Raw genomic sequence first — 72,089 nt, forward strand, 5'->3', positions numbered from 1 at the left:
TTTAAATGCAAGAGGTCCCAAAACTCAATTTAGAAAAAAATAAAACCTACCAAAATATGGCAGACAAATAATAAAGCTGAATTTCTTTTCCTCACATCTATTATAAGGGAACTATTTATTTAACATAATATAAAGATTATCTCAATAGATGCACTTTATGATACAAACTCAACAAACTACAAATGTAAGTGAATTTCCACAAAATGAAATAAGGCATCTATGGAAAACTTAGAGTTAACATCAAATTTAATGGTGAAAAATGTAAAGTGTTTTTTTCTTTTTTGCAATACGCGGGTCTCCCACTGTTGTGGCCTCTCCCGTTGCAGAGCACAGGCTCCGGAAGCGCAGGCTCAGCGGCCACGGCTCACGGGCCTAGCTTCTCCACGGCATGTGGGATCTTCCCGGACCGGGGCACGAACCTGTGTCCCCTGCATCGGCAGGCGGACTCTCAACCACTGCGCCACCAGGGAAGCCTTAAAGTTTTTACTTTAAAATTGGAAAATTTGGAAACAAGAAAGACTGGCCACTATCACTTTTATTCATCATTAAAAGGCAGGTAAAATAAATAGAAGGCATAGAGATGAGAAAGGGAGAAATAAAACCAATTCTATATGCTGACAACATGATTGTCTCTACAGAAAATCTTAAGTAATCTACAAAAAAAAAAAAAGAGAGAGAGAGAGAAAACTACTAGAACTAATAAATGAATTTAACAAGTTTAAGGAATAAATGTCAAAATGCAAAGATCAGTTGGCTTTTTATATATGAGTCACAAACAGTTAAAATGATGAATCAATATGATTTACAGCAGCATGGAAAATCATAAAATATGCAAGGATAAATTTAATCTAAGTCGTGCAAACTTCACTGAAAACTGCAAAACATTGTTTCTAAGAGATATTAAATAAAATGTAACTAAGTGAAAAGTTTTGCCACATTTATGGTTTCCAAGACTCAAAACTGATAAACAGTTAATATTCTCCAAATTGATTTACAGATATTATTAAATCCCAATCAGAAACCCAGACCATTTTTTTTTTTTTTTGGTAGAAATGGACAAGCTAATTCTGAAAATATATATTGAAATGCAAAGGACTTGTATAATCAAAAAAAGCTTGAAAATAAAGATCAAAGTTAGAGGATCTACATTACCTGATTTCAAGAATTATCATAAAACTATGCTAATTAAGATAGCATATTGCTGGTGTAAAAATAAACAAAGAGATAAATGGAACAGAATGGGAAAGCAAAAAATAAATTTACATGAATCCGGTAATTGATTTTAGGCAAAGGTGTGAAAATGATTTAATGGGGAAAGGGAAGGAAAGCCTCTTCAACAAATGATACTTGAACAATTACATATCTATATCCTTGTGATGTCTACCTTACACCATACAAAAACACTAATTTGGGATGGATCAGTGACCCAAATGAACAAGTTAAAAGTATTAATCTTCAGGGAGCAAACATAAGAGAATACTTTCATGGCATGTGCTTAAGAAGGTTTCTTAAATAAGGCAGAGAGTAATAACTAGGAAAAGAAAAAAAGAATTGATGAAATGCTAACAATTAAAATGAAAGTTTCTGTTCATCAAAACAATGGCTGGCTTAATTTTATAAAGCTGTGCAGGCCTTAAGCAAGGACACAAAAGGTCCTGACAAAAGCAAGAGAATCCCAGCAGAGGTACATGGCTCACATGGGTATCCTCAGCAAAGGTACATGGGAATCACAAAGCTGACTGGGCAAAGCTTCTTAGCTATGCTACAAGTGGCCTGGATGGGTTTCTAATAGCTGTGTGTGACTACAGTTTAATTCATAGGCTGGGCTGTTCATAATAGAAAAGATTATATTATAGGAAAAACAGAATCTTTACATGTTTCCTTGGTATTGGAGGGTGTAAAATATTTGCTGCATTTAAACATTAAGGAAGACAAATTTCTATAGTTCTATGATTTATAGTTCACAGAAGCTAGTTTAAAGTCTTAGTGCCAGCCAGATAGGCATTGCCAGATGACTGCTCCAAATTTTATCATCTATTCATGGCCAAGGAGATGCTGTTGGAGGAATTAATTTTATATTTAATGCAGCTTTTTTATATACATAAGAATGAATAATTCTCAAGGAATTAGTGGATATATTTCAAGATGATGCAATTGTTATGTGTGGCATGCCTGTGCCCTAAGAGAACATGTTTCACAAGTATGTGGAACTGAAAAGTAGAAGAAAGATAGTGTGTTGAGGGACACAAGGCAGAAGTCTTGATCTTTTCTAATCCTCTAGGGTAGGGTTATCACACTATACTCAACTGGCCAAATCATGCTGCCAGCTATTTTTATAAATAAAGTTTTATTGGGACACAACCACACCCATTAGTCCAAGATGCCTTTCTCTCCACATTGCCAGAGTTAAATAGCATGGTGAGATCATATGGCTCACTGGCTTTTTATAGAAAAGTTTGTCAACCCCACCGAGAAGAGGGCAGTGATTCTCAAACTAGAGCGTGCACCAGAATTACCTGTAGGACTTGTTAGCATACAGATTGTTAGGCTTTACCTTCAAAGTTTCTGATTCAGATGTTCCTGTTATCCCATTTCTAGAAAATTCCCAGTGATACTGATGCTGGTGGTCCGGGGACTGTACTTTGATAACCACTTTCCTACGTACAAGCTTCTATAATTTCTATACAGAGTAATTTGCTTAGAGTGATTTTCAGTTAAGCCAAATGTGAAGATATGGTGAAAGTCCTAGGTTTAAGTATCAATCACAAGAGGTAGTGACAATAACTGAAAAGGAAAAAAAAAGAACAGAAAAAAAAGTAATAAATTAAAAAACAGTATGTCAATAGATTTAGTTCACACTTACTCAAGTACCAGAATTCAAAAGTCATGTGGCTCTAAGAGGACATTAAGAAATTTAAGAAATGTATACTGCATATTTTTAGGGAAAGATGGGCTCTTCTTTTCCCCAAATATGTATATATAGGGAGAGGCAAAATAAATCACATTCTGGGAGATTTTTCTACATTCATTGGGGAGGGAGGAGGGGTATTAAATTATTTCATTTGAAGGAATGGTACAAATGACAGAACATAAGTAGATGTTCTAACAACTTACAGAAAGGGACACTGTAAACCTGAAAAACACGCACTGCATTGGTGACCACGGAAGGTCACCCCATGGCTATGGGGAAGCCACTCTAGGCTTAGCTCTAGACATCACCGTCTTTCAGGGTGCACTTGTCACGGACACAGCCATGCCACGTTCCAGGGTGGAGGCAGGGGCTGGGCCGGGGGCAGGAGGACCAGAGGGGACTGGAGGGTGGCAGGGAGGGGGAGCTTCTGTCTCGTGCAGGTTGGTTACAAGGCCACTCAATTCTTTGCTGGCTTTCACCTACCTGCTCTTTCAGGCCACGAATCTCCAACAAGTCACACGTGTAGACGTCGTTTTTGTCGGTGGCCAGTTTGTGCAGTTCCAGTAGTGACTGATTCACACTAGTTTCTAAGGGTGAGGCGGACTCCGTCCCAGTCTCCGTGCTCTGGCTCCTCCCTAACCTGAAGGAAGATTCGGCCACCTCCTTGATCTACAGTTTCAACGGTTTTTCAGCGTGTTCTCTCACCTCATAGGGCTGGTGAAGAAAATGCTGGCAAAGCTCTTCAAAGCCACAGCGTCGCGGTCCAAGTAGTAGGTCATGGACAGGCACAGTGGCGGTAGGGCTCCTGCTGACGGGTGGGGGTGGCGAGTTGGAGCCCCGGCGGGGACGTGCATTCATGGTGGCAGCAGCGGTCCACTCCCAATGTCAGCTGTCTGCGGGGACGTTTGGCCTCTCCAATCATTTTTATGTTCCCCGGTTTGGGATTCTAGACATTTTGGCATCGACCAGTGACTGGCATCTCAGCGAGGCAGAAAGTGTCAAGCCCTCCACTTCCCTTCACTATGGCCTTTTCAACACTAAGTACTGGGTTCTGGGAACAGCGTTTTGCCGGACCTAAAGGCTCCAGGGCCTGGGTGTGGCTTCCTTTCTCAATATGGCGATTGTGGGGGTCAGTGCTTAATAGTCATATATGCTTGTTCATTCATTGGGGTGTTTGAAATATATCAGCGAATTGACATTGCAATTTGTGATCCCAAAGGAATAACGCTCCTTTTCTAAGAATGCTTAAAGAACCTCAATTCCACATGGCCAAGATTTTGCTGAAAAAGATGAGGTTTGGACTTTATACTCAAATAGGCAAAATAATTTGAGTCCAGATATTAAGGGATATTAATATTTGGTGATTTTAACTTGCAAGAGGATTTAACCATTCTCCCTTGGAATTTGATAAGGGGAGAGTGTTTTTTATTCACATTGAGATGTCCCTATATTGTGGATATTTTAATTATTTGAATGTGTTTAAGGCCCCTGAAGAATTTCTGGAATGCTGTGTGGGTAGAGTGGTTGGTTGTAATTTGGGATGGCAAACTGAATAGGAAATGGATTTTTACTCTTGTACAGAGTGGTCTTGGAGCTGATTTGGATAATGCATTGTTCCCATTAATTTTAGCAAAATCTAAAACAGCTACCAGTGGTCCCAGGATGATTCCCAAAGAGCAGTGGTTGGTAATGGAGAGGCAGCCTAACGAAGGTTGGGTCAACGTTTCCCTGATAGACCACTGGTCCCCTTTCCCTAAAAGGACGCACTCCTGCTTGACTACAGGCTTTCTGAAAAAGTTTAAAGGGTTCTGAAGAAAAAAGGGAGAGAATTTTATGGGGAGCACTTAATCCTCCCTCTTCAGGTTTCCTGCCTGTAAAAGAAACTCAGAATCTAACTGTCCCTTTATTGACCTCAACCCTGGGGCAGTGGAGTGACATATCTGATTGGTAAAATTGGGAAGAAAAAATAGGCTGACTTGCCGTTTATTTGCTCAGCTCAGATCTACTATCTCTTCCTCTTAGAATTCACTGAAGTTAGCTACTCTCTAGAAACTCAGGTTGGTTGTTTTTTTTCAGAGGTAGTTTCTCTTCCTTCTGACCATGACAGACACTGGATGGATAAGTCTGCCTAATTTGGGGGTTTGGTGTTAGGAGGCCATTTAGTTCTTAGAACAAAGCTATGACCTTTAACTTAGCATTAAAGTAAAAGAAGTAGTATTTTGGTCTCAACATGCCACTCTGTTTTACTTCTCAATGTGTTTAGAAACTAAATGGTAAAGAAGGGTACTATTTTTTGGGGGGAAGGACGTCCTTCCTCAGAAATTCTTAACAGTTTTTACCCCTTATTCTTATTACATTACTTTTTAAAAATTTTACATACAAGGAATATTATATTATGCTATTTTTTATAGTAAGCTGATGGATGAAGAGATTTTGTCAGTTAAGAAAACAATAAAAAAGTCTATGGTCTATAGATATCCATGGAGATTTATTTTATAAACCTTTCTTCCCAAAATAAATGAAAGTGTAAGCACCTCTCTAAGAACAGGTGTGTACATTTACAATAAATAAATTATTCATTTGCTAATATTGTGAAATTGTTTTGTAGCGCACGAGAGTAAAAGAAACCTGAAATAATCTCCATCCTTTGCATTATGCATTGTAGCATTAGAAAACAGGGTTTGTTTGTTTTTCCAGGAAATACTAAAAAAAAGACTCTCTTTTCAGTCCCTGAGGTACTAAAGTAAGTAACAGAATAAAATGTAATAAAAATTTTTTGAATTTATTTTGGCTCTTTGTCATCACCTTTAGTTAACGGTATGTGTGTTTCAATTTCTAAGCACAGGGAATATGGTTTAGCTGGATTGAATGTCATTTTGATTCCCTTTGCTAAACTAAAAGTGAGCTACCTTTCCTTTTCTTTCATTTTGGGAAACTCTGTATGCTCACTCATAGTCATAGTTGTTCCCAGAGCTTGAAAACACCCTATGTAGTCTTTGGTACTTGGTCTGTATACACATACCTCCATGGAGCTTTCTGGTTCCGCCATTCTAAACTCACTGATTGTTGATTTTTTCTTCCTAAACCAGGGTTCCCCAACCTTTTTGGCACCAGGGACTGGTTTCATGAAAGACAATTTTTCCACGGACCGGGGTTGGGGGATGGTTTCGGGATGATTCAAGTGCATTACATTTATTGTGCACTTTATTTCTATTATTATTACACTGTAATATATAATAAAATTATTATACAACTCACCATAATGCAGAATCAGTGGGAGCCCTGAGCTTGTTTTTGCTTGTCACTCACTGATAGGGTTTTGATATGAGACTGCAAGCAATTGATTTATTATGGTCTCTGTGCGGTCAAACCTCTCTGCTAACGATAATCTGTATCTGGAGCAGCTCCCCAGCACTAGCGTCACCTCCTTAGCTCCACCTCAGATCATCAGGCATTTGATTCTCATAAGGAGCCCACAACCTAGATCCCTCGCATGCGCAGTTCACAGTAGGGTTCACGCTCCTCTGAGAATCTAATGCCACCGCTGATCTGACAGGAGGCGGAGCTCAGGTGGTAATGCGAGCAGTGGGGAGCGGCTGTAAATACAGGTGAAGCTTCACTTGGATACCCGCCACTCAGCTCCTGCTGTGTGGCCCAGTTCCTAACAGGCCACAGACCGGTACCAGTCCGTGGCCCAGGGGTTGGGCACCACTGTCCTAAACAACACTATTGTATACTTACTGCCTATACCACTCAGTTCATTTGTTATTTAATATTTTAATTGTTATTTTTATGTCCAATGTGCATATATCATGACTCTCAAGTTAATTGCAGGCTTCTTAAGGTAAGCACCAATTTTAATACTTTGTAGATTGCTCAAAACATGGTGTTTCGCAACTCATAGACACTCAAACACGTTTGAATGTACCTAACATTCCTAACTGAAGAAGTCATACTCAAGGAAGATAAAGAACACTTTTGGAGCTTCTACTGGGAGTACAAAACAATTTATTGTGTTTATTTTCTAAAATCTATAACATATTTATAGTTGAAATTATGCCTAAAATTTGAGTAACTAATAATTCACAAATGATAATTTTAGGTGTTATTTTTCATGTGGCTGAAATTAATGTGCTGTTTAGAGCCACAGCTATCTTTTTCTTGGTGTGTACTCTTGCTTTTATTTGTAAAATCAACTTTATTGAGGTATAATTAGTATACGATAAAATGCATCCATTTAAGAGTACAGCTCAATGAGTTTTGAATAATAACCCATATAACCACCATTATATTCAAGATATAGAACTTTTCCTCAACCTAAAATTCTTGTGGCGCACAAAGGTCTGTGCATGTGTGTACTTATTTACTTTTAAAAGACAGTAATGTGCCATAAAAGTAACATTGTTTGGTGTATTGTTTATTTGTTGTTGTTTTTTCTTTTTTGGACAATATTTTTGTGTAATTTAGGGGGCAACTGCTCTAGGGTTTACAATAGGCATTAAACTTTTCAGAATCTATTTAGAATTAATAATTTACCTCTTCAAGTGGAATGTAGATAACCTAAAACCATATGTCTCTTTACTCTTTTAAATTCTAGTTGTAAAGAATTACATATATGTAATTCATACACATTCTGCCACACAATGATACAATTTTTGTTTTCTGCTGATATGTATATTTTAAAGAATTTAAGATGGGGGTGGATAATCTATTATATCTACCCAGATATTTAGAATTTCTGTTACTTTTCCTGCATTCTAAAATTTCCAAGTTTCCTTTTGGTATCATTTCCTTTTTCTGAAGGACTTGCTTTAGCATTTCTTTCATATTAGATATGCTGGTGAAAACTTTTCTTAGTTTTCCTTCATCTGAAGATAAGGATGCCTTCATTTTGTCTTTAATCCTAAGGAACGTTTACACAGTATATATTATTTTATGTTGTCATTCTTTTGTCATAGCACTTTAAAAATGTTCCATTACCTTCTGGTCTCTATAGTTGCCTCGAAGAAATCAGTAATAATTCAAATACTTGTTCTCCTTTACACTATGTCATTTTTTAGACTGCTTTTAAGGTTTTCTTTAAGATTTTCAGCAGTTTAATTACTGTACATCTGGATATACAGTTCTTTGAATGTTTTCTGGTTGGGTTTTGCTGAGTCTCTCAAATCTCTAAATTTACACCTTTTACCAATTTGGGATGATTTCCACCTTTATTTCTTCAATATTTTTCTACCCCACACTCTTTCTCCTGCCTTTCTGGCACCTGTAGGACACCAAATTTTGACCTTGTTATATTGTCGCACAGGTACCTGAGGTGCCGTTCATCTTTTGTTTTTCAAATTTTTTCTCTGTTGATCAGATTAGATTATTTTTATTGTTCTATCTTGAGGACACTGACTGGTTAGTTTTAACATTGAGCCCATCCAGTGAATGTTTTTATTTTGTTTATTGTGTTTTTTCACTTATATAATGTCCAGTTCTAAAAATGATTGTTTAAAAAAGACCTCTCATGTATCTACAGAGACTTTCTGTCTTTCCATTTGTTTCAGAATTGTTTGCCCTTAGTGTTTTTTTTTTTTTTTTAAACATCTTTATTGGAGCATAATTGCTTTACAATGGTATGTTAGTGAAGCTGAAGCCCTTAGTTTTTATAGAATGATTAGGAGAGATGCTTTAAAGTCTTTGTCTCTTAAGTCTAACATCGTGGCAGATTTGGGGCTGGCTTCTGTTGATTGTCTTTTCCCTTGAGAGTTTGTCAGACTTCTGGTTCTTTGCACCTTGATTACTTTTTGATTGTATACTGAATATGTTTAATATTATGCTATGAGATGCAGATCTTGTTTAAATCCTGTGGAGAATAAAGTTGTTATTTTTACGGTAAGTACTTAACCAAGTTAGGTTTTAGCCAGAAGTTTCAAATTGAATTATGTGGATATTGATTTCAATGTTTGCTGTTTTCAAAGCCTTTGCAGTGCTATTTGTATCTGTCCCAACATGCATGCAGCCCAGGGGCCAACCTTAGACCTAGGTTGTGATCTACCCTGTAGGTTTTTCTCCAAGCCTTCAGTATACTTGTTTAAGGTCAGATCCACGCATACATGGGCTCAGGAGAGAGCCCATGAGTTCATACACAATTTTATGGGATCCCTTTCTCAAGCCTCCCCTTCTTTACTCCTTTATGAACATGTTCTAAGTCCAAGTCCTCCTCTCCCTTCTTGGTCCTTTGGCTAGAACACTGGAGATTTAGTATCCCCACTCTGCTGTGTACTTCCCATAACAGGAACTGAAGAGAAAAGGAAAAAAAAATAACAGGGAATTTCCCCTACTCTTTGTGGTCTCCCCTCCCCCATAGACCAGAGAGAAAAGGGATTACCCCGGAGGTCTTTCTGTCTGCACTCTGTGCAAAGTTCTGAGATGTGCACTGCCTTTGAATATAGGCGGAGAAATATAGGAAGAAAAGAGAAATACAGATTCACTGCCAGATTTTCTGTAATTTGAATTCTCAGTTCATTCCTCAATTTCCCTTCCTAATTTGCATGTCAGAGTCGGCAGACAGTTGCATTCACTGGGAGGGACAGGGCGGCATGTGTCTATTCTATCTTAGAACTGGAACATTCATTGTTATAAAATAAAATTTATGTGTCTTCTTTTTACCTGGTTACTATGAAATCTCCCTTTTATGTCCAAATTAATTTATTTAAAAAGGAAATATAAAGGGAATTTCTTTTTTTTTTCCTTGTCTCTCACTAGCCATCAAGTCCTTTTCCTCTCTTTGAAGGGAAAAGGTGGCATGTTTAAACAGAATCTCATCACACTCTCTCTAGAATAATAATTCTATTTCTAATGGATAAATTATTTTCTCTCCTAGAAATCCTTTTTCTGGAGAAGAAATAAAGGAAGTGTCCACGCTTGGTACCTCACTTAACCTTGTTTTTCTTCACATTTTCAGAATCAGAGAAGCCAAAGAGAAGAAAAGAGAAATTACTACAAATATTAATGATATTCATAGAGGGATTCAATATGCAATTCCTGGAAATTAATCCCCAATACCATCTTCTTTAGGGTTAGTGCAAGTGAATGTTTATTGCTGTTCAAAGAAAGAAGAAAACGAGCCAACATAAAACATTTGAGACACTATACTGGCAAATATTAAAAAAAAAAAAATTAGAAGCTTGGCTCAGAGTAGATTCTGACAGTAAGGATCACACAATGCACAAAAAGCTTGGGTAAGCACAAACTAGACTCAACACCATCCACCTACCATCCCCTTCTTTTCTGTGACCCAAATGCAAGTGAGTGGATACTGCTTCATTCTAAAGCCCAAACTCTAGGAATTGGCTGTCTGAATATTACCTTTTCTAGAACCTTCCAGTGCTTCATCCAATGCCTGGCACAACATTTGTTTCCTATATCCTGCTTTAGTTGTTGGTGTATGAAAGGAAATGAAATGTATTTTTCTTTCTCATCTTTTACCTTTCCTGGAAAAGGTTGCTGCAAAGCTGAAACTTGAATGCAGAATTCCTATTTCCAAAGCCAGTTCACTTTCCATCATGTTAAAATTGAGGAAATACTAGAAACTGTTGCTTTAACCATCTCTGCATGCCTAAATCCAAATTTATGCTTTATAGTATAGCTCTAATTCCATTAAGCAGCTCCCTATTCTTCTTTAGGAATACAGACTGTGGAAATCGATAAAAGCGAATTGTGTTCTGATTATTCCTCTGAGCAGCTGTGCAGCTGTGGATAAGTCACTTGATATCTCTGAGCCTCACTGTCGTCATCTGTCAAATAAGGATAAGATGACCCTCTCACAAGGTTTTTGCAGCAAACCCACTAATAGCTCTGTAAATGTTAGCTGCTTCTGCACTTATTGCAGTCAGCCTTTTATTATGATTGAACAAATATGTTCCCCTTACATGATTAGAGAGCTCTAGGACACTGAGACATTACCTACATCATTTTTTCAGGTAAAAACCCTAAACGTCAGAGGCTCAGAGTGATTTTTCTAAAGGGTGCAGATATAGCTAGTATGATAAGAATTAGCTAGGCCTTAATAAAATATCACTTTTAAAGGATGATATTTCATAATATTAGATATCTCATAATAGATTCTAAGTGGATAATAGGAGAAGCTCAGCAGCCCAGATGGCAAGGAAGTCTTAGTTGCCTGCTTGATTTTAGTTTACACATTTTTTTGCTGCCTGAAGACAGGGCAGGGGAAGGCTATTCAGAGCTTTATTGAATGCAAGGGCATCTGGGCTGAGCCAAGCAAAATGATCAGGTGATTCTCCTTAATCCTTATTAGTAGGCTGCTGAGGACTTTTCACAAGAAGTGAATTATTTTAGTGTTAATAAGAAATCAGGCACAAAATACATTAAATTCTCACTTTTCATCTGTGTTTTTCATGTCATTCCATTTGCTGATTTGCTTTACCTTAGTGACCTATTTTTCAAGTACTAAATACATTGATGCTAATGCAGAGGCCTTTGTGAATATCTTCTGGTCATTGGGTTGAGACAGAATGTTCGTTTCTTTCAATCTAGGAAGTGCAGACAGAAATGAGTGGGCTGTGGAATGGACTTGCCATGCACTGCTGCTACTCTGCATTATTGAACATGCTCTCAGTCTCGCCTTTCTTGGGTGTCCGTTTTCAGAGACAGGGCCCCATCTCACCTCTGTTTTTTGCTTTTAATAAATAAACTGCAAATAAAACTGTTGCAACTTGATTAGTCCCCAGACCACTTCTTTCTTTGGATGCTTCAGATTCAGAGGCACTAGAGTCTTCAGGAAGGACTGTTTTGACTTTTTTAAAAGGGAACTGTAGTTTTGATCCCGAAAATAAATTAACGTTCCAAAGTAGGTCTATGAACAAAGCATCAGCTACGAAAACTTCTTTGCAATTGATTTTAAAGAATACATCAGGAGGGTCAGGACTGGGAGAGGATAAAGCTGAGGATATTGGGGGATGAAATCAGGCCTGCCTATATTCAAAATTATTGAGTGCATGAAGACAATCTACACCTCCTCAGCCTTCTTTTACTTTATACCTTTAAACCTCATTAGCCATGTGCCCTGTAAATTACCCTACTCTCATGAAAATCTCAGGAAAAAAAATCTAAGAAACTACCTCACATTAGGTTTAAATGACTAATTCAACTTTCAATGTCATCCCTAACTGGTAAATCTGAACTTGAATCGATAGATAAAACCTCAAGATGAATGATGCTTTAGTGGTATATTCAGAGTTATATTTTAATCTTTATTTGGCAAAATAAAAAGGTCCCTAAGATCACACATGTCTGTCTTTGTGTAAAACTGTACTAGATTTGGACCATTGCTTTCCCTGACACCTCTTCCTAGCGAAATCTTCCTCATTCACTACAGAAATCATTGCATGACTTCATTCCACTCCCCGAAATCTCAGCCAATTGGGCCCTGAGAAGGAAATGCTCCAAGGCTTCATTTATTAACTTGGTAGTAACAATGAACTGTGTAGCCTGGCATAGTAGAAAGAGTTGGGCCAAGCAGATTCTCTCTGGGGAGGACCCTTCATTTCTTCTCTCATTCCCCTCAGCAATACTGAGTCATGTTCTAGAGAGGTTGGACGCTGGGGCAAGTCAAGTTTGCTATCATTGTTCTCACTCTTATTTTTAACTCATTGATTTCTCTTGCTGAGATCTGTTCCCATGGCAACAACACAGGCCACTTTGGGTAAGAAGCTCAGATAGAGCAATGAAACTTGAGGGAATTCATTTTGTTTTTGTGTCCACTTGGCATGCTTTTCAGATGCTACTGACTGTCTCATAGGTCACACCATCCTTGAGTCCTTAGGATACGTTTGATGAATTTAAGATCATTTTTATTTCCTTCCCCGTTAAGAGAAGGCACTTTGTTTTTCCTGACACAAAAAGTACTTTTACTTTCTCAGAAGCTTTTTTTGTTGTTGTTTAGCTCTATATTGGAGTATAACTGCTTCACAATACCATGTTAGTTTCTGTTGCACAACAAAGCGAATCAGCCATATGCATACACATGTCCCCATATTCCCTCCCTCTTGAGCCTCCCTCCCACCCTCCCTATCCCACCCCTCTAGGTCACTGCAAAGCACTGAGCCGATCTCCCTGTGCTATGCTGCTGTTTCCCACCAGCCAACTATTTTACATTCGGTAGTGTATATATGTCGATTTCACATACTTCGATTCACAATACTCAGTTATAAAATCCATGAAGATGAGCAATGACAGAACAGCCTCAAATGCATCACTCCCTCCGAGCAGGCTTTGCATGGGCCATTTCCCCAGCTTAGCCAGCTCTCCCTTTGCCCCAGCCCTCTCTTGCCTTTCTCTCTTTCTTCAGCCACATCAACTCACGCTGACTGTTTCCCTCTAGGCTCAAACGTCACTTCTTCAGAGAAGCCTGCCCTGGCCACTCAGACTGGATTAGGCCCGACTACTTTTCCTGCCCATAGCTCCCCTCAGTTCTTCTTCGAAGCATTTATCAAAGTTGGTAATTACATATTTTTGCGATTTTTTTTTTTTTTTTTTTTTTGCGGTACGCGGGCCTCTCACTGTTGTGGCCTCTCCCATTGTGGAGCACAGGCTCCGGACGCGTAGGCTCAGCGGCCGTGGCTCACGGGCCCAGCCGCTCTGCGGCATGTGGGATCTTCCCGGACCGGGACACGAACCCATGTCCCCTGCATCGGCAGGCGGACTCTCAACCACTGCACCACCAGGGAAGCCCTGTGATTTTTAAAATAATATATATTTTTCCCCAACTAGGCTCTGTGCTTCCAAAGAGAGGGTACCTGGCTTTTTGGTTTATCAGTGAAACCCTAGCACCTAGCACAATGACTAACAATACATAGGCTTGATAAAGATTTATTTATTGAAGAATGGATAGAAGAATCTTTAATTTCTCCCTTCTTATGGTTAGCATCAAGTTGACAATTTATCTGGATGCATTGGTCAGCTCGGAATGCCATAACAGAGTACCATAGACTGGGTGGCTTAAACAACAGAAATTTATTTCTCACAGTTCTGGGGGCTGGGAAGTCCAAGATCAGGGTGCCAGGCAATTTGGTGAAAGCTCTCTTCCTGGCTTGCCGATGGCCACATTTTCCTTGTGTCCTCACATAGTGGAAGAGAAAGAGGAAGAGGGAGGGAGGGAGGGAAGGAGAGAAAGAGACAGAAAACAGAGAGAGGGAGACAGACAGAGAGAGAGAGGAGGGAGGGAGACCACATTCTTCTTATAAGGCCTCCGATCCTACTGGATAAGGGCCCCATGTTTAAAGACCTCATTTACTTTTTATCACCTCATCACAGACCTTATCTCCAAATACAGTCACATTGGGGGTTAGGGCTTCAACATATGAACTGCAGGGCAGGGGCACAATTTTGTCCATCCACCTGGGTTAAGTTTATTCGACCTGAAGTTCTCTCAGTCCTTCCAGCAGATAACTTATTACTTTGTAGTTTCTTCCTTCTCTGTTTTGCAAGCAAACCATTATTTTTTTGGCCAAAGAGCATGTGGGTTCCTGCTAGAGTTTACAGTCTCTTCCCACCCCTGCCCCGCCACCCCTCTCTCTTTCCTTTCCTTCTTGTCTCTTGGTTGATGCTTGGCTTTCAAGATAATAAAAATCTTTTTCGAAGTTTATGATTTTCCCTGATTTGAAAGTTCTGGTGTAGGATGCTAACACAGAGGTGTATGAATATAAGCAAGACTCAGAGATTATTATTGATTCATTAATATGATAAACATACTTCCAGTTAAAGTTTCAGTGTTTGCCACTGAATATCACTGGCCTTTATGTTCTTTCTATGGCTTTTATTTTCCTCTAGCTCAAATCCTTGACTGAAGGTGAACTCTTGTTCCTGATAGTCTGGCTTCACAGAAAAGTCTTATATTTATCTGCAAGGGTTCTGTTTAATTTTTAAAATCATATTTATTACTCTGTACAAGGGAGTCATCTGGAAATGATATTCCTTAATAAACTGTCCTTGACAAATATTATTTTTTCTTGTTAAAAAGCTCCTTTTCCTGTTTTTCTTCTTCAAATAGCCATTGGCAGTTCTCTGATTGAGAATGCAATGCTACCGGAGGAACAGCTCTTGCCAAGTGAGAAGAGTTTACTTTTTAAAATTCCTCCTACTTTTATGTTATATTTAATCAAAAGTGCACCATTTTATATTCTTCCCTTTTCTCTCAAATTTGGTTTAAATTCCTTTTCTGTAATTGATTTTTCAGTTTTCATTGAACTTGCAAATGAATGCAAAAATCTGTTAAAAGAAACTTTCAGTTTATTAATTCTCTGCTGGGTTGGCTGGTCATTTCTGAGGGAGTAAGAAAGTTGCATCAGGTGTGAACCAGGTGTGTGAACAGACTACCTGAATACTGATTTGGAAGGTCTACAGTGAATAACATTGCACTTGAAAAAGCAGTTTCAGGCTAACTTAATGCATCAGTGAGGATGTCATATTGACTAGACTTGTGAAACAAGAAATAAGCCTTCTTCCTTGCCACCTTACCCTATTTGAATCTTATGCCACTCCAGACCCCTTTTAATGTCCCTTTTCAAAGGAGAGATTTTACATCTTTCTGATCCATTCGTAGTAGAGCCAGGAGAATTTATGACAAAGGTGACTAGGTAAATGGCAATAATGTAAAATAGGGTAAAAATCCCATCATCTGAATATGCTAATTAATTCCCTTCCCATATGGATCTATTTATTACTTAGACAGCATCAATGACCAATTTATCTATTCAAGTGTTACGTAACTAGGCGATTCCCTGGCGGTGCAGTGGTTAAGAATCCACCTGCCACTGCAGGGGACATGGGTTCGAGCTCTGCTCCAGGAAGATCCCACATGCCGCGGAGCAACTAAGCCCATGCGCCACAACTACTAAAGTCTGCGGTCTAGAGCCCACGCTCCACAGCAAGAGAAGCCACTGCAATGAGAAGCCTGTGCACCACGACCAAGAGTAGCCCCCACTCGCTGCAACTAGAGAAAGCTTGCATGCAGCAGGGAAGACCCAGCGCAGCCAAAAATAAGTAAATAAATAAATAAACAAATAAATTTATTTTTAAAAAAGTGTTATGTAACTAAAATGTTACTTTTTTTTTTTTTTACCTAAATGTATTGAATATCTATTTACGTTCCAGAAGATGATGGAAAAAATGAAGTCAAATTGATCATTGTTTCTACCTTGAAGGATGTTATATTCTACTAGGAAAAAATAGATAATAGAGGAAGAGAGAGGGGTGGTAGAGAATGAGAGAGAGAGACAGAGAGAGAGAATGAAAGAGAACATAATTAAGTGCTTAGAAATTCAGAGGAGGGAGTGATGATTGTCATTTCATTTGTGGAAACAGAAGACCTTCCGGCATAGAGGCATTTGTATACTGCCATCTCAGGGGTGAATGAGGGCTGGACAAATGGAAAAAGATAGAGGTAGGTATTCAGGCAGAAGGAAAAGCAAAAGGCCAGATGAAAGAAATTTGCTCCCTAAATAGGTTGGAAAGGCAGGACTGAAAGAACGAAAATATTATATGTCAGATTTTACACATTATTCTGAGGATCTTGGGGCATCTGAAATAGTGTATTACAAATAGAAAGGAGGAGATAGCATAAAGTCATATTATATAGGTAGAATTGACTAGACCTGACAACTTATTCAGGGGCAAATAAGTTGCAAATCTGAGCAGTCAAATCTGAGTCTGTAGCTTTAATCCTGGGCGACCGGGAGAAGGATGTTCTTCTTTGAAAATGAAACTATGAGGTTAAGAGCAAGGTGTTTTGGAAAAGGAAATATTTGATTTCAGAAGTAAAAAGATGTTCCTGTAGAACATCCCCAAACCCCACTTATTTAAAGGAATATATAACTTTTATCCAGGGTGTAGACTTAATGCTTCTGGATTTTAATCCAGATACAATTCCCAGAATTTCGTGTTTGAGAGTGATTTATAAAATCATCTCTGTGACAGTTGATATTCTTTGTTGCCTTCTACTGTTCTGTTAAATGAGGTAACATGATAACTTGCTATTTGCATTTATTTTGTTTTCACCTGATGTACAATCAAGAAATAAAAGAGCTGTACAAAGGAAATATAACAGAAAGCCAAAAATAGGCCACATATTGAATACAAGGAGGCAGAAGCTTAATAAAAAGCAAAAAAGACATATTGAGGGAGCAAACAGGAACATGGGTGAGGACAGCAGGTGATGATGATAGAAAACATTAACATTTAAACTGGATCCATCTGATGGCTCTGGGCTCTAGGATATAAATACAGATACCATTTCAAAGGAGTCTCCACAGGGCCACTTTTACAAGCCTAGAGAGTTTGAATTGGTGTCAGAGCCCTTACTTTGAGGATTCTGGCCAATGGTCTATAGTGGTATGAAAGTTCTGTGGTATGTGGAAACCACTGGAAAAGGCTGGGCCTAGAGTCTGGGTGGTAAGTTTAAGAGTGGTTACATGGAAGAATCTCCAGGTTTGTCTTATTATGAAAGAAAAGGTGTGTTTGTGTATCTGTGTGTGTGTCTGTGTGCTTAACAATTATTTTGTTTAAAGAAGAAGAAAAATACTTTGTTTTAATTTCTCTTCAAGTGTTCTTCAGCTTTTGACCTAAACCCTAGTGAGATTTTCTTTCATTTTAAGCACAAAGACTTTAAAGAGTACTTGAGTTCTTTTCAGCAAGATTTTTTTTTATAAATCTCAATTTCAATTGCCTTTGAGAAAATCATAACAAAAGAGAATTAGGTAACACTCTCTAATTTGCTCATGTCATCTGATTGACAGACTAGATATTTATGGTATTAGGAAGATGTAAAAGCTATAGGCTGTCTTAGGAAATTTTTGATCTCTTATTATCTTCAAATTCCAAGGTTCAGTTGAAACATATCAGCAAAATCTAAGCTCATGTTCTCCCACCCAAGTCTATTTAAAAATCTCCATTCTTATTTTGAGTTTTGCAACAAGTGCATGGAAACCTCATGGAAACCAATCATGGGAAGGTGCTGTTGATAAGCCTCCTTTTTCCATTCTTTCACCTAGTAAGTAAATCTTAAATTTCCTTCAAAGGAAAAGCAAAGCTAAGAAGACTAGATTGAAAAATTCAGACAAATTATCAAGAAATAGCCTAGGTGAGTAGGGATCTAAATCCCAGGGAAGCAAATTGAGGAATAATGGGTTAGAAATATGAGCCAGAAGACTGGTTAACAATAAATTATAAGAAAGACAAGTAAGGACTGTACACAACAAAGGAGTTTGATAGCTGCTGGGGCTAGGAATTTCTTATATATTTTATGTCAAAGGAAGTATACATTATTCAGAATAGGGGACTGTGATTTGAAGATTGTGAAATGAGGAATAAGAGAAGTGAGATACAACCCTGTCTAAATTTTTTTAAATAAAAATTGTATATATTTTAGATCTACAACATGAGGATTTGATATACATATACAGAGTGAAATGATTACTATAGTTACAGTCAATCTAATTAACATATCTTCTAACATAGTAACCATTTTGTGTGTGTATGTAAAATCAAATCTTAGCATATTTCCAGTATTCAATATAGTAATATTAACTATAGTCATCATGCCGTATATTAGATGTCTAGACTTATTCATCCTACATAACTGCAACTTTGTTCCCCTTGGCCAATATCTCCAATTCCCACCCCCACCCCTGGTAAACACCTTTCTATTTTCTGCTTCTATGTATTCAATTTTTTTAGATTCTGCATAAAAAGTGGGATCCTGCAGATTTCTTCTTTATGTGTCTGGTTAATTTCACTTAGCATGTCTTCTAGTTTCATCCATACTGTTGCAAATGGCAAGATCTCTTTTTTAAAGGCTGAATTACATTTTATATATATATGAAAATCATAATTTCTTCATCCATTCATCTGTTGATGAATACTTAGGTTGTTTCCATATCTTGGCTACTGTGAATATTGCTTTAATGAACATGAGAGCACAGCTATCTCCTATAATTTTATTTCCTTTGAGTATATACCCAAAGGAGGGACTACTGAGGTAGTTCTATTTTCAGTTTTTTGAGGAACCTCCATACTGTTTTCCATAATAGCTATATCAGTTTACATTCTCCCCAGCTGTGCACAAGAGTTCTCTTTTCTCCACATCTTCAGCAATAGTCATCTTTTATTTTTTGATAAGTCATCTTAACAGATGTGAGGTGATATCTCATTATCCTTTTGATTTATATTTCCTTGATGATTAGTGATGTTGAACACTTTTTCATATACCTGTTGGCCATTTGTATGTCTCTGGAAAAATGTCTACTCAGGTCCTTTGCCCATTTTTTAATTGGGTTGTTTGATATATATAATATTCTATGCATTTTTATATCCATCCAGATTAATTTCATCTGTGATCAAATTATCAAAGGGTCATGTCATCTGAAGCATTGGTAATTCATACTATAGCTGATTGATCAACTTGAATTCTGATAATTATTCAAATTTGGCAATCACAGCTTTACATGATCTCTTTCAAACAATTAGCTCACACATAAAGCTACAGAAACAGATCTTCTCATCTGCTCATTCTAAGTGGCTAGGGCGATATGTACACTAGAAAATAAATGGTTCTGGTTCTCTGTGTAAATGTCTCAGCAAAAAGGATTTTTTGTTGTTACTAAACCATTCTATTTGTGGTTATTCTGTCTATCTACATTGGTTGGTCCCTGATATCAGCTGATGTTGCAAATGGCGGCAGCAGCCAATCCCAGATTTTCCCTGCTGCCTGTGATACAACCAGTAGCTGACTTCAGAACTCCATTACTTGGTAACATCAGGCAAAACAGTAATCACATGCTTGCAGTGAATAGTAAAAATTTGGCTCAGGGAGTTGAAGGTAGGGGATTCTTTCCATCCCATAAAAATTAAAACACTGATGCAAACAAATAAATTATGGAAGTTGCTAGGGTCAGGTTTTCAGATCTCAAGAAAGCAACACCTGTCTTGACTCTTCTGGGTACTGGACCATTCCCACTGACTCAATGGTGCTAAGATCTTTTGACTCCATCTTTGAGCCTGCTCCCGTCATGTGTCTTCCTCCTACGGAATCTGCAAGTCTTCACTCACAGTGTTGCTGCTTGCACAGTCAACGGCTTCTCAAACTGGCTAGACCTTTAAGCCCATTTTCTTGTCCTTCCTTCTATCTATAGTTATTATAGATAAAGGGACATTATCAGAAGTGGTGGATAGTATTAGAAGTGGAGTTAACTCAGTTAAACCTAATCTGAATTCCTAACAATTTAGATGCTATGAATAAGTCTAATGATCTCAAGTAAAACAAGTTAGGGCTGAATATTCTAAATTCACATTAGGAAAAGTTTTAGAATATATTGTTGCTTTGGTTATGTAACTTTTCTATGTCTAAACTCCCTTATTTATCTATTAGATATTAACAAGCACTCAAACTCTTCCTGAATCATTAAATTCACAACATGCTTCAAAATTCTTCTGTAACACTTGGGAAGAGGTTTTAATATAAAAGTCAAATTCATAAAATAAAAATGCTATTATTTAGCCACTATTTTATGCTATTATTTAGCCACAACTACATGGCAGCATCTTGCATATTGATCTCTTAGATGAAAGAATTGAGAACTTGCACCTTAAATTGTTAGCAGTCTTCAAATACTGAAGCTGTTTTTCACACCCTGCAATTATTCAGAATACATTTTTCACACAACTGGCAATCATATCCCTGAAGTATGAGCAAATCCAAATGCCAAAATGTCAGGAGATCAGGTGAGACCACCTCTACTAAGGTAAACCAGAGATTTTTGTTTTCAAAAAACTGCACCTCTTTCTCTCTTAAGAAGAATTCTTGAAACTAAGAGCACAGCTTACAGAGGAGTTTGGCTAATGCTCATTATGCCTCTTCTGCCTGTTCAGTCATCTGTCTCTCTTCTGTTAAAGCTGTAGAGACAGTGCTTGTTAGTGCCTTTTTGTCTTATGAACCGGTCCCATTGTGGATCAGAACAAGAAAGTAAAAGGGTGAAAACAATTTATTGGACTAGTTGAGCAAATGATTCCTCAGGATTGGCCCCTGACCTTTTCAAGGGCAATATTTCCATAAATAAATTGGGGCTTTGCTTCTTTCCATGCAGATAGCTAACCCAAACTTTAAAGACATTTGAAAGCTGGAATCACTTTACTGTTCTTTTGCTTTAATGATTTAGATTGAATGTCATTGTGCACTCAAGCTTACCAGGTAATTGAGCAAATATGTGCTTTATTTGATGATATAGTCATGGCTCTTTAAATATCAATGACTATGGTTTTAGAGTATAAAATGATAGTTGGCAAATAAGCAGTCATTAGGAATAAGAAACAACACTATAAAAATTCATCATTTTAAAATTAATGGGTTTGAACATTATTAACTTAGAATAAATTTGTATCTTTTTAAAAAATTACAATTATGTAATTATGAATCTTACATTTCCCTTGGAGAGAAAAGTACTTTATTGGAAGTATAGGCTTTTAAAATTCCTTTCCTGTTAAGTGAGAAGAGTAGCTATTTTAAAAATAATTGTTTTATTTCTTCAGTGAAGTTTCTATTTGGGGTTTTCTGGTAGTCATGACACATTCCATCATAGTCTCTTTATATTTCATTATTTTTCATATTTTCACTATTTGCATTATTAAGGTATGGACTGTTCTCAGTAAGATACATGTGGGGTTTTTTGTTTGTTTTGTTATGTTTTGGGTGGGGAGGTGGGTGGAAATTGGTTTAGCTGATTAATTCTCATCTTGTCCTTCAGGTTTTCTAGTGGGTCCTGCACTCATGCAGTGACTGGCCAGGTAAGTAATGTTACTTTTGATCATGAGTCAGTGAGAAAAAGTAAAAGGGAAGTAAATTGGTATTGAATGGCTACAGCTCTGTGTAAGGCAGTGGGGTGGGACATTTGACTACTTGCCACCAACACTCTCAAGATGGTTGAGCAGTATGTGCACCACCCTTAGTGCTTTAATGCATTACACCATTTAATTTTTACAACTACTTTTTGAAGTAGGCATTAAAAATCTTCACCTTGCCAAGTGAGGAACTTAAAGAATGGACAGGTCATTAAATGGCAGAGCAGCAATTTGAACAAAACCTGTATTTCTCCAAGTGTGTTTTAGACAACAGAATCAAAGTAGATGAATCCTAGAACAATAATAAGTAAGCACACAAAAATATTTATTGTGTAAATTAATAGAATCATGAGAACTCATTTTTATTCAAACTCAACTAATATTTATCATGCACTTATTTTTTAGGACTGTACTGATTTCACATATGATGATTCACTTAATCTTTTTTGGGGGGGGAATTTCAGATAAGGAATTGTATACCTGTATTAGTTTTATAATCAGAGAAGAATACACTATAAAAATATACTTAGAAAAAGAAGTGGAATCTGGCCCCCTAAGTCCGAATGATTACAGTGCCTCCTTTGATGGTGCTGGTGTGTCAGCTGATAGGTGGCTTTTTTTTTTTTTTCCCTTTTGTGTCTGCAGGATGCAAAAGTGATCTAAAAGCTTTTAGTTTCTAATGAAATATTACTTAGGGCAAGTTAAATCAGCTTTTGACAGCTGTCTTATATTGGTTTGAAATTGAGGGAGGAAGAGTGTTAATTAAGCATGGGCTATTAAAAAGAAAATGGTTTGAGTGATTTAGGAAAACTTTCCTCTGCCTACTGACATGTCAACAAACTGTCTCCTGGGAAGAAAGTAGTTTCGGCAGGCTCTTCCCCAGTCTTACTGCGCTTATCTAGGTGGGGGGTTAATAAGAAACATCTGACAGTGGCAAAAGTATCCTGCCACATACCCAACCATTCATTTCAAGACTGCTAAGCATCTGTTTTTTGCTTGGATCTTTTTGGTAATCTCCTTTTCAAAACAGGCCTAGGTCTATAAACAGAAATCCCCTTTTCACATTTAGGAATATAGGCTAGATATTCCTAGGTGGAATGATTTTTACATTGCAGGCCTCACATTCCAGGATGAACCTAAGTGGTTACTCAGGCTCAAACTACCCCTCAATCTTGCGGAAACAAAATTGAACAAAATGTTTCTCTTTGTTTTGTTGCTTCACTATTTTAAGGCATTTCTTTCCATACACTTCAGCCTTTTGTTATTTCTTGTGGAATAGATGGAATAAAGCAGAGAAAAATTTAAAAATATCAAGATCACCCACAATTTCCACTCAGAATTTTTGTGTGTATCCATTTATCCTTTGGTATTTGTGTGTGTGTGTCTAACAGTTAGATAAATGTACATGTATACTGCTCTAAAGACACTGCATATATTAACACATTCGATCTTCCCAACAGCCCCAAAACGTTGGTATTAATATTAACCTACTTTATAAATGATGAACGTGTAAACATTGATGTCTACTGTATATAACTATACATAGTATTTCACAATCATTCCTTACATTTAAGACTATGGTCTCTTCACTTTTCTATATCATTAATTATTTTTTTGAAAACTCCATTTATTTTGTATAGCTGTATAATATTCAACAGTATTGATGTACCATAATTTAACAAGACCACAGCTATTATACAGTAAGTTATGCTCAAATTTTCACTTCAATAAATGATGCAATAAATAATTGATGTATATTAACATTTCTGTATCTGTTTATTCCCTTCTGAATAATTTCTGGAAGTAGAATTATTGGTCCACCTATGACAAACATGCTTAGGTGACAGAAAATAGAGTTACAGACTGCAAGCTCTACAGACAGACAGTGTGCAATGAAATCTAAGGAGCTCCATTTACTAATCCAATATGATGTAATAAGTTACCACAATTTTCCTGTGATTGAAATGGGTAAACCTCTTAGGATTCTATATAGAATTAAAGGAGACAATATTCAAAAATATTTAGCAACAGGTAAATGTGTAAACAAAATGCAGTATACCCACACAGTGGAATATTATCCAGGCATACAAAGGAATGAAGTACTGATACATGCTACAAATGGGTGAACCTTGAAAACATTATGCTACGTGAAAGAAGCCAATCACAAAAGACCACATACTACATGATTCCAATCATATAAAAGTCCAGAATAGGGAAATTTATAAAGACAGGAAGAAGTTTAAGGGTTGATTAAGTCTTGGGGATGGGAATAGCAGATATGTGGGTATAGCTAAAAGGTACTAGACATGATGAAAATGTTCTAAAACTGACTGTGGTGATGGTTGCACATATCTCTGAATATACTAAAAACTATTTAATTGCATGCTTTAAATGGGTGAATTGTATGGAATGTGAATTACATTTCTATAAAGCTGTTAAAAAAATTTAGCCCATAACTACTTTCTCACACCATTTTTTTTTTTTTTTGCGGTACACGGGCCTCTCACTGTTGTGGCCTCTTCCGTTGTGGAGCACAGGCTCCGGACGCGCAGGCTCAGCTGCCATGGCTCACAGGCCTATCCGCTGTGCAGCATATGGGATCTTCCCGGACCGGGGCACGAACCTGTGTCCCCTGCACTGGCAGGCGGACTCTCAACCACTGTGCCACCAGGGAAGCCCCTCACACCATTTTTAATTATATGAATTTTTATTTAAAAATATATCTTTGCTAATTGTACAGCAGATTTCATTTCAGTTTAAGACTTTGTTATTGATCAGTTTAAATATTTTATGTATTAACCATTTGTATTTTATTTCTGTGACTTTTTTCTTTATCCATTTTCTATAATTGGTTATTTGATTATTATTAACTGATTCATAAAAGCTCAGTACATTTGGGATATTAACCCATATTCTGTGACATATGTTGGAAATAATTTTCTGCATATTTGTATTTGCCTAGTAATTTTTATGGGGTATTTTTTAAATTATAGAAGTTACTATAAGCGTACTTGAAGATATTGTGGGTTCAGTTCCAGACAACTGCAATAAAGCAAGTAACACAAATTTTTGGTTTCCCAGTGCATATAAAAGTCATGTTTACACTGTACTGTAGTCTGTTAAATGTTCAATAGCATTATGCCTAAAAATCAATGTGCATACTTTAATTAAAAAATACTTTATTGCTAAAAACTTCTAGCCATCATCTGAGCCTTCAGCGAGTCATAGTAGTACCATCAAAAATCACTGATCACAGATCACCATAACAAATATAATAATAATAAAAGGGTTTGAAATATTTTGAGAATTACCAAAATGTGACACAGAGACACAAAATGAACAAATGCTGTTGGAAAGATGGCACCAATAGAATTGCTTGGTGCATGGTTCCCCCAAACCTTCATTTTGTAAAAAATACAATATCTGTGAAGCACAACAAAATGAAGTATGCCCTGTATAGTGCAATTTTTGTTTTTTAAAGTGATTTTTCCCTTTGTTTTCCTGCTTAAAATTTTTCTACCTTTACATCAAGTAACATATGTCTATATTTTATTCTAAATACATAACCCTACAATATGATCTGGCACTTCATTTTGATGATGATATAAGGGTTTCTATTTTTATCAAGTATCATTTGACATTTTCCTCAGCAAAAATGTACTTGAAGACTTTATAAAAAGGGAAATAATTTGTACCTTTGAATTTGTTTCATAATTTTTTCTTTGTTAATTTTTTTAAATTAAACTTATAAATTATGGCTTTATAAAGCTTTCCTTCTATAATGAAGATATTGACACTTCTTATTTAATAAAAATATACACAAGTATGAGGCATCATGTTATTTTGAGTTGTTCTATTTAATACTAACCTTGACTTTGAAATTAACTTTTATCGAGGTTCATGCTCTCTAACCACAGATCTTCCTTTTATAACTCAGCTGACATTCAAAGTGGCACCCCAAGGATTGGATAGAGTTTAAATCTCTTGAAAGATTAAAGGAACTCTTTGCCATGTCATCTTTTTGAACCTCCGATGGAGGTTCATCTACCCTTTGGCCAATATCTTTATGAATATTGCAAGCCTTGCCATTTCATATTAATCTCACACTATTAAGAGTATCTTTATTACTCTAGCTGGATGTCATATCTCTGCTGTTGGCATAAAGAGAAAAGCAAACACTGGTCTCAATACTGTTAGTATAATTTGAATGGAGGCTCTGCTCATTTTAGCGACCATTATATAGGGTTTAATGTTGACTATTTAGTTTTATCTGGCAGTTTATCAGATGCTTTTAAGGTAAATAATAATACTAATCCAATTTTGCAGGTGAAGAACAGGTAAAAATTAAATACTTTGTCCAAGGTCATATAGGCAAAAATTGATATTCAAATCCTGTGGTTTTATTTTTGCATCTCTCAGTCTTTTTTTAAGTATAAAACTTACTACCTCTCAACAATTACATGTATTTATTTTATTCAATCCAATAGAAAAATATATTTTGACTGTTTCTAACTTTCAAATTCATGCTGAGCAAGGGTATTTATGGGTTTTAAATATTTAGAAAACAACCTGCAATATAATTGTTGTCTTTGTTGTTTCAACCTATAACTATATATTTTCTGAAAGGATTGTGGTGATCATTCTTCCTGTAGAAATGCTAATGAAGTCTAATATTCCAGTTATTTAAAGTAAATTTTCAATAAGCTGTAGATATGTCAGTCACTTTTATTCCTGGATGGAAATGTGCCTATCTTTTCACAAATAGCAGTTGGACTTTATGTTGCAAATTTGTAGCCTTGGAGGTGGTCTAAAGGTTATAAAGAAACAAATTAACCAGACAGCCAAAAAAATAACTCTATTCTCCTTCTTATTGTTTTTATTTCTTTGAGAACTCTGGGAGGAAAAATCTCCAAATCTTATGAGATATATATAATGTCAGATTCTGAAGTTAGGCTGGAACCAAAAATCCATGTTAAAATTCCTCCCCCCAAAAAGTCATGTTACTTTCCTATGGTAAAAGTGATCTAGTCACTGGAATATACCAAACTACCCATGCAATCTTTCAGTTTTCTTTTCCATTCTGTCTTCATGATGCTAAATATCTTAATTTCTGGGACAATCTAGGTGGCTGATAAAATTATTTTGATTTTTAATCCCAGTTATGCTATTAACTAGAGATAATATGAAGAAAATGTAACTGTCCATTTAAAGAGTCTCTGATTTCAGTGATGTAGTTAATGACTTCTGAGTTTGTTGTTTTCCCATAAAGTTAAAACTTGTGGAAGAAGTGGGCATTTACTTTGATAACATCAACTACTTTTTCAAAAGCTTTATGAGATATAATTTACATACCACAGAATTCATCCATTTAAAATGTGCAGTTCAGTGGTTTTTCATATATTCAGAGTTGTACAATCATCACCACAATCAATTTTAGGGCTCAGAAGAAACCCTATACCCATTAGCTATCACTTCCTTTTTTCCTCTAAGCCCTCCAGGCCTAGGCAACCACTAATCTATTGTCTGTCTCTATAGAATTTCCTATTCTGGATATTTCATATAAATTGCTTCATATAATATGTGTTCTTTTGTAACTGAATTCTTTCACTTAGCGTAGTGTTTTAAAAATTCATTCGTGTTGTAGCACATATCAGTACTTCATCTCTTTTTATGGCTGAATAATATTCTATTGTATGGATATTCCACTTTAGTTGATATATAGTTGGATTGTATTTTGCTTTTTGGATATTATGAGTAATGATGCCATGAACATTTGTGTATAAGATATTTTATAAATATGTTTTTATTTCTCCTGAGTATATATCTCAGAATGGAATTATTGAGTCCTCTGGTGACACTGTTTTACATTTCGAGGAACTACCAAATTATTTTCTAAAGCACTTGTGCCATTTTATGTTCCCACCAGCAGTGTATGAGAGTTCAAATTTCTCCACATCCTTGCCAACAATTCTTATTATCTGTTATTTTGATCACAGTCATTCTATTGAGCATGATTACCAGTAACTTATTTTTTATATTTTTAAAAAATTGCCAAAAATAATCAGAATTTTCTAATATTAAAGAAACATTATTAGAAAGAGAAATGGTTTTTCATTGACATTATGAGCCAGCTGCTTTTGAATAGATAGCTTTCTTTTTTTTATTTTTTTAAACATCTTTATTGGAGTATAATTGCTTTACAATGGTGTGTTAGTTTCTGCTGTATAGCAAAGGGAATCAGCTATACATATACATATATCTCCATATCCTCTCCCTCTTGTGTCTCCCTCCCACCCTCCTTATTCCACCCCTCTAGGTGAACACAAAGCACAGAGCTGATTTCCCTGTACCATGTGGCTGCTTCCCACTAGCTATCTATTTTACATTTGGTAGTGTACATATGTCCATGCTACTCTCTCTCACTTCATCCCAGCTTACCCTTCCCCCTCTCCGTGTCCTCAAGTCCATTCTCTACATTTGCATCTTTATTCCTGTCCTGCCCCTAGGTTCTTCAGAACCTTTTTTTTATTATTATTTTTAGATTCCATACATATGTGCTGGCATACGGTATTTGTTTTTCTCTTTCTGACTTACTTCACTCTGTATGACAGACGCTAGGTCCATCTACCTCACTACAAATAACTCAATTTTGTTTCTTTTTATGGCTGAGTAATATTCCATTGTATATATGTGCCACATCTTCTTTATCTATTCATCTGTCAATGGACACTTAGGTTGCTTCCATGTCCTGGCTATTGTAAATAGTGCTGCAATGAACATTGTGGTACATGACTCTTTTTGAATTATGGTTTTCTCAGGGTATATGCCCAGTAGTGGGATTAGTGCATCGTATGGTAGTTCTATTTTTAGTTTTTTGAAGAACCTCCATACTGTTCCCCATAGTGGCTGTATCAATTTTACATTTCCACCAACAGTGCAAGAGAGTTCCCTTTTCTCCACACCCTCTCCAGCATTATTGTTTGTATAGTGTTGGTGATGGCCATTCTGACTGGTGTGAGGTGATACTTCATTGTAGTTTTGATTTGCATTTCTCTAATGATTAGTGATGTTGAGCATCCTTTCATGTGTTTGTTGGCAATCTGTATATCTTCTTTGGAGAAATGTCTATTTAGGTCTTCTGCCCAGTTTTGGATTGGGTTGTTTTTTTTTTGATATTGAGCTGTTTGTATATTTTGGAGATGAATCCTTTGTCAGTTGCTTCGTTTTCAAATATTTTCTCCCATTCTGAGGGTTGTCTTTTGGTCTTGTTTATGGTTTCCTTTGCTGGGAAAAAGCTTTTAAGTTTCATTAGGTCCCATTTGTTTATTTTTGTTTTTATTTCCCATTCTCTAGGAGGTGGGTCAAAAATGATCTTACTGTGATTTATGTCATAGAGTGTACTGCCTATGTTTTTCTCTAAGAGTTTTATAGTGTGTGGCCTTACATTTAGGTCTGTAATCCATTTTGAGTTTATTTTTGTGTATGGTGTTAGGAGTGTTCTAATTTCATTCTTTTACATGTAGCTAGCTGTCCAGTTTCCCAGCACCACTTATTGAAGAGGCTGTCTTTTCTCCATTATATATTCTTGCCTCCTTTATCAAAGATAAGGTGACCATATGTGCGTGGGTTTATCTCTGGGCTTTCTATCCTGTTCCATTGATCTATATTTCTGTTTTTGTGCCATTCCCATACTGTCTTGATTACTGTAACTTTGTAGTATAGTCTGATCTCCGGGAGCCTGATTCCTCCATGCCTATTTCCTCTTCATGTGTTTGGTCTGGTGGGTTTTTACCTTGCTCCTTCATCTGCTGCATCTTTCTGTGTCTTCTCATTTTGCTTAACTTACTGTGTTTGGGGTCTCCTTTTTGCAGTCTGCATGTTCGTAATTCCTGTTGTTTTTGGTGTCTGCCCCCAGTGGCTAAGGTTGGTTCATTGAGTTGTGAAGGTTTCCTGGTGGAAGGGACTGGTGCCTGTGTTCTGGTGGTGAATGAGGCTGGACCTTGTCCTTCTGGTGGGCAGGACTGCGTCCAGTGGTGTGTTTTGGGGGTGTCTGTGAACTTATTATGATGTTAGGCAGCCTCTCTGCTAATGGTGGGGTTGTGTTCCTGTCTTGCTAGTTGTTTGGCATGGGGTGTCCAGCACTGGAGCTTGCTGGTTGTTGAGTGGAGCAGGGTCTTAGCGTTGAGACGGTGATCTCTGGGAGAGCTCTCGCCAGTTGATATTACGTGGGGCCAGGAGGTGGACCAATGTCCTGAACTCAGCTCTCCCACCTCATAGGCTCAGGCCTGACACCAGGCCAGAGCACCAAGGCCCTGTCAGCCACATGGCTCAGAAGAAAAGAGAGAAAAAATAAATAAATAAAAATAAAGTTATTAAAATTAAAAAAATGTTATTAATATAAAAAAATTAAAAAGTAATTTAAAAAAGTAGAGAACAACCAAACTAATAAACAAATCCACCAATAATAACAAGCACTAAAAACTATACTAAGATAAACATAAAAATCAGAAACTGGTAGGTCACATACAGCAAACCCCAAGTCTACAGTTGCTCCCAAAGTCCACCGCCTCAATTTTGGAATGATTTGTTGTCTATTCAGGTTTCCACGGATGCAGTGTACATCAAGTTGATTGTGGGGATTTAATCCGCTGCTCCTGAGGCTACATGCAGAGATTTCCCTTTCTCTTCTTTGTTCACACAGCTCCTGGGGTTCAGCTTTGGATTTGGCCCCACCTCTGCATGTAGGTCGCCCTCTGGCATCTGTTCTTCACCCAGGCAGGAGACAGCCATTAAAGGAGCAGCTGATTGGGGGCTCTGGCTCTCTCATGCCGAGGGTAGGGAGGGGTATGGAATGAGGGGCGAGCCTGCGGCGGCAGAGGCCAGCATGACATTACAACAGCCTGAGGTGCGCTGTGTGTTCTACAGGGGAAGTTGTCCCTGGATCACGGGATCCTGGCAGAGTCACAGGCTCTCAGAAGGGGAGGTGTGGATAGCGACCTGTGCTGGCACACAGGCTTCTTGGTGGCTGCAGCAGCAGCCTTAGCATCTCATGCTTATCTCTGGTGTCCATGCTGATAGCAATGGCTCATGCCAGTCTCTGCTTGTTTAGGTAGTATTCTGAAACTCCTCTCCTTGCACACCCTGAAACAATGGCCTCTTGACTCTTAGGCAGTTCCAGACTTTTTCCCGGACTCGCTCCTGGTTAGCTGTGGTGTGCTAGCCTTCAGGCTGTGTTCATGCAGCCAACCCCAGTCCTCTCCCTGGAATCCGACCTCCGAAGCCTGAGCCTCAGCTCCCAGCCCCCACCTGCCCCAGTGGGTGAGCAGACAAGCCTCTCAGGCTGATGAGTGCTGGTTGGCACCAATACTCTGTACAGGAATCTCTCCGCTTTGCCCTCTGCTCCTCTGTTGCTGCACTCTCATCTGTGGCTTTGAAGCTTCCCCCCTGCCTAACCCCCATTTCCACCAGTGAAGGGGCTTCCTAGTGCATGGAAGCTTTTCCTCCTTCACAGCTCCCTCCCCAAGGTACGGGCCCCATCTCTACTCTTTTGTCTCTTTTTTTCTTTTTTCTTTTGCTCTGCCCAGGTACCCAGGGATTTTGCTGCCTTTTGGGAAGTCTGAGGTCTTCTGCCAGTGTTCAGTAGGTGTTCAGTAGTTGTTCCACATGTAGATGTATTTTTGATGTATTTGCAGGGAAGAAGGTTATCTCCATGTCTTACTCATCCGCCATCTTGAAGGTCCTCGTAGATTGCTTTCTTTAGATTCAGTATGTTTAGATGGCTTTGGTGGTATGAAGAAATATGGAGAATGAATTGGGATTCAATATCTATGGTTTATATTCTAGAGTCTTCTCGGGACTAGTTTCTTCATCTGATAGGCATCTTTCCTCTCTGGTCTAGGGCTATGTTTGAGATAAAGTTAGCAAAGTGTTTACTTTTCCAGGAGAAAGTCATAATATATGTACATAGGATGTGTCAGCCACAGAACCTTTACAGAACACAATTTTTCCCCTTTATTTCCTAATCTAAATGCTACATGAAAATATATGCTTTGATCCTGAGATATGGATACTCTCTGGTTGACCTAAACTGAGTGATTGGTTCCTTGGTTACATATTTCTACTTACCTCTCAAATCTATAGAATACATATTCCTAATAGAGTTGTTTGTTGATTTTAATTTTTACATATTATCAGTCTTATTAGTTTTAATTTGATTAATGCCCATGAGAATGCAGGAATTTGGTGGTCTAACTTTGTAATATTGCTTCCCTTTTAATTACATGTGGATTTAATAATATTTATCAGGTATTGGTGGTTCATGGGAAAGATGTTAAAGTAACAATTAGACATGGGAGCAAGAGAGCAAGATTTAACTACTGTTTAAAATAGCTTTTTATTAGTTTCTGAAAACATTCTAAATAATCCTATGGAAGGCAGATTCTGTCCATTAAAAGGTTTAAGATATAATGAATCAATAGTATAATTTAAAATTTTGTCCCATGATACATTTTAGGACCACATCTTTTCAAGATCAGACAGAAGTGAGTGTGAAACATTGCATTTTGTTTTATTTGTCTTATTGGAATGTCATGGCAAAATAAGATAAAATTATGGAATTTGCCAGCTTTGATCTAAGAAGGATTTGCTTTCACAGACTCTATTTTTTTTCTGTCCTGTAACTGTCACACACCCTGCGGGAGAAACTGCCTCATTATCCTTGACAAGAGAAAGCTGTCTGTGGTTACAAGCCAAGCTTGGTTTTAGCATCATCTTTCCATGCAAAGCAGGTATAGTGAAAGAATGGAACTTTTATAAAAAGGGCCAGAACAGGGACTGAAAGCATCACCAACATGCATCAACTGGAGATGCCCCCCTCTGTAGTAATGGTTTTTAAATCAAGTTCCCAGAGCCCTAGAGTCAGTCAGATGTTTTTGAAGCCCAGTGTGAGAAGGAACAATGGGTGAAGGTCAAAGCTTCCCATTCCTGCTCAGATTATTTTGGGCTTCCACATAAGAAAAAGGTACATGGCTTAATATAATTTGAATATTCTTAAATAATATTTCTGTAAAATAACTTTAGGTTCATCAAAATAAGCCAAAGTCTTTCTCTTGCATTCAACTTTGTCACGGTCAAGACAATCCACTTCATGCGATCAAGAAGACTCAACTTGACAAAACACTAAACTATAATATGTATATATTTATATAAGGAAAATACCAGAGCAATATAGAACAAAAGTGTTGTTTGTATCTGAAAGATGTGATTATCTCCAACTTATGATTTACTTTATTTCTCAAACTATTTTAAAATCTCTAAATTGTAAAAAATATGTTTTATAATATGAGAGAAATATTATTATTAGAAGATGACAGAGTTCTATATTAGCCATAAGTATTAAGAAGGTTGAGGTACTAATTCTGGATCTTCAGCTAAAATTTGCAATCTTGGTCAAATCACTAAATATCTGATTTGTAAACTCTTCATATAAAAAAAAAGAGAAGACTGAGCTAACTAGACTACAATTTGTAAGATGCCCTCTGGATCTAAAATTCTGATAACTATCATATTAGGAAAAGCATCTGGATATTTTTAGATTTAATTGCATCAAATATTTTATTCTTCACATTAGCAGCACTTAGAATGAGAGAAATATCAACTCTCTGTAAAGCAGACAAGTTGTGAGCCCTTACCTTCAGATTGTTGAACACATATCACATAATCAACCTACACCTTTTTTAATAGGCTTTTTATGGGCTCAGCTAATACATGCCCTGGGGCTTCCGTGGTGGCTCTGTGGTTGAGAGTCCGCCTGCTGATGCAGGGGACACGGGTTCACGCCCCAGTCTGGGAAGATCCCACATGCCACGGAGCAGCTGGGCCCATGAGCCATGGCCGCTGAACCTGCGCGTCCGGAGCCTGTGCTCCGCAACAGGAGAGGCCACAGCAGTGAGAGGCCCGCGTTCCGCAAAAAAAAAAAAAAAAAAAAAAAAAAAATACATGTCCTGTATATGTGGTGGTACAACAGAAATGTAAACTAAATTAACAGAAAGAATTAATAATAAATTTGGATAGAAATCATATTGCCATATCGATGAGGAACCACTCATGAAATAATAGAATTTAAAATGGTATTTTGTGTTATGATATAGATGAGAGAATAGGATAAGATACAAGGTTATTACAATCAATAGGTGGAAAAGGGAGCTAGAAACATATGCTGGTATGCCCAGGGGCAGATGCCCACTGAGCCTTAGGAGTAAATCATGAAGATAAAGACAAATGAGTACTGTTTATGTTTCTTATCCCTATTATAAGTCTTGCAGGGCTGAGGGCTATATAACCAGAGCTTGCAAGAATCTACCAGAGATAATCTGTTTTCTATTAAGAAGGTTGAGAGTAGAGAATTCTGTCATTGAAAGGAAAGCCCCATAGAATGAAAAAAGAAAAAAAAAAGACCTCAAAATTAGTCTTTTCTTTAAATATTTCTCTTTCTCCTGTGGCTTCTTTTTTGGCTTTATTACTTTTTCCCTTGCTTTCCTCATAAACATGGCTTAGTCTTTCATAACTTCGCAGAATGACTTGGCTTGCCTGCTGCATTTCCTCAAGTATGAACCATAATCCTTTTAGAAGCAGGAATGTCAACCTCTCCTTATTCATCGAGGTTTTTCAGAGTTATCCTTGTAGAAAACTTTATTAAAAGAATGTACAAGCTGAAATTAAGAATGTGTCAAGGAAATTTCTTACATAGTATGACTGTTGCCTTGCCACATTGTTTGTAATGATGAGGGATGAAATTCAGAAAGTGTCTATTGTAACAATTTAGTGGTTTGTGTTTGGGTAGAGTAATAAACTGACTTATGCTTCATTACATGACTGACTTCATTATAGCAAAACCATGCACACTGTTTCTGTCAATTAAATCCTCGTTTACTTTCTCAGGTACTAATTAAGAAGTTCTTATCATTCAGGTAAGGATAAATAATAGAAACAATTAATGTCAGATATAGACATATTTAATAAGCTTGGACAAGCCACCTGTCTTGGTGACAAGCGTTTACTTTCGGCCTCAGAGTCAAAGGCTTAAGCCTTCATGCGAGTGAAGACTGGCATCAAGAGTTAGGAGAGCTGCTGCTTTCTGTCAGAACTCTTCCTTAGCTAAGCAACTTTGTTCTCCCCATTCTTCTGTATATTGAAGAGGACTATATAGAAACTATTGGAAATGTCATAGGAAAAGTGAAGTTTCTCACATGCACAGGTATATAAACTGGCAAAAAATCACGCCAGATCGAGAGTAAATCATGTACAGTTTGTCAAGGTCTCCTCAGAGGTAGGTCAAGCAACTAGATTGGACAGCTGGCTTGCTGCTGAATATCTCTACTTTTTAAACTGAGTTTACCATATTGTCTGTATATGGTTCCCTGTGGTCCCTCAGAGTCATCTTCAGATTCAAGTAGACCTATGTTTTCTCTCAGCCTCACCTAGATTTTTTTCCTGAGTGCTGGATGACAAAATTGCTGCCTTCATTTAGCCTTCCATAATTCTCTTTCTTGCCTCTACAGTCCAATAGTTTGAAAGAAAGTAAGTTGGATCAATCCATTCTTTGTGAATTAGGACTGGATACAGTGAGTTTATAGTGAGAGAATCACCTCTGTGGTAAGACTATTTTCCATAATCCTATGCCATTTCCCTTCATTTAAAACTATTCTTGGCCTTAAAACATACCACTGCACTGGAAACAATATTCCACCAAAAAGTAAGACTGGATAGAAAAATGTTCTGATTTCCAAGGAATCTGACCCAAATGGGGGCTTTGAGTATACAGAGAAAATTCAATAAATGAACTTACTGAGACATATTAAATTACTTAACAGTTTTTTTGTGGTTGTTGTTTAAAAAAATAGCAATGCTATACTTGCAATGTTCCAACTATAAATAATACCTTTCAATATACCTAAGATTTTTCTCAAATTGATGGAAGAGAGGAGGGGTAAGGATATTTGTTTTAAGAATGGAAACTTTTTACGAATATCTGAATGACAGTTTAGATATAACTTTAGTAACAGCCTTAATGTGAGCAATTTTTAAAACATGCTTGTGGATATTTGATTGTATACAGATACTAAGAAAGGACAATATTGATTAAAGGTCATGCAAGGAAGACTGCTACAATGTGAAACAGTGGACATTTATGGAAAATTTTATGAAAAAATAAGATAGATATTGTCTTCCTCCTCCCCCTTTTCTTTTAATTCATAGAGTTCTATCTTAATAAATATCCCTTCTGGGAACAAAATGCAGAGGCTGGAACCGAAGCACTACAGTTAGCTAGATCTGGTTTCAAATCCTAGCTCTTCCGTTGGCCAACTGTGAGCACTTCTTGAGAAACACATTTAACTTTTCTGAGTCTTAGTTCCTGCAGCTATAAAATTAAGACAAATTAAATAGCTACTTTGCTGGATTGTAGTAAGGAAAGTTAGTTAACTATCATTAGGCATGTATTATGTGCTGGGCCTTTTTCTAAGCTTATGACATGTAATCCATTGAATTTTCACAATAATCCTGTGAAGTAAGAGCTAGTATAATTTCTAATTTTTAGATGAGAAAAATGAGGAAAAAGAGGTTATGTAATATTTCCAAGTTATAGAACACAAGATGTATGAGATTTGAACCCAGCTTTTCTGTTTCCAGAGTCTGAGTGGTTAGCCACTAAGCTGAATACTGAGTACTCAGTATGGTATCCAGAACTCAGTGAATGGCCTATAAATATTAGTTTTGGATGCTCTCACTGATAAGTTTATAGATGCCTGTAAGTAATATCCTTGTTCCTTTCCTTAGGCCAGAATCAATGAAAAGGTAAGCACAGGTTCAGATGGAGATATGAATATTACCGATAAAGTGATTGGAAAACGTGCCTTTACATTCACAGCTAAGAAAGTATGATAATATTTTGTTCCTGAATTATTTTGAGCCCCTCTTGGAACAGTGGACAGCCAATGGCTCCCCAGAAGGGGCAGTCTCCTCCCACACAGCAGAGTTGGAACCAGAATGTATTCGTTCTGTGAATAGGTTGGCTCTGAAGAAGAGAGCTCACATGCTTCCCAGTCATACCTACTCAGCTCCTTCTTCCAAACTCTCCATTCAGATAAGACTATCCTGTTTTCCTGAGGAGGACTGTGTGTGAGTCAGGGAGAAAGGCCTCCAGTACCAGCTAATGTCCCTCCAGTGGAATTGGAAGGCCAGGGTTACTCCAGTCCCAAGCCCACAATTGCTATTTCTACTACTACCACTGTTATTGCTGTTGTTATTATTATTATTGTTTCCCCCAAAACGACAGACATAGTGATTTAAGAGTACCTCCTTGCTCCTCAGGGTGGGCCAAGAGCTGCTGAAAAGGAGATAACATTGGCCTTGTCTTAAGCATAGACCACCCTGGATTTGCTGACATGCTAGCCCAGCTGAAGAAAAGACTGCTCCATGGTGTGGCTGCCCTTGGTTGCCTCTAGTAAGGCAGGAGCACTCCCTTTATAGGACTGTGGATGTCACGGGGGAAGTGTTGCCCCACCTGCACAGAAAGGAGGAAGAACAGCAGTGACAATCGTCTTTCTAGATGCCATCTTTAGACTTCTATCTTTTAGCTCAAGTAAAAGCATATCTGTCAGAATGCACTTTTAGAAGTCATCCTCTTTATTAACAGAAGAATTGCTCTGTTGGTGATGTTAGCACAGTTGTCACTGGAAATGCCATAAGCACAGAGTGAGATGTTTTTTTCCTTAGAGTTGATTCTTATGTTTCCTTAAAAGCCACTTATACAAGAGACTCAAGATGAATATATTCATAACTGCCCCACTTCCAAAAGAAACGGAATTTTTAGCAGAAATTCCCGCAGCAAATAGAGAAAGAGAAACCCAGGAAATTAGCCATGGTAGGGCTAGATGATGCCATTATAATGAGGGTATAAACCAAGAGGTTTAGATCACCAAGGAGGTGATCTAATCCCTGTGTCTACAGTAGTTGAAATAATAAGCCACATAGCAGGAGACCATATCAGTCATAGACTTGAATACTATATGCACTTTCAAAGCCTAACTCTGGTAGCTTTACAAACCCCACATTTAATGATGTTCTATCTGTTGAAAGCCTGGCCCAATAGTTGTCAATACAACTGGTTATCCTCTAAAACAATTATTTGCTGATGCATTTAGTTAAAGGCATCTGAGATGGAACTAATAGTGCATTAAACCCCTGGAAAAAAAATCATTGCAATGCCACTGATATGTTGCTTCAAACTTATGAAAGCAAAGGAATTTAGGCCGGTGAGTCCTCAAGGAAAGAACACAGCATGGATTGTGGACTCTGTTAAGAGCCAGAGGCTAAAAGTCTAGCCAATCCACCCCTACCTCTCAATCCCATCCTTACAGGAAGTCTCAAAACAGCAAACTTGCTTGGCTCCATTCCAGAGAAGTAAAATAGCCCCTGAAAGGATGCAGTTACTTGTTTGGAACAATAAACTCTACCGGGGTGCTACGGGCTTGAATTTTCCATTTAGTCGGAGGGCACTAAATGGTTTCCTAATAAGTAACAGCTTTAAATTAAGTGAAAGGAAAATTAAAAAGCACTGGAAACTATAAGTTTTTTTTTTCTTTTTCACCTTTGTACTTTTCATGGATTGCAGAACAATATTCATCTTCCTCGTCTCCTCTGACAGGACTTCAGGAAGTCTCTATGTGCTTCTGTGATAGAGGAAGAATGTGAAGTAGGACTACCAGCCCTTCCTCATCCCAACTGAGGTCATCCCAGACCCACATGACTATTTTGAAACCATGTGATGCTTCTTCATTGTCAAATACAGAAGCAGTCATTTACATTGGGCACACTTCTTGAGGAAAAATAAAAGTTATTTACATATCCTCTTTCCCCCTTCCTCAACCAGAAGGGCCGCACATTTTCTGAAATCCATTTGCTCAGTTGAGCAGCTGAAATTTCCCTCTCTCTGTGTGTGTCTCTCTCCCTCCCTCCCTCTCTCACTCTTTCCCTTTTTCCCCTAATGATTCTGTAGCAAAATGGGAACAATTTTCCTATATAACCCTTTTTAAAAAAAGTACTTTAATTTTTAGAGCAGTTTTTGGTTTACGACAAAATTGAGATTCAGAGATTTTCCCATATACCCCCTGCCCCTACACATGCACAGCCTCTCTCGTTACCAACATCATTCACTAGAATGGTACATTTTTTATAAAGGATGATCCTACATTAACACATTATAATCACCCAAGGTCTATAGTTTACTTTAGGGTTCACTCTTGCTGTTGCACATTCTATTGGTTTAGACAAATGTATAATGACATATCCATCATTATAATATCATACAGAGTATTTCACTGCCCTAAAAATCCTCTTTGCTCTGCCTATTTATCTCTCCACCCAACCCCTCCAAAACCACTGATCTTTTTTATTATATCCATAGGTTTGCCTTTTCCAGGATGTCATATTGTCAGAATAATACAGTGTTCAATTTTCATTACATTCCTGTTTTGCCTGTGGACTTTTTAACATGTCACCTCTCTTCACTTGGTATTTCCAACGAACTTCTCCTAGAACACTTCTGCTGACAACACTCCAGTGAAAGTCTACCCCTTCGATGTAAGTAGGTTGCCCTCCTTGTCTACCCTTATCTCCCCTGAGCACTCCTGCTTATATTCCTTCTGGTTTTATGTTATACACTAGAGTTTATTTGCTATCATTCAGTGCACTCCAATAATTTTGTAACACCATTTTTGACTCCCCAGCTAGACTATTCACTACTCAAAGGCAGCAGTTGGTATCTCACAGTTCTCTCTTACTTTTTGTATTATTTATCTTGGCACTAGGCACATAAACAACGTTTTCGAAATAACTGTTGGTTGATAGAGACTCTCCCTGAATAATGTAGAAGAGTATACCAATGAGAACTTAAATTACTTATGCTAACTGAAAAACATGTTGTAGACTAAAGAAGATGAAAATACTCACAATCTAAGTACCAAGAACTTGCTTTCTCTCTAATTATTATAAATCGTAGCCTGAGCATTTTACCTATTCAAGATTTCATTTGTTCCCTAACTTCATCCAGCATGAAATCCAATCAAGCATTTGCTTGCTGCTGTCTTCTACATCTGCCTCCAAGCACCCGTTGTAACATATATGCTAAGTGTGGTTACTTTTAATGATTTCTTCAGGTTGTTTTTAATACAAAGTTGCTTTAGTACAAGTTGTCTTTAATACAAAGCTCTAGATCAGCATGGCATATCCCATTTTTTACAATTGTATCAGTTATTTTGCCACCAGCTTCCAAAAATAAACACATTTTTCTTGATAGGTAATCAGACAGCATAAACTTATTGCAGCAATCTACAGAGAATGGTCCTCTCTTTAACCTTGTCCTGAATCCAGCTGACCTCTTCCTTAACAACTGGGAAACTCCAAACTCTTTGTGATGTTTTTATCTCTGGCCTCCCGCTGAAATGTGAACTCCATGCTCCCCTTTTTTCATGGCTCTCTTATCTCCGCATTAGGCAGTGAGATCACATACAGGTATATGCCAGGTATGTGAAACCTGACTACAGGGTTAATTTGTTTTAGCTGGTGTGATATCTTACTAAATTCTGATGTTGTCTGGGTATCTGTCTTCAATTTCTTCCCCAAACTAATAAATTTCCAGTTTCCCAAGGTTTGCTCAAAATACATATTTTGGAGGGCTTTAGCCTTTGAGTCTAGGATGAGCTTTAAATTCCTCCGATGCTTTGTCCCTCTAGCTATGGATTTCTTGTCTGAAAGGCTTTCTGAAGGGTTGAAATCATCTGCCATTAACTGAGATGCTTTGCCCACCTCTATTTTTTTCTCAGTTAACCTCATGTGCTAAACAATATCACTTGCTCCTGGCTATCTCTTATTTCCCAGGTTGATCCACATTTTTATTAAAACTCAGGATTTCAGAATTCTTTTTTGGACTGTAATTATTTCTATATGATTGTTTCTCTATTCCCATTGTAGGTCACTTTTTACCTTGTACTGGAGTTATCCGAATAAAATATACTTTGCTATTTAGGCCTTTGAATGGAAATGGTTTTTCCTTATCAATTTCTAAATGTGTCATCAACATTAAGAAGGAAATTTAGAGTTACTCTATGTGGAAGTTAGATTTCTGGCAACTTAAAACTTCTGGACAGAGCTCTGAGCCAAGATGTTGGAAAAATGCCCTATAGAAATTTCCAACACCTTAGTGGCAATCCTCTTAGAACATGCAAGAAAGTGACCAAGGAAGTTGTTTCATCCAGCACATTTGGTTTAAGAAGGCAGTAAAGTATTTAATACATTTTAAAATGTTTCCATTGTAAACAATTACAAGATCTTAAAGTTTGTATCTACCCTTCTTGAGCCCCTACTGTTGGACAGGTACTTAATATATACTGTCTCACTGAATCCACCCAACAAAATAGATGTTCTCTTCCTGATTTTACAAATGAGGAAATAATGGCTCTGAGAAGAACATGTATTTGCCCTCCTTATATCTTCAGAGATAGTCAAAGTCTTAGTTTAGGTATGCAAGCATGTTTGGAAAAGATTGCTCAGATAATGTTTAATGCGCTCTGATAGTTTTTCTCTTTAAATTTCTAGACTTATTCAATTCCGTTTCAGAATTCTTGAGCAGTTAAGACCACTTTGCATAATCCCCGTAAGACAGTGAACTCTGTCCTCTAAATAAAGATAAAAGGCCCTGGTCAGCTGGTGCTAGCAGCTCTCCACATATTCTAAGAGCCTAATAGGCCAGGAAAGATATGGTGTAGGAGGATCAGCTTTCTCTCAGTGTGGTTTCTCATTTGAGAACTTTCTAACTTCACTCTGGACCTTTGATCTTTATCTCATTTCTTGATGATATTTGGTAAATAAAGTGTCAGGAGCTCAAGTTTTCCATAGTTAATCAAACTTTGCTTATTGCAATGAAGAAATATAATGTGTGTGTGTAAGAGAAAACAAGTCCGAGGCAGGGGGAGACCTACTCCTGACTTTTATAACTAATACATTGCTTATTAAAATCAACACCTGAGGGCTTCTCTGGTGGCTCAGTGGTTGGGAATCTGCCTGCCAATGCAGGGGACACGGGTTCGAGCCCTGGTCTGGGAAGATCCCACATGCCACAGGGCAACTAGGCCCGTGAGCCACAACTACTGAGCCTGAGCATCTGGAGCCTGTGCTCCGCAACAAGAGAGGCCGCGATAGTGAGAGGCCCGCGCACCGCGATGAAGAGTGGACCCCACTTGCCGCAACTAGAGAAAGCCCTCACACAGAAACAAAGACCCAACACAGCCAAAAAATAAAAATAAAAATCAACACCTGATACTCCTTTAAATATAGATATAGCATATATATACTATATAGAGAAAGTATTTCTCCTATAGAATCTGATTTGCTAGAAAATAATTCTGACATACGAATTCACAAATTGGAAGAAATATATAGTTGCAATTGTTAGGCATCCAGGCTCTTGAAATACTGGTTTGTCTCTCTACAGAAAAATTTGCTCTCTAATTTTAGTTTGAATGTCATGTACCGATTTTAATTTCTTGCCAACATAAACTATAGAATTTATTTTTAAAGTATAATCTGAATTTAGACTAAAATCAAGAAAAGAGGGTGGGGAGGTAGGGAAAAGCCTAAGACAAAGCCTTTGAATATCAGTATTTTGGAATAGTGGGGGAATAAGCCAGAAAAGCTAGGAAATTGACCAACTGAATACAATGATTACATGAGGCTTAATTTTTTTTAAACCTGTTCTTTTTTTTTTCATTGGAGTACTACTACTACTGAGCCTGTGCTCTAGAGCCCACGAGCCACAACTGCTGAAGCCTGTGGGCCTAGTGCCCGTGCTCCACAGCAAGAGAAGCCACCGCAATGAGAAGCCCGTGCACCGCAACGAAAAGTAGCCCCCGCTCGCGGCAACTAGAGAAAGCCCGCGTGCAGCAACCAAGACCCAACACAGCCAAAAATAAATAAATAAATGATTTTAAAAAAAGGAAGCTGCTGAGTTGACATTATTATTCTGACAATGCAATAGGAAAGTCCATACTAGTGAAGGGAACAAATGTGATCTTAGTATTGATATATCTATAAATATTGATCAATTTTGGATTTTATCAGGTGATTCCATCACCAGTCACTAACTTCCATTAATTAACTGATGATTAGATAGTGTGTCCTCTAGATAGTAATTATTGGGGATAAATATATTATATAACCTAGGAAGAGAGTGAAGATATCCAGGAGGGAAGTATAGGTTACAGCACAACCAGGAATCTTATATCGTATCTCTACCTATCCTTTTTGTATTGAAGCTCGTCTTGACTCTACTACAACTTTTTGCAAGATGAGAATACAGTGGGTTGATCTTCTTGTTATGAATCATTTACTGGCACCTCATCCATTACCATTAATTTACCAGATAAAACTCAGAAGAACACATTCTTGATATGATTTTGTCTCCATATGTTAAAATTGATCTATTTCTGGCAGGCTGTATCCAGGCATAAGTGTAATGGATCAACTAAGCTCAATCTCTACTACAATAGACAGAAGAGAATACCTCATCATTCTGCATGTCTGTCAAAGTACTATATATTTTTAAAATAAATTTATTTTATTTTATTTATTTTTATTTTTGGCTGTGTTGGGTCTTCATTGCTGCACACAGGCTTTCTCTAGTTATGGCGAGCGGGTCCTACTCTTCGTTGCAGTGCACAGGCTTTTCATTGTGGTGGCTTCTCTTGTTGCGGAGCACAGGCTCTAGGTGAGCAGGCTTCAGTAGCTGTGGCACGCAGGCTCAGTAAGTTGTGGTGCATGGGCTTAGATGCTCTGTGGCATGGGGGATCTTCCTGGACCAGGGATTGAACCTGTGTCCCCTGCATTGGCAGGTGGATTCTTAACCACTGTGCCACCAGGGAAGTCCCAAAGTACTATATTTAGATAGTTGCTTTCATCAAAACAGATACATAGCTATTGTAAGTAGAATAACTGTTTTTCCTGAAGTATCTCTTTATATTCATATTTAGTTCATTAATACAAATGCATATTTTCCCAATTGTATGTTTACGCCAGAGAAGGCTTCCGGATGGAAATTTTTTAGGATATGAAAATTTAGTTCTGCATGCTAAAAATAAGTACAGCTCACTAGTAAATATAATAAAGTAGTCTGTCACTTTTCGGGTCTTCTAAAGAGTTTGAAGTCTGCATGGCTGGGAAGACATTGCAGGTATTAGATAAAAATGTTTAAATATTTTTTATTACTCTGAATAACATCGTACAGCTATTATGTCTATGCATCAAAACATGATTTTATAATAGTTATTAAAAATCATATAAAATGTCAAGAATAACAATGGTGGTGTTTTTAACTGCTAACACATTGAGAACTGGGTAGTTTGTAAAGCATGATACCTAACAACTTTTGAAGTAGGTGCTACTTGAATAGGAAGCCAGCCAAGAGTTAGAAAGGTCTCATGGCCAGTATGAAGTGAAATCAAGATAATAGTCTGAATCTAGAGTTTAAACTCTGGATCTTTATGATACACAATATTAGCCAACATTTATAGAGCTATTTAGTATGTGCTGGTTTAATTCTAAGTGATTTACGTTCAATCCTTACAATAACCCTGTGGAGATAGGTAGTATTATTATTTCTATTTTATCGATGAGGAAACTAAGGTAAAGAGAATTTAAGTAATTTGTCCAAAGTCAGATACTTAGTAGGCTGTGGTTTCAAAATTTAGATCTAGGTAATATGGTTCTAGAGCTTCCCCCAAATTAACCACTATGCTCGACCGCCTGGATTTTTCTCAGTTCCCTGGAGCTCTTTGTAACTAGCAGTTTTGCCCCAGCAAGAATGTATATTGTTGTGTAACTAGGGACTATGTTCCTGTATTTTCTTGCAGACCAAGAGGGCTATGTTTCAGCAAAGCCCACTCAATGAAGTGTAAAAATATAGAAGAACAATAGTGAGGTAGTTCAAGGAGTCTCATCTCTTTAAAACTTCAAAGCAATGAGCAGTTGCTTGAGCAATGAATGCCATTGACATTGGTCCCATGAAACTCCTCAAATGAAATGACTTATTTGAACCTCAGTGAGCATTCTTATGCCTCTTTCCCAGTTCTAGACCAGCTTGATCAGGGGCAATCATTCCTGCCTAACAGAAGGGGAAAACTCTTACCACATGTTGGTCAAGCCACAAAGTAGCCCTAGTCTTGGCGTATACTGACATTTTTATGATTGTAAGTGTAGCATACATAAATCCTCTGATCCAACAAATCTTCCAAACACATTTTGAATCATTATCTCTATTCTTTGATATAGAGCTTAAAAAAAACCACGAATTTCCTCCTCCCTCAAGGTACTTACTTCTCTTTCTTCTTTCAGTTCAGGTGACTTTTCTATGGAGCTAACTCACAGGGTTTGCCCCATACTACTTACTGTTTGTTCTGTAGTTTGGGTACTTGTGTAATTTTGTGATGTTCTTTTTCCAGGGACTCATATGCACCTTTGTATTCCTGAAGGCTATCACAATTTTATAATTCCTAGAAGATAAAGCACACATTAAAAAAAATAAACAAACAAGGTAGTCGATAGTTGATCTAGAAACTTTCCTTTCCTGGGACTTCCCTGGTGGCACAGTGGTTAAGACTCCATGCTCCCAGTGCAGGGGACCTGGGTTTTATCCAGAGAACTAGATCCCACATGCATGCTGCAACTAGGAGTTCACATGCCACAACTAAGGAGCCAGCGAGCCACAACTAAGGAGCCCGCCTGTGGCAACTAACATCCAATGCAACCAAATTAATTAATTAATTAAAAAAAAAGAAAAAAGACAGTTTCTTTTTCCTGAATGCTTTGAATCAGATCTCCTCTTTTTATTTCATTTTTCAAATAAATGATTTTTATTTTCTACATACCTTAGAGGGTGGTAATTCCCTTGCCTATTAAAGCCATTTTTGAAGTGATTCTGCATAATTCATACTGAATGTAATGCTCAGAAGCTGGCATTATTGGGGTATGCATATTAATTATTCATATGCAAATTAAGAACCATGGGACCCAGCACCACTGGAATATATAACTCTTGCTGCCTTTTCTAAAGTGGTACATTTCTGGCACCCTCGTGTTATCATTTCTTTATATAACATTTTCCAGTTCACCCAAACAAATGTCTAATCATATTAAGATCTTAACTTTTACATTAGCTAAATCAATTATGAATGTGAGAAGATGGAAATTGTTAATATAAAGCAATTACACTTTATGGCTCATCTTTTTCAGTCCCCAGAAGCAGAATTATGTGCCTTTTGGATGTTTTTCTTTATGAACCATATTTTTCAAATACTTCACCTCAAAGTCTATTTTTCTCATACTTGAGCATTTTCTATTTATACCCATTGATTTTTTTCCGTATAGTGATATTTAGAGAAACATAATTCCAAACTAAAGATGTATAAGGGTTCACTTGATTATGACCTCCAACCCAACAATCCTTATTCCACAGTGTGACTCCTTCACTGATAAAAGATAAAGGGAATAGGGATAAAGGCAGGGGAATAATCATTAAAAGCAGGCATCTCAGGATACATTATATTCCAAATATCAAAACATCTTCTGAAATACATTTAGAGGTGAAACTCTTTACTTGAACTTTATAATTGGCACAGTGTCTCATTCTTAACTAAACAGTTGACCATGAATCCCTGAGGGAGGGAGTGATATCAGGAGGTGCTTTAGCCCTATAGCCCCTGGAAGTATCATATGACAATTATCCAATTGAAGTCAAGGATGACAGAAAAGGAAACTAATGATAAGACCATCAACTTGTGGATCTTTTGTTTCAAGAAGATGTACCTGAAAAAATGCTACCATTATTCTGGATTAATATCTGGGTTCATAATTCACCTCTGACTGGACCTACATGGAATTTTAAATTGAAGAAAGTTGGTCTTTGGCAGTAATATCTCCATCATTCCACTTTGTATACTCGTTTTCTCTCTTCTTCGGGTGCTTTGCCAATTCCCCAAGCCTCCAGCCCTTTTTGTTTCCTTTCTTTCACTACCATTCTCCCATTAAAACCTGTACTCCAAAAAGACCTACGCTTAGATAGTTAAAGTCAGGTTGAAATCTATCACAACTCCCAGACCATTTTCATGGAAACAAAAGGTAGAGCCTTAAGAAGAGAAAAATATCTGACCTCCTAGAAATCTGAGAAGCAACATGCCTATGAGAGACATAAGCTTTACTCAGATAAACCCTACATAAGCTGCCTCACATCGGATGAATAATCACTCATTCATAAGGCATAGTCTGGTACGTAAAAAAACAAATATTAATTATTCTTGTTAATAAGACATATGAAGATGAGAACCAGCATCTCCAGATTCTTAATATTGTAAATGAGATAAAATTTCACATAAAAATCATACCATTTAATTTGGAAATCAAATATATTAGGCAAAAGAAATGAAAGTAAGAAACTAAATTTAAAAAAATAGAGTCTAAGCACAAGAGATTACATCATGCTGTCTCTTAACTAATACTTATCTAAAACTAGAAGTGTCTTCACCCCTGACAGGGCACGTTCACTTTTTATTTAGAATTATTACCTAGCCCAGGCCTTCATCACTTGAGAATTAGAGTCTATCAACTGTCCTTAAACTGGACTCTTTGAGTCTGTCCTACACAACTTCATCAGAATTTCAGCAAGCAACTCTAGAGCATGGCTCCTTAACAGGAAAAACAAAACAGCTAGTTGGAATGAACAATTAAAAATAGCCAGAGATGTAGTGAACTTTGTCCAGTACAATATGTCTCTCATTCATGCTCTTGATTATCCCACCAATATTGTATTCCTGGGATTAAGATTCTATGATATGGAATTCCTGGGCTGATTCTGATTTCCAATTACTCTCTCCCCACATAGCCATTCTTCAGGATGTTTGACATAAATTTTTGAAAGTGTCATATCCATCATCATATTCCTCTGATTAGTGGCTCTTTTTTTCCTTTTTTATGAATGCCTCTATTTTCAAGCTAGTGATAGTGCAAATATCCCTAGCCAATTGAATTCTCCACAGCTCCCTAAAATTGATCTACTGCTGCTCCATTCAGAACAATCTCCCTATGATATCTTAGAGTTTCTCTGAGATTGCAAAAAGTCTGTTCTTTCACTTTAAATTTTCACTCTTTTTTTTTCTCTTTCTTTGGAATTCTTATCCATTCTCCAGGAAATATTACACCCACACAATTTTCTTCCTTTGTTTGGGCCCTCACAGAACCCACAATCTAGCCCTTTCTTCTATACTCCTCTGAATTTTATATTGTTTCATATTTTGGGGTCTGTTTCCTTAACTACATTAAAGCTGAATAAAGCAGTTTCAAAACTTTACACTAATTATATGGCTCTCTAAACTCCAAAAAGAATACCAAGCATAAGGTAGGCATTTTCACATAATACTTAGTTTAATTTCATGCAATGGGAAGTGCTCAATAAATATTTGTTTGATTTTATTAAAAGCAGAAATGGAGATGTGGTTCTGAGTGTTAATACTGGATACTTAATACTTAAGCTTTGGGCTCCTAGGAGGAAGTAAAAAGAGAAAGAAAAATAAAGCAGAATAAATACTGTACCTCATAAAGTTTTAGAGTCACATTTGTTTTAATTCAACAAACATGCATTTAAACAATATTTATAGACATTATACTGTAGACAGAGTATACAGAGATGACTGAGATGAACAAGTTCCATTTTCAAGACAGAATAATATTGGTTTTATAGTAGAAATACAATTGAGGGCTACATAAAAGAAGGAGAAATTAATTCAAGATGTGCAGATGAATGACTTCAAAAAATGCCAGATATGGTTTGGCTTTGACGTGTGGACAAAACATTGATTATATGGGAAGAAAAGGCATTTCGAAGTGTTAAACAAGGAGGTGGTATTAAATTGAGGTGCCTTAGGAGCCTACTTAAGCAAACCAAAACCTAAGCCTGTAAATGCCTCAATGTTAAGAAATCAAAACCTAAGGACAACCAATCACAAACAGCCAACTAGGACTTCCAGGCAACCACTTAAGCTATAGCCAATCAAATAATTTTCTTGCTTTGCTTCCACGTCTTTCCTATAAATGTCTTGCCTCCCATAGGTAGAACGTTTCTAACCACTTTCGGTTTGGTGCTTCCTGGTTTGAACTGATTTTTGCTCTAATAGACGCTTAAAATTTTTAATATGCCTCAGTTTATCTTTAACAAAAGGGGAAAAGGTCTTCTAGTTGAGGATGAGAGAGAGAGGATGAGCAAAAATTAAGAAATGGAAAAAGGTTTGAGTTCAGTGAGCTTGGGAAAATGACTTAAGAATGACAATCATGGGTGAGGAGCCAAAAGATAAGAATGGGAGGGCAACCTGGTGCTTTCTAGTTTTAATATTGTGATTTATAATAAGAAATATGTATCTGGTCTTTGTCCTCCTTTCTGGCACAGAGCTCCTAAAACCCTTGGAACTCCCTAGGTGGTAAGAGTGATAAAGATGTCTTGGTATTCATAACAAATTCCTTTTAATCACACCTGAGTTTATGTTAACAAAGTGACTTTTGGAAAGCATGTTAAGTATGGGTCTGGTTGCCAGGGGAACCAAACCTGTGATTAGAGAGTTGGAGCTTTCAGTCCTGACTTCCTGACCTCCAGGGAGGGGAAAGGAGCTGGAGGTTAAATCAATTGCCAATGGCTAATGAATCACGCCTCTGTAGTGAAGCCTTCATAAAAGCCCAAAAGGAGAGTTTGGAGAGTTTCCAGGTTGGTGGAAGTGTAGAGGTCTTGGGATTGTGGCATGCTCTGAGAGAGCAAGGAAGCTCTGCATGCCTTTCCTCATAATTTGTCCTATGCATCTCTTCCTTCTAGCTGTTCCTGAGTTTAATCCTTTTATAATAAACCAATAATCTAGTAAGTAAACTTATCCTGAGTTTTGTGAAATACTCTAACCAATCAATCAAATCCAAGGAGGGGGTCATGGGAACCTCCAATTTATAGCTGGTCAAAAGTAGAGGTGACAACATGGACTTGGTGACTGGCATCTAAAATCAGGGGGCAGTCATATGGGACTGAGCCCTTAACCTTCAGGTGGATCATGTCAGAATTGAGTTAATTGGTTTGTGGTATGGAAAAAAATGCACATTGGACCAGTTAATAAACTGGTTGGAAAACTGAACACATCTTACCTCTACTCTCTCAAAGCTCACTAAATTGAAATTAGATGAATTAAAAAAGATATATACTTACACGAATAAAGAGAATGGGAGAAGAGAGAGCATCTTAGAAGATGGATAAATAAAATCTGAATTGACAGAATGGATAAAATTAAAACCTGAATACTTAACCTAGAAAAATAAAAGAAACAAGCTAACACACAACATAGAGAGTGTTGGAGGCACAAGGTATCTTGAGGGGAGGAATTTAACACTGGAGTATGGGATTAAATTCTGTATCAGGAGTAGTAAGGTGTCCCAGACATTCTTTCAAAGCCTACGCCACCAGGCTACTGCTCACCTCCCAATCCCCATCCCAGGTGAAGGGGAGCCTGGAGGTTTACCACTGGAACATTGAACCAGAGATACTCTATGCTCATGAACACCAGACAGTAGAAGATGACGGGAACAAGCACTTAGTAAGGGGATTATATTACAAGCCAAACTGAACTGTGACCTCCATCCTCTACTCCAATTTAGCCCCAGATTGCTGGTATCCTCCCCCTCAGCACCTGGAAGAAAAGGGAAAGATTTCTCTTTAAATTAATTTACAATCCCAAGGAAAAAAGTACAAAGTCATTTAGAGATACACCAATTAAACCATGTTACTTACCCAGTGATCCTCAGTGAAGGTCTCTGGACAAAAGCTTCCAATAATTTTCTCAGTACCTTAATTTGTTAAAAATGAATCAAAAGCCAAGGAGAACTCGAAATTTTGAGGAAAGCCTCCATGATAAAAGACAGACACCAATAAACAAGTTGGAAAAAAACAAAAGAAATTATTGCAGCAGAAACAATGTAGAAAGCAGAATAAAACGTCTAAATAAAATTATAATTCATGAACTCATTTGTACAGAGAATATTATAACAACAAATTAAGAAATAGAGTAATCCTTTGGTCTCCTCTAACCATAAATGTCTCAACTTCCATGGCAGCAATGCTCAAATAATATCTTACTTTGTTTACTTATCAAATAAAATGAGAGGTAAATTACTTCTGTTTCATTTTTATTGAGTTAAGTTTGTTATGTACTTCCTTGTACATCTAGACATCAAATAACTGTTAAGGGTCTTATTTAATTCTACTAAGAGCTTCCTTATAAAGCGAAACTCCAGTATTTTTCTAAACAATGCTCTGAGCCCTATGAAGCAGTTCCTTTTCTGTCTTCTTATTCTTGTTAACCAGCCTTACTTCCTAGATGTCCTCTCTGTTTTCCACAGGGCCATTATCACCTCAGACCCCTCTAACTTCACTTTCTCATCAACTCTCTGTTCAATAATTACTTGCAACCTGCTTTTTGATAGAATATTAGTTAACTACCGTTAAGTTATATATTTCTTCACAATGACACCCAGCTGTTCCATTAGTAACTTTACAGATGACTTATAAAGATCTCTGGCTCTTCCTTAGGTTTTTGGATAATTTACAAAGCAGCCTGAATTAACCAGCCTAAATGATTTTGCTGATCATAATTATTTAAGCTTTGACTATATAAAATTTTACCATTGTCAGCTCATTGTCAATGAATTCATTTTAATAAATACTCAGTGGAATAACCTCTAATTAAACCATATTATGTTTTTGTGATTTGGGTTAATCAAAGAATAAAAGAAAGTTTAACAATGTTTAGATTTCTTCCATGAAAAATGGTTATGCTGTTCAAGTATTAAGTCAGTGACCAACTGCCAGGGCTTCTAGGTTTTCATGGAAGTATATATTTACTGAGGAGTCTGGGCTTCTTTTTCTGATAACAGTTATATAGCACTCAAATACCCTCAGGTTTAGTAATCTGAATTTTGTGCTTATGGTCAAAACTTGAGCAGCTAGCTTATCAGGAAGAATGAAAATGCGTTACCTCGAATTTAACATAAAATCAGTAATTGCAAAGAAAATATCTTTTAAAAAATGGAGGTAAGGAAAAATGTATTATTTTTATTACATTTAAGGCCTGAAATTATTATCTGATTCTCATCAGCAGATCAGCTTCTACACTATATTTTTTACTGAGGTTTTTGAGTTTAAGGTCAATTTTAATTAACAATTGAAAAGTGTACCCAAAAGAAGGTGCTCTGAGATGGTTTTTGTTGTGTGTAGTTTCTATTTTGGTATCTTGCATTTCTCCTGATGTGTTGTGGGCTTTGTATTATTTTAATTGTACTTTTTTTCAGGAAGCAACACTAAAAGAAAGCACTGCCGATATCAAAATTCCAGCTGAGCTTTATTCACTTTGATTTACCCCATAACTAGACTCAATGTCTACAAGCAATGTGAACTGGAGAGTTGAACAATTAGCTACTGAATATCGTCCCCAAAGCTACTTTTCTCCCAGTTGTTTCTTAGTGTCATGATTATCAGAGCAATTACTTTCTCTTTTTTTAGTGTAGTTGTAGCCATATCTCATTTCCTGTGGCACAAATATTTAATAAAATAGTCTTGGGGACTTAGAATTTGATTGCTGGGAAAACACAGCATCTGATCAAGCTCCTAAAATAAAAGCATGGATTTTATGTATATAATATCTTGCCTGAAAGCTACAACAGAGGAGGCTTGCAATTTCTGACAGCATTTTTCAAGTTGTGTCTCTGAATGCATTTTCAATGAAGGGATAAACAGGTTTAAATTTGTGTTTTAGTCACTCTGTAGAAATGGGATACAATCCTACCACCCAAAGTTAGGTTCAGATGTCAATGCTGCTGATGCCACACACACAAGGAGGTATGAAAAGGTTTAGTACTCACTTAGTAAGCTCTCTGGGCAGAACAGGGTGGCTACTGATCAGGTCCAAAATGGCTTGAAAGAGCAGAGGAAGAAGCCTGGCTCGGGCTTTTCACGGTGGTTAAGGACGGTAGATTGGAGTGAGGGGTGGGCGCGTGCCAGCAGGGCTTGTGTGGTTAAACTTCTTGCCAGAGGGAGCACGGAGCCTTCTTATCTATTTGCCTGGATGTGGGGCAGAAGGTGAAGAGAGACAGGGCATAGCTTAAAGGCTTCAGTGGTCACACATCAAAAATGGAATCAGACTGTTTATTGCAATTTGCATATACCATTACCTTCCTAATGAATATTTTGGATCATCCTTCTAACCATAATTTGCAAGGTTCCTAGTTGTTGACTAAAACTGATAATTTTTTAAAAGGTGAGATAATCGTTAATATGGCTTGTCAAATAGAAATAAATGATGTGCAACTTGTTATCTATAATGATGATTTGCCTACTGTTTTATTTTATTTTTATTTTTTTAGAGTGTTTGTTTATTGCCTCTGTTATACAGAGCAGAGGTTTTGACACTGTAGTGTGCCTATAAATCACCGGAAAATCTTGTTAAAACAAATATTGCTGGACCTCATCCCCAGAGTTTCTGATTTAGTAGGTCTGAGGGGGGGCCCAATAATTTGCATTTCTAACAAATTCCCTGATGATGCCAATGGTTTTGATCCAAGAACCGCACTTTAAGAATGACCGATCTAGAGTTCTTGAGTTTTAATAATTTGTTTCCCAGGATCTTGTTCTTTTGAGGGTTTTCAGCTTTTTGAATATTATTGGATAATGAGTTTGGGGTGTTCATATTAAAAAGCAAAAGCCTTTCAATGGTAAGAATTATTTGGTTACTTTGTAGTGTAGTAAACTGATTTAAACATACTGTGACTTGGTAAGCTTTGCTCATAGCTTACTGATTCTCTTCTCACCCAACAGAGAGAAGCACTTACACATCAGACTCACTCTTTGCATGAATTACATTATCCGATTGGAAGGAGAGATTTAAATTATTGTTCCCAACAGAGATGTTGCCTTGTGTTCCAACTCCATCTAGACTGGGAGACAATAGTAAAATATAAAAGAGTTAATTAGTAGAAATTGTTATAAGCAGATAGAATATAATATATATCAGAAAATAATACAATTTGTCATTTACTAATTATTAGCAGCAATACACAATGTTTTTACCATCATAACAAAAAGTTACATGATGATTAATTCACAGAAATAGGGACTAGGTTTGGAGTATCAGGTCCTTTTTTAAAATAAGTTTACTATGATTAAACAGCAATGTTTAGAATCTGAGAAAGAAATCACACAATTGGCATTTGAGCAAGGAACACAAACACTAGAGTCGGAATCTATGCTTCAGAGCTAGGGTGTATATGGGTCACTACACCCAACATTCAGATGTGTAGATTGGTTAAGAGGGGGCACATCATATTGAGTTTCACCTAGAGGTGGACTCATATAAAAAACCGGGGCCAGAATTTAGAAAGAAACAATTGGAACAACTTCTCAGGTGAATCAGTGTCGGGGAGTGAAGAGTGAAATGAGGAACAGGGTTATAAGTGTTGGGTTTATTACAGGAGCTGCCTTCTGCCTACCTACTGGGGTTTCAAGGATCATTCTTCATATGGCACATAAGGGTTAATATATGTTTGAATACATAAGGAAGTGAACCATACAGACTGGGTCCTGTGAGCTCCAAAGAACAGGCACTCTATTCTTCAGGTGCTCTGGGGAGTCATCACAATTTTAATACCACCAAGTTGATTCCCTACCAGACTTCTTTCCCTACTCTTGGCAAAGTAGGCTTTTTATTTTCTGTCCATTCATCCCTTAATCATGCAGGAAAATACTTGTCTCTCCTCTGAATTACTAAAGAACTTTGCAACTTGGGTTCTTACCTTTGTGTGTTGTTATGAGGGCCAGTGACATGCCTTAAAAGGTTTTTTTTTAAATATATATTTCCCTGTATCTAACATAAAACCCAATATTTAATAAATGATGAATACCTTGGTCAAATTTTAAAATTATCTTAAAAGTCTAGTGATTTAAAGTAAACTGAAAGATGCATTTTCCCGTCGTCTAATGTTCTCTGGGTTTTCACTCTGGCTTTGGTCTGAACCTCAGGTTAGTATTGTCATCTATTATGGAAAAAATAAGGTCAGCAGTCCAACTTGTTATTTTCTGGGGGATCTTCCTTCACCCACAAGATTTAGGTATCTGTTGCAATAGCTTTAGTATGGAACATGTGTTGAAAAGAAAGGCTTTTAATCTGATGTTCTAGTTAAATTTAAAATAGGAACATGTTTTTTCATGTTGTATAGTAGAATTCACATTTGATTATTCAAATATATTTTCTCACAATGGAGATCAGATTTATGTTAGATGACAAAAATCTTGAGTCTGCTATGCAAATCTATTTCTACTAAAAAATGAGATAATTACATATAATTTATTTCAATAATAAGAGTTTCTAATTCTAGATCCTGGCACAATCTACAGTATGAGTGTAAGAACTGTGCTCCCACTGAAGACAGTTTTAGTGATAAGAATGTTATTTTCCTAAACATAGTCTGGGTAAGTAATAATATTAAGTCAATTTATCATAGATTTTAAATATCATGGCTGAAAAGAGGAATTCTTTTCCAGTTTCTCTGCTTCTAGCCTGACTTCCTCACCAATTTTTGCCAGAAAATTCTTTCTAACCTGAAAACACGATCCTTTTTTTCTTGATCAGCATTTTCAGTATTTACACATTGCCAAAAAGATGACATCCAAATACTTTTCATATTATATAATGCTCTTCACAATATGCCTTCTACCTCTGTGTCATTCTCATCTCCCACCATTTTCTGTCTCCTTGTACTTTATAACTGAAGAATACTGAACTGCTTCTCTTTCAACAAAGAACATGCGCTTTCAAAATTCCTTTCCAATGAGCATCCTATTACTTCCATTTGAAATGCTTTCTATATGAACCAACTTAGATATTTCTTATCTATTTTTTGTTTCAGTCCAAATGTTTTGCTTTCTGTGGAACATTCTCTGACTTTCACTAATGGATTAGTGCCTCTTTTCTTCTTTGCTTTTATGGTCTTAGTATAAATGAACATTCCAAATAAGTATCTCAAATTTTGGTTATTTTAATATGAAATGCAGAAATCTGAAGATCTGTTTTTCTAGTAGTTTATGTTGTGAGAACATTCTCTATGCTTTTATCATATTCCTGCATGACCCAGACCTTCTAAACAAATAGCATTGTAAGGATGTTTAACAAGGCTCTGCATAACAGACAGCCTTGGAAGCTAGATATTGTGGCTTTCCAAAGATAAAATCTCCCCCTTCAGAGATGCCTTCTCTCTCTTCTCCAGATGAAATTTATTTAATGAGTAATCTCTTTCTCTGGGGGAGAGGATGGGCAGGTGTGCCAGCAGTCCATAAAAGCTGAAAGTCTCCAAATTTGGAAATCCTTCCCCTGTAATGCAAAGCCACTCCATGCACAGATAAACATGACCCTCATCCCATTGCCCTATGGGGATAGTGGCTTTGGGAACCAGAGCTGGGGTATTGTTCTTATTACTGCCTTTTACTGTGACTAATAAACTATCTGTGCTTCTGATACTATCTGTGCTTCTGACGCAGGGTCTGGTGTTCCTCACTATATATATATGAAACTGTGGCAGATTAACTTGTTAGCTTGCAAGTAGGGTAAAATCTCAGCCCCTCAACAGTTGCTAACTTTATAAACTCAAGACCTGAATAGTGCCTGGCATGTAGCAAATTCTTAATAAATGTATATTAAATGAATGATTGGGCTAGTCAGTGAAGGCTAGAGGAAGACTTTCATTGATATACCCAATATCAGTAAAAATTGTGAATGACATTGAAATTGACCATAAAGTTACTGATATATTTATCTAGCACACGCTTCTGGGATATCTGCATCTTTCATTGTCTTTGAGCTATTTTATTAATCTGTACTGAAAACTGATAGTTTTCTATGGAAAATTCCTTATTCATAGAAAAGCAAATTAAATTTGTCCTGTGGATACTGACCAGTTTTACATCCATTTGTAAATTGATATCAGCACTGTAGGCTGCCTAAATTACCTATAGTGTATATTGCCTACGTACATATGTATGTTTGTTCAGATTTTTGGTTTTAAAATCTTATTGGCTCCATCATTAATTGTGTTAGAAAAATCTTAGATGTGTGTTCCTTTTATAGTTATATGAAAGTCACAATTTTAAAAACATTGTCCCTAATACCAGTGATACAGCCTTAACATCATGAAGTGTGGTGTAAGAATTTTCTGTGTGTCAGGTGTATGTGTATGAAAGAGCTATTGTATTTTGCTGTTTTAGACTTTCCCCATTTTCCTTTCTTTGGCATTTTCCAAATCTGTAGGTCACAGAGTGTCTACAATCACTGCAATACTTAGACTACCTTGTGGTTTTGGTATGGGCTGTAGATTTTGTAGTTAAATGGTGCTGGAAAAAATATATGGTAAAGTAGACAAAGGAACCTCCAAATCTGACCAACCCTTTGCATTATAAGTCAGAATAATACAGATTTTAGGTTTGAAAAATAAATAAATGAACATTTATTATACTTTTCAAAAGGGAGTCTAAGTATAGCCAGCATAGGAAATATCTTGGTAGAATGAATCATATCCATGCCTTGACATGACTGAGCACCCAGAAGGCGTGAATGTTTGAACAGCTGCTGAGAAGATTCACACTGCTGGCTGCAAATCTTGCCAAAAGCAAACTTATTTCCAGGAAATTATGAAGTTCTTTATCCCAATTTCCCTTAAATAGAACACTGGAAAAGAATACTTGCCACAAAAATTTGTATTCAGAACATGAAATTAAAGTCAGAAAGCCCTTAATCACTATCACTGTACAGACTCACCCTTCTATTTATGAGAAATAAATCCAACAAAAATAGAAATTCAAGTATACAGAAAAATATTATATAGCAAAACAATAGCAATAAACAATAACTACCTTTTAAAAAAAAACAACTAGTAAATTTATTCTGATTTCAACAGTTTTTTCACTAAGGTCCTTGACTCCAGGATCCAATTCAAGATCTCTGATTGCATTTAGATGTTGCTTCTCCTTAGTCTCCTCTAGACAGTGAAAGTCCCTCAGCCTGCCACGACCTTGACACATTTGGAGAGTATTAGTCTAATACTTTGTAGAATGTCCCTCAATTTGGGATTGTGTGATATTTTTTCATGATTAAATTGATAACAATGCATAGTGGTGCTTTATTGGGAAGAATTCCAGAGAGGTGATGTCACTTTGGTTCATCACGTCAACTGTTGCACCATGATATGTTTTCTTACTGCTGATGTTAACCTTGATTGTTTGTCTGTGGTGGTGTTCCCCAGGTTTCTTCACCATGTAGTTAATATTGCTCTCCTTGTAACTGGGGAGGTAAATATTTTAAGAGAGCTAATTTGAGTCTATGCAAATATCCTGTTTTCTCATAAAATGTTGACTCACTATTTTTTAGCACCTATTGGTAGATCTTGCCTGCAGCCATCATTGGCTGTGGACTTCTACTTGGTGATATGCTATTTTCCTCCTTCCTTTTATATTAATTAATTGGAAGTCTTCTCTAAGAGTTGTCCCTTCTCACCTGTTTATTTATGTAGTCAATTATATAGGGATATTTTATTCTTTGAGTTATAATTCAATCTATCAAAATTTATTTTTTGCTCAAATGGTTCCAGCTTTGGCCATTTGGAGCTCTTTCAGATTGGCTCCTGTGTCTTCTAACTTACCCCGTATTTTTTTTTTTGGTCCCAGCACAACAATACACTCCAGCATCACCTTATATTTTTCCTTTGCCCCAGCCTGAAATCACTTCTCTAAAGAACGCTGGTTGATTGTTAGGGTATGACAATTATCTTTTCTTAAGCTTACTAATTTGATAAATGATTCTCTTCAATGCTTTATGCACAAATTTCCTAGTGTTTCATAATTGGTTATGATTTTATTGAGATGTTTTTGTATGTTTCCATTAGAAAACAATGTAAATAGAGTAATATGAATGAGAAGATACCTGATTTCATATGGTAGATTTCTATGAGGCAATGTACTTCTTAAAAACAAAAGCAATAAAGGGAAAGAAAGAAATTACGGGTTTACGGAAGTAGAGTCAATATTTATTGAATTCTAACTTATAAGAAGCACTGTGGGAAGTGCTGTAGTAAGTAAAAATATGGCCCCTTCCCTTAAGAAGTTGTGCTGTCACAGTGAGACCATGATAAACAGTTAACAAATGAACAAGTGCTGGGTACCATTGGATCACTTAAGTCACATGTTACCATGTATTCAATGTATACAATGTTTCAACATCATATTTTCCTTCAATTACTTTTATTTGATCTCTTCTCCCACAGAAGAACACCTACACTTTTTAAGAACCATCTAAAATCCAATTCTTTCAAGAATTTTTCCTTTATGAGTTCATTTGCTCCTGAGATACATATTGAACATCTACCATTTGCAAAGCAAAGGGAAGACAAGATGGCAACAAGGTAACTAAGACATCTTTCTTGATTTTAAGGAATTTTTAGCTCATAGGGACCAATCCTCCCTGACCTCTCAAGTCCATACTGTTTTGTTTTTGTATTTTATTTTATTTTATTTTTTTTGCAGTACGCGGGCCTCTCACTGTTGTGGCCTCTCCCATTGCGGAGCACAGGCTCCGGACACGCAGGCCCAGCGGCCATGGCTCACGGGCCCAGCCGCTCCGTGGCATGTGGAATCTTCCCAGACCAGGGCACGAACCCATGTCCCCTGCATCGGCAGGCGGACTCTCAACCACTGCGCCACCAGGGAAGCCCTGTATTTTATTTTTTAAATTCTGAAAATACCTATGCACAGTTATGAGCCTCTGACAATATGTGATATTTTCTATTTGCATTGTTTTCTATTTAGTCCATGTAGGTTTACTTCATCTCATCATCTTAGAGGTTTAATTTGCTTGAGTGAAAGGTCTATATTGTCATTTCTTTTATCCTCACAGCAATGACCAGTGATATTTAGATGGTAAATGGATATAAAATGCTAATTATCATTGCCAACATCAAATGCATTAGTAAATAGAATGTTGTCTCCTGGATTCAAAGAGCTGCCCTAATTTTCTATTTGCTTAAGTGTTGAAAATACTTCATGGGGTTGCCATGAGGATGAAATGAGCTCTTACATGTAGCATTTAGAAAGGAACTTGGAACATAGTAAACATTTACTGTTATTAATTTTTAATATGAGTGTATAAGTAGCATTAATATTATATATGTAATAAAGAGCATAGGCTATGAGTACTGAAGAGGAGATAATATAGTCAGATTTGGATAACAGAAGTGTAATTATGGACCAATGCCAATGTCACTCTGCTTGACTGACTACTCTTCTGTCTCTGTTCAACATTCTCACACAAATTTAATTTTCTTGCTGCAAAAGTGTTTGAAGAAACAAATTTTCAAATAAAATTATTTTAAATTGGTTGCTATCCATGAGCTCCATTAAGTTAGTGATGTCAGCGCTGTTATACTTAACAACTGAAGGGCAAATATCTTCATCCTCCCAGCCTCCTCTCTCTGCAGGGGTTTGGGTCTTTTTGCACAACCCCAATTTTCAAAGATGCATACAGTGGCATTCAAGACTAAACAACTTTAAATTATTGTTATTTAATGCTAAGAATATACAAATAAATATTTATGACTGATACATAAGGTACGAAGAACATCTACTTACTACCTAATTTAAGTAAACAAAAAATTATCATTACTTTGAATTCATTTGTGTAATCTTCCTTCATGCCATTGCTTCCCTTTTCTATCAGAAAAGACTGCCTCCCTGAGTTGTGGGTTTATTACTTCATCACTTTTCCTCATATGTTTAAAAATTAAATTTGTATGCCTGAATTTGTCCAATTTCACATGCTCTTCATGTTGTATAAATGAACACATACTGTATATATACTATAACTTGCTCTGTTCCTCAAAATAATAATGTCGAGATTTATCCATTTAATTGTCTGCAACTATATTTATTCATTTTACTGCTGTAAAAAAAAAAAATCTAACGTATGACTATGCTACAGTTTTTCTCCCAACTGCTAATGATAGAAATTTTGGTTTTGGGTTTTTTTTTTCAGCTTTATTGTATATGATTTTAGTACTCATGGATAAGCGTTTTAGTGTGAATGTGTTGAAATAGCATTGTAGGGTTAAGTTATTCACATCTTTAACTTTACTGTAGAACACCAAATTCTTTAATTCAGGGTACCAATTTACAATGCCAAAATTATTTGTGCTATTCCCCATTCTTGCCATTTGTTTTCAATTTTTAACAATATGCGAGGTGTGAAATTGCATTTTGTGTTGTTTTAAATTTACATTTAACTATTTAGTAATGAGATAAAGAATGTTTCTTATGTTTATTGGCCAATTAGATTTCCCTTTCTGTGAAATGACCATTTAAATTTTTGATTCATGCAGGAATTTGATATATTGAGACATCCAATCTATAAACAAGGTATATTTCTTCACTTATTTTCATTTTTTAAAATGTTTTTCAATAACAGTTCATAATTTCTTATATAAAGATTTTACACAACGTTTAGATTTGTTTGCAGGTTTTCTGGCCAGGAATTACACTTCTCCAGGGCTACTCCCAGCCAATGACAGTATGGCTGGGGTGCACTGCCTGTCGGCCTACTTCTGTGAAACACAAAATTTTACTGACAGATGACTTGACTGAAGAACTCCTCATTAGCCAAAACTTTTTATAACTGCTGTTCAGTCTGAGACTCTTTGTACCCAATTTTTCTCTCTTTTCTCCTTTCCTTCAACAGTGTCAGATAGGCTTTATGGATTTTTTCCATATTTTTTGCTCCCTTTCTTTCATTTTTCACATTTTCTCCTCAAACAATCTCTTGCACATCTAACCCCATTTTTGACATCTGCTTCTAAGGGTACTGGTATGTGTACTGTCTCTTTTTCCTGTTTCTATTTCTCTCTTTTTTGCCTCCCTCTGCTTGAAATTTCTCTCATTGCATTCTCTTTCCCTCAACTTCATTGTAAGTTACACACTCTATTTCTTTATCTTTAATGATAGCAGTAAAAACTGTAATGTATATTTAATTATAAAATCTAAACTTAATTATTTTTAAGCTCTATAATACATCATTGTTGTTAGCACATTAGTTGGTACAATGAATGAGATATACCTCACTATGATATATCGAGCTGGATTTCTTTTTTGTTTTTTTTCTACTTGGACTTTGTTTAGTTTCCTAAGTCTGTGGATTAATGGCTTTTAGCAGTTCTGAAAAGTTCACCACATTAAATTCTACTTCTGCTCAAATTTTGTCTTATCCTTCTGTAACTCTGTGTAGACATAATTTAGATTGTCTTTTTCTATACTCTATATCTTTTAATTTATCTCTTGTATGCCCCATCTCTTTATCTTTCTGGGCTGCATTCTAGTTAATTAATTCAAATATTTATTCTAGTTTATTGAGTATTTAGCTAATTTTGTCAACGTCAAATCTGCTATTAAGCTTTAAATATATATTGTTACATTTTTTGTTTCTTAGAAGTTCTATTTAGGTCTATTTTTAATCAGCTTGGTCAATTTTTTAATGATTTCTTGCAATTTACTTATATTTTCAATCCCCCCTCTTTATCTAATAGTTCTAATATGTATAGTTTCCATGGGTCTGATACTGCTGTTTATGGTTTCTCTCAGTCATTGTGTCTTATTTCTTTGTGTTTTGTAACTTTTACCACAGTTTCATTGTTTTTGAAACTTTGTGGAAATTACCTGAGTTTTGCATTGAAGGTAGGCACGCCAGCTTCTGCCCTAGAGACCAGTAGTCAACGATCAACCTCAAGCCATAACAATTCATTTCTTCATCTCAAACAGCAGACTGATCCAAAATACCTATTTTCAGGTTTGAGTAGCTTAAAAGGGACTGTTGAGGTTCCTTTGCTACCTGACTTGGTTGTGACAATAATGTCTTCTTTGTCATTTTTGGCTTGTCCCACTTGACATACTGTTTTACCCGCAGACATCCATTCTGATGTCAAGAGGCTACTATGTCCACAAATTGTCAAACCTATGTCAAATTCTTTGCTTGAGGCTCCTCAGGCCACCAAGGTAATATGAAAAAAATGCTGCATAATCTTTGAATGTCAGATTATAGTTACAATTTTTCAAGGTACATGACTTTCTTCCCTCCACTGAGCACCGAGGCAGGGATTTCCTCATTTTGGAAAAAGCATGGGTATCTCTCTAGTTCACCCTTTAGGTCCCTTCTGAGTAGGTACTGATGTACCTACTTCGGTAGCCTTTGGTTTTGATTTTTTTCTGCTACCCAAGAGGAAATGAAAAACCCAAGCTCAGGTTTCCCAGGTTTGGCAAATGCCAAAGCGCCCTCTACACGGAGATCAGTTTCTACTCTGGGTTTCTCCTCTGACTTAGTTTCTGGCCTCTGAGAAATACCTTATGTTCCAGTACATATAAGGTTATCAGTGTGTTCCTGGGTGTGTGACATCTATTACGGTACTTTTAGTTGTTATCAGTGAAAAGTCTTTAGGCTCTTAGGATACCACAGTGTGAGAAATGGAAGTGTCTAATTAGTTTCTAATGTGAGTGACTTGCTTTCAATTTAGGGAGAAATTAGCTCAGCTGCCCCAAAACAAAGATCCATGCTCCAGCAAAAAAAGCTGAAATGAGGCTCTTGCTGCCAATTTGACATTGAGAGAAAGCACGTTTTTAAATGTTAGGACTGAGATATTGGATTGCAAACTAGCCAGGCTCTCCCACTGCTACTTGCTCCCACACAATGTTTACTTAAAATCTTAGGCAACAATGTGCGATTTTTATTTTGAGAATGTCTTATTATGAAATACATGTTTTCTTTTGCTCTGGACCACTTTGTGTGGAACTAGCTTCATTCCACTTTATTCCTCTGTTTGTTTTGGTGAAAAAAAAAAAAAAAAACAGATTAGAGAGGTAGGCTTTGTGGGTGGCTCTTTTCTCTTTACCTAAATAGAGGGAAACATGGTGAAATAGTACCACACAGAGAATATTAAATATCCAAATACTTTTCAAATTATCTGGAAATAGTAGAGGAGAAAGAGTCAAAAGTTTTAATACATCTATTCAAGACCCCCATGGTCTTTCTCCTAAATGTCTCATAGGCATAAGTTAAATATCTATAATGACTCAACCCCAGTAGAAAAACCAGGGAACCCTCTATGAATAGTTATGGCAAAATATGTGACTCTATTTCTTAATAAAAAATGCTATTTTAATAGGTACTATTTTAAATGGACATTATGAAAGACACTGATATTGTCTTTCCAGACTTCTTCATTAGATCATGATTCCTTTTTTTTTTTTTTAAGAGCTATGTTAGATGTTTTAAATGCTCATTTTGGAATCTAAGAGCAGCAAAAGACTTTGGAGGCCAATGTTCCTAATACCTGGCTAGCTAATCATTAGAATTAACTGGAGAGACTTTTGAGAGTTCAACAATTCAGATTCCTGTCCTCTCCTCCACAATATTATTGAAACAGTAGAGATAAGACCTTGTAATAATCGGTAGTTTTAAACAGCTTCCCAGTAAATCTTGGTGAAGAAATTATGGATCAAATCTAGTCACCTAACTTTATCAGTGAAGAAGCTGAGGTCTTGGTAGATTATTTGTGGAACCCACATATTGTTCTTTCTATTGTGCTAAAGTAATGCTTTTTCACTGCTTATGGAGCTTATAATATTGTTCCTGGTACTAAAACTGGCACATACAAAAAATGATTTGGGAGAAATGGAGTTACAGTACATTGGCACTAGCTGAATTTAAGAGGTTTGTATTACTCTTAAGTCTGATTTATCCCATCTTGGCTCTTAGGAATGTCAAAAAGCAGAAGATGTTAATCATAGGGTTGGGAGTTGCCCTTAATTACTAAGCTCTAACTAGCAGATTTATTTTCAAAATATTGTAGAATTTCTTTGAGTATTAAGACTTCTGGGAATATAAACAATTTCTCAGATGTTTGCTTATTGTCATTTGAGTCTTTAATATTCATAGTATAAACACAGAAGGGCCTTTTAAAATTGCTTAGATTTAAATTACATTTAATATATTTAAATTATAACCTAAATGACCTAAACTTTCTTAAGCTTTAACTTATTAATATTTTTCCATTTACAGAATGGAAATGGAAAAATATTAAATATCAGTTTTCTATAAAAAAAGAACACATGCTTTTTACTTTTCTCTGATAAATGCTTGATTTCTCAAACTTGACTGAAATTCCTTAGAAACTAGTCTCATTTACAAATGTAGTTGTATTCTCCTGAACATACTAAAACAGCGTTCTAGATTAATACATTTGATTTTTTTTAAAAGCATTTTAGATGGTTAACAGGGCAGCCATAATAATCTAACAAGCAAGTTCACCCTAGGTCTTAAGTAACTCTTGTGAATCTAATAACTCAAACTGATAAAGGTAGGAGACCATTTTCTCTTACATTGTTAAATGCTATACACCAACATAATCAAATTCTCTTACACCCTCCAAATTATAATCGAAAGTCTTAAACTGATTTTAAGAACAATTTTAAAATAATAAATAAATAACACCAATAGATTATCCAAAAATGTTAATGCTATAGGTTTTGATTACTGCACCACAGCTTATATTTACATCCTTTTTTGATTTGTGAAGTCACTCATTCACTAAAGAGGGGGCAATTTTACTGAATTAGACAATCTGAAGTTACAGGGTGACAACTGGGTCAGCTGCAAGGTTACCTAGAAGTCAGAGACTCCAATTTAGAACCTAGGACTGAGCAGTACATACTGGATTCTCCCTTAGCACACATGAATATCCTCAATTTCTTTCATAGAAGACTTATGATTGCCATTTCAAGTAGAAATTCCAAGCCAAGATTTAAATATGGGATTAGTTTTACATCTACCTATTTGTCAATTCTCTTAACCATTTTTTTTGTATTAAATGTATCTCTTTATTACCTGAATATATCTTGCATTTTTCCCACTGTTCTATCAATCACTATTTCATACTCACTTTACATCTAATTTGTATTCAGTGATGGTTTGAAAATCATTCCTTGATAGGGTTATCGGATAAAATACTGAATAGTCAATTAAATTTAAATTCCAGATGAACAACAAATAATTTTTAGTATAAGTACATTTCATGCAATATTTAGAATCTGGTTATACCAAAAAATTATTCATTGGCTATCTGGAATTCAAATTTAACTGGGTATCCTGTATTTTTATCTGCTAAATCTGGCAGCCCTTATCCTTGACATAAGATTTCCAGAAGTTCTTGTATAAGTTTTACTTTTATTAATAATAAGTCATTCTCTCACCTTTTCTACTGACTCATTGAGGTTAAAACTGTCATTCTTTCCCATCTCCTTCTGGCAAGTTACATAGCCTCAAGCAGAGGTTCAATGAATATTTGTTTATGAGGCCTTCCTCTGAGAATCTAAATAATGTCAGCCTCCAGATCAGTTTGGAAAGTGTACAAGTGTTGTGCTGGCTGATATGAGTCTCTAGGAAAAAAAATAATACAAGAATTTACTGGAAGGTGTGATGTGCCTTCAGACCCACTCATGCAGTAGCATAATGTTACACGGAGGACAGGTATCACTCTTATTTCAACAGAACTAACTAATTGGAGTGGGGTTATTTTTTCTTTCGAATGATAAGGTATTCATATTTGTATGTTACATTTGGTTAATACAGTATTGCTACTAAGGGAGCATTGAAGACCTATTTTCAGCAAGCTTGCTGCTGAGATGTTCAGGAAGCTGCTGATGCTCCTCTCCAGGCAGGTCATGCTTTGCTGGATGTGCACAACTCCTCATCAGGGGTCAAAAGCCATGCTTCATTAGCAGGCTCTTCCTGCCAGGGCTCTCACCTCTGCTCTCCCCACTGTAAAATGCATGCAGACTATCTAGTGGCTCTGATTCCTGAGTGGCATTTATATGCTTGATTTAAGAGATTAATGACAAGGAGAGTGATCTTTAGAATATATTACAGGTAAAATGCAGGACAGTTAAGGAGACTGCCCAGAATACCTAACACCTGTTCTCAGAACCAAAGCAACTTTAGAATTAAAATCTCAGATTTGAGGAACTCACTGATTTTATCCCTGTGCGGTTTGAAAAATTCTTCAGTGATCCCAGACTTACTTCTCCTGGTATTTCAGATAAGAGTTGGAGGGATGGATTGAGAATCATTATTCTTTCTAGAAAAAACCCCAAATCACCTTCAAATGACCATGTGAGCTTTGTGAAACTATCACTAATATTATGGGAATGAAGGGCACTTTTCTGAAGACATAAAATTCCCACCATTATAGAATATATAGAGAGATAAAAAATACAAATTAGAACAAGTACCTAACTATAAAAATGCTTTTCCTCCCCCTCATTGTCTTAATAGAACATAATAATTGTGAAATAATATAAAATTTTAGGGCCAAAAGGAACTGAGCTTACTCAAACTCCATTCATGAAGTTATAAGCAATGTTAACAAATTTGATGCACTTATCTTTGCAGTTTTATATATATATATATATATATATATAGTAAAATGGGATTACCAACATACACTGTTCTATCACCTAATTAATATATTGTTTTATAAGTATAATTAACATGTATACTTAAAACTAATTTCTATCTAAATAAATATAAATATATATTATCACATGAATAGTATGCTTTTTTTTTTTATTTACTTTCCAAAAGTGATTTAACCAATCTCATGTGTTAGGACATTAGAATTTTTTTTAAATTTATAATTAGTATTTCAATTAATATCCTTGTGCATATACCTTTGAATATATTTCATTTATTTTCTTAATACAAATTCCTGGTATATGCTTAAATTTTTTCAGACATATTTCCAATTGCCTTGCCGAAAGCTTGCCCTGGGTAATGCCACCACCAGAGTGTAAAAGAGCCTCTCTCCATAAAGGAAGACTGTAAAGCAGAGAAGGGAGGAAATCCTGTGTTGCAAGTGGGAATGGAAAGTTTTATAGAGAATATAGAAGTTAATCTGGACTTGAAGAATAAGCATTTCACGGGAAGAGAGACGATAAACCTTCATAATGTTTTGATACTGTTGTTATTCTCCTTTTAAATTACATTTGAGTTAAAAGAAGTTCAATGTGCAAACTGGAAAGAAAATTCATCCTTATTGCTACAGGGTCACTCCTCCTTCAGTGTCCTGGGACATCATGGCACGCCCCTTTCTTCTGCAGGCTCAAACTCCTGCACACAGTTGGAGGGAGGGTACTCCTTTCCACTCACATTTCTATTTCAATAATTTTACGTCATCAATTAACCAAAATCAATTTTTATGACAAAAGCAAGGACTTTCCAATATTCAGGTGAATGAAACAAAATGATCAACTCAAATGTCATTTCCATGCTCATTCACTCACAGTAGGACTTAATGTCCACATTCTGCTCCTTGCCCCATGGGATCTCCTCAACTTTCCTGTCAGCCATACATACTTCCCTGACTTCTCACATAGAGAAAATGGCCATAAGGAAAATGAGAAGGGTCACAGTGGTAATAATAGTTCCCTCCCAGTTATAAATTTGTTCCATCCCCAGTACAGGTTCTCTGCTATTAAGAACCAAAGAATTTGTCCCGAGTGGTGTTTGATTGGGAGGACGAGCATGAATAACTTTTAAGTCTAAATAAGTTTTCCTTTTCAGGTCCCCCTTTTGTACGAAAAAATGCTGTTACTAGTGTGCTAGTAAACAGCCTCCTCCTTCTACTCGCAGTATATTCAGAAAAAGTAGAACAACAGACAGCCTTTGCTGCTCTTTTGCAATTTTAACAAATTGCCATTTGTGTGTGTGTAGGCAAATGCAAAACTCCTCCTTTTGCAGTGATCAAAACCTAACAACAAAGGCCTGTTGATTGACTTTTTCAATTTCTAATTAGCAAATTTTGTTCTTAATGTTTGTAGACATCATAAATAAACCCCTTTTACTTGGAAGCTAAAAGGCAAAGATCCTTTGAATCTTAGTTATGACACATACTAAACAAAGCAAGGCTAGGTTTTGATGTTTTCTTTGGTTTAAACTTACGCTGCAAATAAAAAGAAGTAACACCTCAGCCATCAATTCCTGAATCTTACAAAAGGAAATTAACCCCTTTGAAAAAGGACTGCCATCTTCTTCCAAGTGAAGGTTTTTCATGGTAGAGAAAGAAGAATGTTTTATTAAAAACCTGTTAACAGGGGCTTCCCTGGTGGCGCAGTGGTTAAGAATTTGCCTGCCAATGCAGGGGACACGGGTTCGAGCCCTGGTCCAGAAGATCCCACATGCCATGGAACAACTAAGCCTGTAAGCCACAACTACTGAGCCCACGCGCTGCAACTACTGAAGCCTGCATGCCTAGAGCCCATGCTCTGGAACAAGAGAAGCCACCACAATGAGAAGCCCGCGCACCGCAACGAAGAGTAGCCCCCGCTCGCTGCAACTAGAGAAAGCCCATGCACAGCAACAAAAACCCAACGCAGCCAAAAATAAAATAAATAAATTTTTTTAAAAAAGCTTGTTAACAAACAACAAACAAACAAACAAAAAATACAAGACCTTCCGTTTATTGAGGACCTGCTATGTTCAAGGCATTATGGTATAGCAGGTATATACAGAGAAATTTTCCCACAATTTAATAAGTTGACTTTTATTAGCCCCCATTTCACGAAGAAATAGGTGAACATTAAGAGACTTAGAAACTTTCTCATGGTCACACGGTAAGTGATAAAGCAAACATGTGAGCCCAAATATATTTCACTCCAACACCCTGTCTTTTCTATTTATATTGTAATATTATAGAATAGGATATAATATAGGAACTTCAGGCTTCAAAGAACAAAATGAATTCATTTTCCTTTGGGCAATTTTCCAGGGAAGTGAGTAAATGGGAATAGAAGAAGTTGAGACACTAACTTTCCCTATGTGGTAAAAATAAAAGCTTATTGGTGTTTACTGGGAATTGTTTTATCAATGGTATAGAAAAATGATTTATTCTTGAAAAGGAGAGTATGTATGTTAAAACTTACATTTTAAAATGTTGATCCTTATCCTATGCAAGATGAATGTAATGTGTCCAGAAATGAAGTAAGGAAGTTCTGGATGTGGTCTTCGTTACAGGAAGCAACTGCAGAATCTAGGAGGTATGTCCCCGGAGGATATAATGGGATTTGATGGTAGATTAATTCTGGGGAGTATAGAGGATGACATAATTAAATATGTGTTTTCTATGTTGAAAATCTAAGAGAATGTGGATGTCCCTATTAGAAATCAAGGGTTGATAGACCAGAGAATGCATATCCCCATTCAGGGAAGTCCTTGACAGGGAATGACTTAGTGCCGGATTCCTCAGGGTAGTAGAGAAATGTTACTTAGCATCTAAGTACTTGAAATTTGGAGAGAAGTTGTGAGATTATTGTCAAGGATCTGAAGTTTATTCATCCTAGAATGGTAAGTGAAAATTACAGTGTTTGTATTCATAAAAATTCTGGCTTCAAGGAGTTTATCTATAAGGCCTAGAAACGTGAAAGTGATGCTTGCCTGGAAGAAACAATCACTTTATCATCAAAGATCCAAGACTACACACTCTGCTGTAACTTCATGAGGTAAGGACTTTTAATTAAATCAGTAAAAGGAACCAACTTTTATCAGACAGGGTCCTATCACTTTTTTCTCAATAAGCAATTTTAGTTTGCCCTCATTTTTCTAGATATATATCCAGGTCAACTATTTGACTTAGGTTGGGCTCAGGAAGCCACAAACCTTCCTGCCTTTGTTGCCTCTTCTTAATGCACATTAAGTTGGATTAAGTTGGGAAGTTGGCTCTAAGGTATTGGTTTCAATCACATTTGAGTCACATTAGATGAAATAAAAGAAAAAGACAGGGAAAAATTCTGATGCTCAAGCCACTCGGATGCATTAAATCAGAATCTCTGCTCATGGCATTATGATACTGAAATTTTAAAAATACTCCATTATGATACTGAAATTTTAAAAATACTGAAATTTTAAAAAATACTCCCAATGATCTATAGCAGAGTTGAAAACCAGAGCTTTAAGGAAGTGCCATTCTAGAAAAATAGATACTTCCTTTCTGTTATTCTCTTCTAATTAGTCAGCCACTGATGCTCTGAGTATATAGGAGATGATACAATAATGCAGCATATATGTTCTTCATCCTGGTGGGCGATACACATTTTCTCTGTATACTCTTCTTCTCTTCAAATAAAATTTCTACCTATTTTTTAAGCACTTATGACTGCTTGGTTAATTTATTTTCATTTACACCTCAACATTAGGCCACCACATTCTCTTTTAGAAAACATTTATCATGGAGTTTTATGTTTTGCAGAATTGAATCTGCAGGGTGGATCCACCTGCAGGTTTCCCCCACCTCCTGGGGTTTGATTGGCAGGAACATGTTTTCCCGTGGCGTTCTGCCAATAGCATTTGTGTACAACAAACAAGGCCAAGTCTCAGGAAGGGTTTGAGCTGGATGACATGACAGACGCTTTGGCAGAAGCTTTCATTATTTAGCACGCCATTGTGAATTATTAATAAAACTGCATTGTGAGGCCCTGGGAAAGTTGAAATGGTATTGTGAGTCTCGCAAATGCTAAGGTTCAATATATTATTAATTAGATCATTAAAGAATATAATATGCAAATATTATATTGGAAATAGTTGGCCAAGGCCAATTGTGGCAAACTTTACTTGATAATTTGCACGTTGTACACTAGGTGTAGAAAGTAATAGATCAGGAGTGGTTAGCCTTGCTACATGAGAGAGAATTTCAGGAACATAAATCCTAAGAAAAGAGTAGGTATTACTCCTAGAGCTTCAGAATATTTCATAGGAAACATTTCTTAAAAGGTGTCACAGTAGCTGATATAATATGGACTTTTAATTTACTAACTATATTTTCTGATTTTTCTCATTTCTCCTTTTTAAAGCAAGAAACAAAATCTGTCTCAATTCAAGGTTTCCATTCCTTCTATGACAATATTTTATCCAGTTCTCTGTTCTGACATCACCCTAGACCATTAAAAAAGAATTGGGGCTTCCCTGGTGGTGCAGTGGTTGAG

The sequence above is a fragment of the Globicephala melas genome, chromosome 12, assembly GCF_963455315.2.
Source record: "Globicephala melas chromosome 12, mGloMel1.2, whole genome shotgun sequence".
NCBI classification, from domain to species: Eukaryota; Metazoa; Chordata; class Mammalia; order Artiodactyla; family Delphinidae; genus Globicephala; species Globicephala melas.